Here is a 72,089-nt window from a genome sequence, read left to right as displayed (position 1 = left end):
AGGTCCCGGAAATGCAGCTGGTCTTCGATTCCTAAATTTGCAACCCGAACCAGCTCATTAGACCTTCCGGCCTTCTTACGTGAAACGACGACGGATAAAGCTCGTTCGGGGTGGGAGCTGTCGGTTGGGCTGGTTTCGGAGGTTAGTTGAGATTGTTCGGGTACGGGTACGATGGCCCGGGAATCCGGGTCAAGTACTGCGACGTCACCGTATTTTCGTATCCTTTCGGCGAAATCAGAGCGGAAGAGCTCGGAGATACGGAAGTATTCGGAGTAAAGGGCGTTTTGGTCATCGGTGGAAGGGGAGACGTTGGATTGAGGGATAGTTTCGGGGATAGGAATGAAATCAGGGGTAGAATTTGAAACGGAAAAGAGGAAGTTTTCTTGTTGGTGAATAGTCTGTGTAGGTATTAGCTCGTCGAAAGGTTCTTGTTTAGGTTCAAGCTTGGGAGTTAAGAAATTGAAGGTGGTTGTGCCGCTGATGTTGTTGGTGCTGGTGGTGAAGGTGGAGGTGTTCACGGCGGAGGAGGTGGCGATCAGCTGTGGTTCTGGGCAGAGATTGAGGTGTTGAAAAGGGACAAGAGAACCCATTTGGCAGTTAAGTTTTTTTTTACAAAAAAAAAAAAAAAAAAAGAACGCTAGAGTGGATTTAGTTAGGGTTTCTCAAGGTGATTCCATGGCGGAATATTGCAGGATGAGAGAGCCAAATAAGACATGAAAAGAAAAGAAAAAAGCGTTTGACAAACAATAATAAAGAATATATTTTATATTTTAAATTAATAATTAATAATTAATAACTATTCGGTTAACAAATGAAAAGGAAATTAATTGTTTTAAATATTTTTCCAATAATAACTTTTATATGAGTATTGTAAATAATAAATACAAAAACCACAATTAGCTTTAAATACATTCATTTTATAATATATAAATCAAATAAATATATGTTTTTTATAAATATAAATAATATCTACAAGCATATCATAATTATTGCTCAATATTAAGATGTTTAAAATTTTGTATTTTTAAATAAATTAACAAAATATAAAAGAAATTCAAACGTACACAAATTATAGATCATAAAATTATAATTTAAAATATAATATTTAAACTAAATTATTATTTAAGAAAATTAGAAAATTAAGATGTAAAAACTTTATAATATATAAAGGATAAAAGACATTCTAAAAAAACTAAAATATTTTTGCCATCTCTTCCTTCTCATTGCTTCTCAAATTATTCATTTTTAAAAGATATAATATTATTTTAACAAAAAAAATTTGAAATGTTTAACGTTCAAATTTATATTGTCAAAAATAGTTGTTATAGATTTATATTATTAATAAAAAAATTGATTATTAGTCAACTAACGATTTTTTATCCAAATAATAGTTATTTTTATTAAAATAAAGCGTTAATGGTTAAAATATTTATAAAAAAAAGAGAATAATCAAAAATGATGATTCAATCAAACATTAAAAACGGATTTTAACATCATATATTTCTAAAAATAAGATAAAACACGAAAAATAAAAGGATTTTCAAATCTCTTAATTTCAAAATTACTATTTGTTAGAAAAAATCGTGTTAATCTGAGAATGATATGGATAATATCAAATATAAATATATTATTTATGAAAAATAAAAAGATTGAATTCATAAATAATATATTTGTATTTAATCGAATATAGATATATAAATAATATATCCATGTTTTCAATCGAATATAAATCCTTAAATAATAAAATATTATCCTAATAATATTCGAATTCTAAAGAATTCACTCAATATCTTTTTAATTTGAAATATTCAAATAAATATGTTATATTTAAGGAAAATTCAATTATCAAATTCTTCAATGAATTCAACACATTTTTCCAACAATCTCCCACATGAATGAAATTGAAGATTTGATAAACAAAAATCTTTTGACTCGATGTGGTGATAGACTCTACGATTGATAGTTGCATAAGATAAGTAGGTATCCTCTTTAGAACCTCTCCTTGTAATAGTATATTTACTTTACTGCCCAAACAGTAGACGTTATGCCCTTGAATTGTTCTGTCGTTTGTGAAAACAATGATATACTTCATACAACTATCTATCTAACAAGAATTTTAGTTCTTATGGGTATGTCCTTAAAGTCAACATCGTCTAGTTCTACAAGAATTTGAAACAATTATGTTTAATGATTTTCTTGAAGCAACCCCAATTTACTCTCACATAGGTGACTTATATTGTTTGGCTCACCAAAGCACACAATGATCATTAAAAGCTTTGTTTAATTATACCACTTCAATCACTATTTACATCATAGGAATATACTTGGGAGGAGAGTAGGGTTGTAAATGAGACGAGACAGATCGCGAGCTACTCGAGATCGACTGGATCAAGGCTCGATAAATACTCGGATCGAATGGACTCGACTCGAGCTCTTAACGAGCCGAAACGAGCTACTTGATATTCGACTCGAAAAGCTCGTTAGTAGCTCGAAAAAATGTTATATTATAATTTTAGATTTTTTAAAATTACATTATAAAAATTTATTAAAAATATATTATTGATAATTATAAAATTTTAAAAATATATTAAAAATTCTATAATACAACTACCCTCATTTTTTTATTTTTTTAATTAAGCAACCCAAGTCCAATTGTTACATTGTATATTACTAAAAGAAAAATAAAAGTCCATTTAATTAAGCACATGTTAGATTACACCTTAAACCCTAAACTCTAAACTATAAACTATAAACCTTAAACTATAAATCCTAAACCCTAAGCCCTAAATCTAAGCCCTAAACCCTAAACCCTTAATCTAATTATGTGATAGGGTACTAAAAGAAAAATAAAAGCCCATTTAATTAAGCACATATTAGAGTATACCATAAACCCTAAACCCTAACCTATAAACCATAAACCTTAAACTCGATTATGTGATAGGAGTTAAGTTATGTACATGAAGGTAACATACAAATTATGCAAAATGAAATTAACAAGGGTTTATATGTAAATAAACTAATAAATCACATTTGGTCAAATCAATCAATAGGTCTATTATCAAAACAAACGGTGATCAAAACATAAAATAAAAATAAATTAACAACCCAAATAATAAAAACGTAAACATTGATTAATGACGAAATCAGAAGATTACAAATATAACAGGTCCTAAAATGCTAATACTCCATTTCTAAAACACGGGCTTGAATACCTGTCCACTATCCACGTTTCTTTGGTTTTCTTTTTCTCTCTTCAACTCTCTGTTTTTTGTATCCTCAAGCTTTATGCAACAAACATGAGGGCTCTCGATTATATTTCAAACTTTTGCATTGTCTCCGAAAGGAGGAGTAAATGCAAGCCAATACAGGTACATTTCTTATTCTTTGAATCAACAATTCAAAAAATCACCTGCAAAACTCCACTTTTCTACTAATTATGTCAAAATTTCTCACACAGTTGAAGTCAAGGTTAAAATGGACTGCGATGGCTATGAAAGAAGAGTCAAAATGTTGTCACCAACATGAAAGGTCCAATTAATCCAACCCCCACTGTTTCATAACATCATTTACATCTCCATACTTATTTCCCATTATTTTTATGTTGTTAACAGGCGTAAAAACTATCGAAATAATCAGGAAACAAAACTGCGTGACGATGACCAGGAACGTGGATCCGAACAGGGTGTTAGGCAAACTCTATTCTGTTTTGTCTACACTTTGGAACTGTATCAAATAAAGGAAACAGAACCTCCTGAGGGCTGAGCCTGAGCTCAAATTCTATAGCTAAATTGCTAAAAAGCTACAAGCTAGATAGGGTAAAAAAACTCTTTACTCAACCCCAAAAAATTGATTTCCCATGAGACTCTGGCAAAAATTTCCCTGTATAGTAAAGCTTTTTTTTTGGTACTCTTAATTTACGGTTAACTAAGCTTGATTTTCCAAGGACTTGGCGTCTATAAACGTGACATGAAACCCGTATGGAACCCTGGATGATAATTTAATTGAAGCTTTGAGCTGTAAATTCATGGCATTCACGATTTAGAGCTCTTATTTCCAGATGAGACTTGTTGTGCTTTCAACTTTTGCAATGAGGGTAAAGAGCACGGGTAAGAGGGCGGAGTTCTTGTCGTATATCTCACTCACAACATGTGGCCTTATATCCCACATCTTTAAGATATAATCAAGTGCTCCACAAGCGATCCTATAAATTAAAGCCCAAACTCAATGGTTTAATTTACGTAGCCGTGCGGTGAGCACTTGAGCTTGAATCTAACTTGATTCGAGCTTGAATCTTGAGCTTTTTTGATTCGAGATTGTACATAATTGATGCAATTATATTGTCCCTTCAAACTTAGATCTTGGGATCTCCTGTCAACTAGGTAGGTTTTTCTTCACATAAAACCTTTAAATTTCATAGGCTTTAGTTTCATTCCTTTATATATTTTCTTAACTTGATCTCGATTTAACCCTTTGGTCAGTGACAACTCATAACTTCATAGTGTTGCGTTCATTATTTCTTTTAGAGTTCGATTTTCTTTTTGGCTACTCCATCTGATCGAGAAGAGTATGATTGTGTAACACCCCAACCCTTATCCGACCCGAATACGAGTTCGAGGTGTCACATTGACTTTTCAAAATTTTACTTGTATAAAATAAGGAGTAATTTAAAACTTTTATAACATATAAATGACTAACTTACATCAAATACATTTACATTATTGTAAAAACCGATCAGAACATGCATAATTCACTTATTCATCTACATATAACTTATTCAAAATGTTTACAAAACTAATCAGAGCTTATACAATATATTCTTTTGAATACATGCCAACTAGAACTTTTTATACAAAAAGACATATTATTCACCTCTTTTCTGATCTGACATTCGGTAAGAAAAACTGACATGTCTTGTTTCACATTTCTCTTCACTCCTCTTGAAACCTACGTGTAAATCACTTACACGCTAAGTCTATGACTTAGTGAGGCAATAAATATATAATGTAAACTATAACTTGTAATCATGCATGAACAATTACTGCTATCACATCATACCCAAACATATATCCATTCATATATCAAATCCACACATACACATAATTATCTTCTTTCCTATCATTATCATATTATTACCATTTATATTTCTATTCTCTTGTTTATATGATATATTATGTTCATATCATATATCTTATAACATATACAATAATCATTAACCCACACATATATCATATCATATAATTCATATCACAAAACATATATATATCACATACATTGTATTCAATGTTATCTCTTATTAGCCCATGTACACATGTGAGAACTGTAGATATGTGAGTCTATTGAGGTTGTGCACTATGCTATCACCACAACTCGTATAATTCCCACTAGGGGCGCGTAGAATTTGTCCCGAAGGACCACGTAGATGTCCCAAAGGACTACATATAACACATATGTCCCGAAGGACCACTATGTCTCGAAGGACCGCGTAGACCCTCAACTCTTGGCATGTCAACTATACCTCTAGCTCTCAATACACATAACATGGGCATTTTCACTTATCTCATTTCACTATACATTTTTCATATCACATGTTCATATAAGCTCATAGCTTCTTTCACATATATATGTAGACATATGGCTTCTTTTCATGTAATTCATATCACTTTTCATGTAATTCACATGTTCACATATCTCTTTTCATATTCTCATAGGATCGCATAGATCATATATACATCACATAGCAAAAACTTCTCATAAACATATAAAAACATAGATCCTCATCACATTACTTATATTACATGTTCATTTAATCATATATATCTATACCACATAGCTTATATCACTTTCTCTTGTCATTACATAATTCATTATTATTTACATAGTTTATGATCATATAACTTATATCATAGAGGCACACCATCACATAAATCATATCACATAGAAAAGAACATAACAATACATATTCACATACTTACGGCTACCAACTATACTTAGTTTCATGCGTTCATAAATTCAGAACATGAAAATATACTTATCGTAAATCTAATTTCCATATAATCATATACTATAATCTTATGCACTCACCTGGTCTCACTAGTCAATACCGTTTTTATGATTTCCTTTCTTTCGATTGAATCTTGACTTGATAATCACTCCGGAACTTGTTCGTGCTCGATATCTATATAATCATACATTGATACATATCAGTGTCCAATTGATATATTCTAATCTATCATTTCTTAGACCACAAAAAATGTCTATTTCAATTTCCTCTTGAAGTGCATCGGTACATTCTAAAGTGCATCGATGCATTCTTTAACATGTGCATCGATGCACTAACCATGCATCGATACACCAATCACCTTCGATGTTTTCATTTTAAGGAGGTGCATCGATGTACTCCTTATGCATCGATGCACTAACTGCATTCAATGTTTCCATTTTTAATGGGTGCATCGATGCATTTCCTGTGCATCGATACACACTAGCAATTTCTGGAAATACCCTTGATGCATCGGTACACATTAAATGTGCATCGATGCACATAGCCCATAATTCATTTTTATGCCCGAAAATCCACTCTTTTTAATTTAATACTTCTATTTTAATCCCTTATCATGTCATTAAACTCAATTACCATTACTTAAACCAACTTATATCATATAAACCATCTTTATCTTTCATATCTCATCATGATTCTTAAAATTTTAAGAATCTTGCTAAACTTTCAACTTTGTTATTAATCCTTTTTAACTTCATATATCTTTTATTCTTAGTGATGACAAGTCAAATTCCTTCTCAAATTTCACTTATTAACTCCTTTCCAGAAATTCATCTAAAAACACATTTTCTTTAATCTCTTCTATATCTTTCATATTGTTGTTTTAGAACAAATTAAGCTTTCCTTAAGCTTAATTATCATCTAATGATCATAACCCAACCTTAAAATCAATAATTAATCAACAAACAAAGAAACTCACCTTTGAGTCAAGCCTTCACGCATGAAGAAGGAAGAAGAGAAGAGAAGAGAACTCTGGAACCTTTCTATCTTCCCACGTGGTTTCCTTATCTTATAAGGAAAATAAAAAAAATCTTCCTTGTCAAATAACCCTTTTGCCCTTCAATTCATCTAATAATTACTAACAACTTTTATGATTTATTTCCAAATAAATCATTGAACTAATCCATGGTTATACTCTAGTCACCAAATTATGAAACTTTACAATTTGATCACTAACCCGATATTGAGGATGTTACAAATCTCCCCTCCTTTAAAGAAAATTCGTCCTCGAATTTTCACTGAACATATCAATAAGAAAATATCTTCTAATGTTCTCATGCTACTTTCTTTACCAAGGTTTTCAGAACCGGACCGGTTAGCGAACCGACCATGCTACCGGTTCACTGGTTCAACCAGTCAAACCGGCCCGACCGGTCGGAAGAACCGGACGACATGGTCGGAAGAACCGGACGACATAATAATTATTTAAAAAATTAAATAAAAATAACAAAAATATTTAATAAAAAATAATTTTTTATATCACAAGTCATATTCAAAGCAAGTCGTGACATATATAAGTTAAAAACCATAAAATCAAGTGAAACAAAATGATTCAAATTAACTACAACATAATATTTAAGGTAAAACATATTAAATAATAAATATAATTATATAACTATAATTAAAAAATAAATTTGGGGCTAAAAAAATATAACAAAATGATATTGTTTGGTTTAATTTTTTTTAAAACAATTTCACATGGCTAAGAAACATAGAAGAGCATCCCAAAAGTCTAAAGAGTAAAAATATGAGAACAAAACAATCTCACATGGCTAAGAAACATAGAAGAGCATCGCAACTAACTTCTATAAATAATAGAGGTAATTTGGCATTCAAAATCATGGAGCCTTTTGGTGAGCATTGAGTGAACTATTCTTTCACTTCAATCAAGCTCGAATTTTAGGCTTCAATCGAGCTTCTAAATTTTTTTTGAGTTCAAGCCTTTTTGAGTTCAAGTTTCAATATTATATTTCAAGTTTGAGTTGAACTTGATAATTTTTAACTCATGAGTTTGAGTCGAGTTGAGCTTACTTTTAAAGTTTTCAAGTTCAAGTCGAGCTCAGCAATACTCGAGTCTGACTTGGCTCGTTTAACAAATGACGTCATTTGGTTTAATTTAAAAAAAAACAAAATTTTCGGTTTTTTCCGGTTTTCAGCCGGTCCAGTTCGAACGGTTCATCGGTTCTGGCCGGTTCACTAGTAGCGGTTTAACCGGTGTAGATTGAACCGAACTAGGCAACGATTCCCGGTTGAACCGGCCGGTCCGGTCCGGTTTTCAAAACACTGTTCTTTACTTAATATTTCCTTCTTTTATTCCATTATTCCTTTATTTATTCCTTATACACAAATCATATCTTTCCTTTCATGTTCACATACTCTTGTCTTATCATCTATACTCATCTCTATGTACCAATCTCCATTGCATCCTCATAACTTTGATAACCCATTTCTTATATAGAACTTCATTCTTTATCATTTCTTATACTTGTATTTTACTTCCTTAAGGTTTCATGCAAATACTTATCTCCTTTTTTACATCATAGCTATCTGATCAGAATACACAACTATATTCAGATTCACATCATAATTGATTTACTCCACTTTATATTTTCCTCTAATCTTATAACTCTATCACTTTTACTCTGATATCTAGTCAATAACATCTGTTCAATCTAGGGCACAAGCCCTAGTCAACCAATCATATACATCATTTCCCATCGAAATTATCTCAAAATTCGTTTACTTAACTTGTCAATTTCACCTCTATTCTCATACATCTTGAAATTTCCGTTGTTCAAACTCAACATTATGACTTCCTTTGTCTTACAAACTAATTATCGATATACACATTCTCAAACTATTCTTATCAATCCTCAGCTTTACTCAAATATACAAATGTATCCATATCCATTTTATATTTGGTTATCATATCCTGACAATATCTTACAATCTTATACTTCCAGTACATTCCCATCACATATTCTTGTTAACCAACACTAACTTTTTCCTTCTAAAATGCAATCTCTTATCATATCCACACTTTTGCTTATGTACAACACTATTCTTTGTTTCAACTCATAAACTCTGGCTTTCTATATCTTATACTCTTGTCACTGATGCACTTATTCTCGAGCTCTTCTATAAGTACTCACCACGTCATTTGATCTTTTTAACGGTCTTATGGTAACACTTGTTCACCATATTCTATCTTATCCACATACTAACAAAACTAATACATATCGCTTTTCCGATTCAAAACAATAAAGATCTTTTATCACTATTCTAATATGATTTCAACTTTCTGAAATTAACCTTTAATCTTATAAGACACTTTCTGAGGTTTCCGCTCTTCGTCCTGCCTGGCCAGGCCAGGTGAATTACCATCACCATCAGATTTGTCAGCTATCGATTTACTTTACTTTGACAATTTCTATAATAAATTCCTACTATATCATACAAATCTTATTCTATTAGCAAGACATCATACTCCTTACACTATCAGATCAGAAATTTTCACTTTTAGTTGACATGTACATTTTTAAACCTCATTTGACTTCGATTTAAGCCTAGAATCGGCTAAACCATAGCTCTTATACCATTAAATGTAATACCCCAACCCGTATCCGACCCGAATACGAGTCCGAGGTGTCACATTGACTTTTCAAAACATTTACTTGTATAAAATAAGGAGTAATTTAAAACTTTTATAACATATAAATGACTAACTTACATCAAATACATTTACATTATTGTAAAAACCGATCAGAGCATGCATAATTCACTTATTCATATGCATATAACTTATTCAAAACGTTTACAAAACTATTCAGAGCTTATACAATATATTCTTTTGAATACATGCCAACTAGAACTTTATATACAAAAGACATATTATTCACCTCTTTTCTGATATGACATTCGGTAAGGAAAACTGACCTGTTTTGTTCCACATTGCTCTTCACTCCTCTTGAAACCTACGTGTAAATCACTAACACGCTAAGTCTATGGCTTAGTGAGGCAATAAATGTATAATGTAAACTATAACTTGTAATCATGTAAGAACAATTATTGCTATCACATCATACCCAAACATATATCCATTCATATATAAAATCCACACATGCATATAATTATCTTATTTCTTATCATTATCATATTATTACCATTTATATTTCTATTCTCTTGTTTATATGATCTATTATGTTCATATCATATATCTTATAACATATACAATAATCATTAACCCACACATATATCATATCATATAATTCATATCACAAAACATATATATATCACATACATTGTATTCAATGTTATCTCTTATTAGCCTATGTACACATGTGAGAACTGTAGATATGTGAGTCTATTGAGGTTGTGCACTATGCTATTACCACAACTCATATAATTCCCACTAGGGGAGCATAGAATTTGTCCCGAAGGACCACGTAGATGTCCCAAAGGACTACATATAACACATATGTCCCGAAGGACCACTATGTCCCGAAGGACCGCGTAGACCCTCAACTCTTGGCATGCCAACTATTCCTCTAGTTCTCAATACACATAACATGGGCATTTTCACTTATCTCATTTCACTATACAATTTTCATATCACATGTTCATATAAGCTCATAGCTTCTTTCACATATACATGTAGACATATGGCTTCTTTTCATATAATTTATATCACTTTTCATATAATTCACATGTTCACATATCGCTTTTCATATTCTCATAGGATCACATAGCTCATATATACATCACATAGCACATACTTCTCATAGACATATAAAAACATAGATCCTCATCACATCACTTATATTACATGTTCATATAATCATTTATATCTATACCACATAACTTATATCACTTTATCTTGTCATTACATAATTCATTATTATTTACATAGTTTATGATCATATAACTTATATCACAGAGTCACATCATCACATAAATCATATCACATAGAAAAGAACATAACAATACATATTCACATACTAACGGCTACCAACTATACTTAGTTTCATGCGTTCAAAAATTCAGAACATGAAAATAGACTTATCGCAAGTCTAATTTCCATATAATCATATATTATAATCATATGCACTCACCTGGCCTCACTAGTCAATACCGTTTTTATGATTTCCTTTCTTTTGATTGAACCTTGACTTGATAATCGCTCCGGAACTTGTTCGTGCTCGATATCTATATAATCATACATTGATACATATCAGTATCCAATTGATATATTCTAATCTATCATTTCTTAGACCACAAGAAATGTCTATTTCAATTTCTTCTTGAAGTGCATCGATACATTCTACAGTACATCGATGCATTCTTTAACATGTGCATCGATGCACTACCCATGCATCGATACACCAATCACCTTCGATGTTTTCATTTTAAGGGGGTGCATCGATGCACTAACTGTATTCGATGTTTCCATTTTTAATGGGTGCATCGATGCACTTCCTGTGCATCGATACACACTAACAATTTCTGGAAATACCCTTGATGCATCGGTACACATTGAATTTACATCGATGCACATAGCCCAAAATTCATTTTTATGCCCGAAAATCCACTCTTTTCAGCTTAATACTTCTATTTTAAGCCCCTATCATGTCATTAAACTCAATTACCATTACTTAAACCAACTTATATCCATAAACCATCTTTATCTTCCATATCTCATCATGATTCTTAATTTTTAAGAATCTTGCTAAACTTTCAACTTTGTTATTAGTCATTTCTAACTTCATATATCTCTTATTCTTACTGATGACAAGTCAAATTCCTTCTCAAATTTCACTTATTAACTCCTTTCCAGAAATTCATCTAAAAACTCATTTTCTTTAATCTCTTCTATATATTTCATCTTGTTGTTTTAGAACAAATTAAGCTTTCCTTAAGCTTAATTATCATCTAATGATCATAACCCAACCTTAAAATCAATAATTAATCAACAAACAAATAAACTCACCTTTGAGTAAAGCCTTCACGTATGAAGAAGAGAAGAGAAGAGAACTCTGGAACCTTTCTATCTTCCCACGTGGTTTCCTTATCTTATAAGGAAAATAAAAAAATATTCCTTGTCAAATGACCCTTTTGCCCTTCAATTCATCTAATAATTACTAACAACTTTTATGATTTATTTCCAAATAAATCAATGAACTAATCCATGGTTCTACTCTAGTCACCAAATTCTGAAACTTTACAATTTGATCACTAACCCGGTATTGAGGATGTTACAGATTGTGTTACTCTGTGAATAATACCATGTTGTGAATAATATTCATCAAATGCTTCAATGTATTCACCACCACTATTACTTCTTATCATCTTAATCTTTTTATTAAGTTGGTTTCAACTTCTAATATACATAGGATAAATATCTATATAACTTCGTTTTATACTCTTTTAGCAAATAAACATAACAATACCTTTGCAATAATCAATAGAGGTTAAAATTATACAATTCACTTAATCATTTTTAATTTTTATTAATTTGATCTTTTTGGCATTGGGTAAATAAGATTGGGTATATATTTTTATAGTGCTTCTTAATTATTGAAAATATACATATTATCCATGCACAACACAATCTCTCAAACTTAAAAGAACAACACTCTCTTATTATTAAGGCGAGTCAATGAATTCAATGTCCTCGTGTGGATACATCATGCATATCAGAACATGTGTGAGGCACCATCAAATCTGTGTATCTCTAGTTGAGCATCAACAAAGTTTATCCTGAGTTGAATAACGAAGGAATAACTTGTAGCTTCCGTACCTCGGATTCTTACTGGACTAACTCTTCAAACCTTTCAATTTCTTCAATACATTTATTGATTTCCTTCTCAACAGGATGATACATCGGCAATTGATGAATCCATCCTAAAGGCAACAATGCTGCAATAAACTGTTCAAAATTCCAACAGGCAAGCTTGAATAATCCCCAGATTTTATCCCAAGCAAACCAGCCAATCCAACGCCCCAAAATCCGCTAACTGTGTTGCCAAAAAGGAATTGAAAGACCTTCACAGCCTCGAGGATCTTGAACTGTTCAATAGTTTCAGCTAAACCACAAAAACAGAGTGCAAACACTTCGTTCGGTATTTGAAAAACATGCGCGTTGATCTGTTTTACCAAAATGAGGTCAAGCAAAAGTGAAGTTGCATACACAAATTGTATCCCACCAACAAGTTTTCTCACGGGGATTTGTTTCCAGTAATGGTCATAGATCACGGTCAATGAAAGAAGCATCAACTGGCCGACCACTTTTGACGTTCCGATCACTGAAAGATCGAGGTCCAGACATTGTCTTTTAATATAAACATTAAAATATTTAAAATATTTTTAAATAATTGACAACACACACGCAAATATTCATGCTCTTAATCTCTAAGAGATTATTTGATGAGTTTTAATATTGACAATTAGTTGACATAGTAAGATGATACAATATATCTCTTAAATAAGATTAAAAATTTAAAAATTGACATTATGAATATAATAAATTAGATTAGAAGAGTCGTCATATAATATCATATCTAAATTAATCAGTTGAGAGATTAAAAACTAATAATAAATCTAAGAATGTATATTTAATATTTTCTTGTTAATGTTAATCTCACAAATTTATTTTATGTTTATATTTTCATTTTGAGTTATTGTCTCGTATATCCTCAAATTATTATACTCATTTAAATTAGTCCTAAACTTTTAAATGTTTTTATTTTATTCTAAATTTCTTCAAACTTTTTAATATTCTAATTTTATCACCAAATTATGATCTTCATTCTAAATTGGTCTCTAAACTTTTGAACATTTTAATTTCATCTCAAACTACCATTATATGCTAATCACATTATGTGTTAATACACTTATTAGAACAATCTATATACCATTGAACTTTTAATTTCTCCAATTATAATATTAAATATCGATTGCGAAAACAACATTTTTTATGTGTCTATTGACGTGTTGTTAAAATTTTAATAATCCAAAATCAAAATATAATATTATAATTAAAAAATAATTTTTTATTTAAATAATATAAAACTTTAGTGATATATGATGTAGTTTAGTCTAAATTTTATGTTACAAACATATCATGTAAAGCATTAAAAACATAATGAAACGGCACAGGCTAAAGCATAGAACGATCTTATAAAACCAAACCAAAACCTTCTCCCCGATTTTTGTTTTAAGAACCATTATTTCGGCGGACCAAAACCTTCACAGCCATGGCGGCTCTTTTACCGCCGCAACGACATGAAGAAAAGGAACCCGTTTCACTTCCAGAGAAGAAAAGAAAAAAGAGAAAGAGAACAAAACATGACCCAGAACTTGAAAGACTCGACTCGCTCCCTTGGAACTCTTCCCTTCCCAACGAAGAAGAAGACGACGCCTTCTCTCTCTTCATTGGCTCCGGGGACCTCGATGGAGGTTAGGCCATACTAAAACAGCAAGATTCCATGTCTTTCGTTTTGTTAGAACGTGTTAAACTTTAGAGCTTGGTTATTATTAGTTTGAATTATTTCGTTTGTTTTAATTTTAACAACGAAGTAATTTGGCTTAGTAAATGTTTTTATCTATTTGTTACTTAACATTGGTTTTGGAGCTGAAGGGATGTTTGTGTTTATGGGGTTTTAGGTGCTGGAGCTTATTATGTGTTCAGTTTATCTTTGTTGTTTTTAAGGGATTGGACTTCAAAATTATAAACTAAGTTAATCAAAGTGATTTTTATCATACTGGTGGATATTATGTTTTGACCATGTTGGTGGTTTTTATGTTTTCAATGTGAAGCAATGATGTAATAAGGTTAGTAAAGAGACAATGCTGTAGTTGTCTAGTGTCTTCATAGTATAAAATAGCGGCTGTGGCATCTGTCGGTGTAACGGTTGCGGATGCTACGGACGTTACGTAACATGTTGCGGCTGTCGTGGGCGTGATTTTTGAACGTGTTGCGGTTGTCACGGGCAGTTGCGTTGCCTTAATATTGCGTCGCGGTGACCTTTAAAACCGTTACGATGCGGCCGTTACACTGCGTTGCGGCCGCAATTTAATACCATGAGTGTCTTGCCATTCTGAAAATATGATTGTTACAAGGTTACGGTTGCAGGGTTGGAGCTTGTTCCTAGTTTGTAACTTTTGTTGATTTTGATGAATGCAGGCTTTCTTTCCCTTGAAGAGATTAACGAATCTGAATATGGTTTAGACGGGCCTGGAGTTAAGAAGAAAATATCTAATAAGAAAAAAAAGAAACAAAAACTTGAGGACTTCACTGAGGGTTCTGGTGAAGATGTTGAAGCTGATCCTGCAGAAGGAATGGCAGAGGAGAAGAATGCCAAGGCCAAAAAAAAGAAAAAGAAGAGTAAGAAGAATAAGACAAAGGCTGTTCAACAAGAGGATGAGCCTGCAACTGGTTAGTGCTTCAAGTATTTCGGTTTTAACCCACTTATTAAACTATTAAGTGTGTTTATTTGGTAAAAGTTGTTTAATTAACAGGCATTTTCTACTTCTAAGTCCCTTTTGCTTGTGTGCCAACATTAAGCTTAATTCAACACGTTTACATCCTTTTGTTAGCCTTTTGGGAATTAATTAAGGGTAAGCAAAACTCGACTTGGAAAACTGATTTTTTCGACTCAACTCGAAAAAATTTCAAATTCGAGTCAAGTTATTAAATAGAACTCGATTAACTCGAAATTTTTAGTAATTAGTGATCTGGTTTTCAAGTTTGAGTCAACTCTGTATGATATATGTATATCACATAAAAAATATGAAAAAATATATATGTATATTGCATATGGTTATAGAAAACCGTTTACATTGGAATAAAATAGAACCATAATATTATAAACATTTACAACTAAATTTAAACTAAAACTCGAATAACTCGACTTGACTCGAAAAAATTTCAAATAAAGTTTGAGTTATAAAGTAGGACTCGTCAACTCGAATTTTTTTATTCGACTCGACTCAATCGAGTGCTCACCCCTTGCAGTAATAAGTTACTGGGCTACTGGTGTGCTTTAGAATAGTTTGTTACTTCAAGTTGTTAACATGTCAGTGATGGTTGGGCTCTTGTTGATTTCCGGGTTAATACTCGATGTAATGGAAGATGTTATGAACCCAATATTATAATTGCATTTGCAGTTATTGACAACAAAGACAATGAGGAAGAAGAGATGCCTAATGAGGATGAAACTTACCCTGAATTTTATGAATGGAATGAGTTGAGACTTCACCCTCTGCTTATGAAATCAATATCTCGGATTGGGTTCAAGGAACCTACTCCAATACAGAGAGCTTGTATTCCTGCTGCAGCTCATCAAGGAAAGGTTTGTCTAGATTCTTGTTTGAAACGCTTTATGGTCAACAATGATATCTCTTTCATGGTGATGGTAATTCTTGTATGGGATAGGATGTTATTGGTGCTGCTGAGACGGGATCTGGGAAAACACTAGCCTTTGGCCTGCCCATTTTCCAACGTCTCTTAGAAGAACGGGAAAAAGCTGCAAACATGCTCGAGGAGAAGGGGGAGGAAGCAGCAAAGTATGCTCCAAAAGGTGTTTTGCGAGCTCTTATCATTACTCCTACTAGGGAACTTGCTCTCCAGGTATTAATAATTGTCTTATTGTTGCTTTTGTTAAGTATCTTAGTTTCCCGCACAGAGTGCACCAAGCCTTTTCCACCCCATAGGGCTGTCTCAGTTGCCAGTATGGTTGGATAAGAATAAACAATTTTTTATTTAGTCTATTAAAAGCCGAATGTTAGAGCTTTATAAATTTGGACATGTGGACCGTGGAGGCCTTACCTTATTTTCACAGTCCACTGCTTTTATTATGCAGAAGCCTCAGCCCTTAGGATTCTATTTATAGTGGCTTCAGCAGCTTCATATACTCATTTGCAGCACCTAGCTTGTTAAGTGTTTGCTGCAACTGTAAGCATCAAAATGCAAAACTTAACCATGATTTGATGAAAAATCATTGTGCTTTGAGAATGACTATGATGTTATTCTGTTCCTGTTTTACTCAATCAAGTTGAAGTTTTAAATATTTTTATTTCCTTTCTCCAGGTTACCGATCATCTTAAGGAGTTTGGCAAGGATATCAATGTTAGAGTGGTTCCTATTGTCGGGGGCATGTCCGCAGAGAAGCAAGAACGGCTATTAAAAACAAGGCCTGAGATAATTGTTGGAACTCCAGGGAGATTATGGGAGCTTATCTCAGGGGGAGAAAAACATCTTGTTGAGGTTAGAAGTGAAATGATTTTTGTTCAAAGCAACTGAATTTTGTTTCAAGTGTTTTATTTTGGAATTTGAGTTGGTTAAAGTCGAACACCATTTCACTCTCTTTTTTATTGTGGCAGTTGCATTCATTATCTTTCTTTGTATTGGATGAGGCTGATCGAATGGTTGAAGCGGGACATTTTTGTGAGTTACAGTCAATAATTGAAATGCTCCCTATGACCAAAGGTGCTACGGAAGGACAATCTCAAAACACACAGAATTGTGTTACAGTTTCAAGCTTATCAAGGAAAAAGAGACAAACATTTGTGTTTTCAGCAACTTTATCACTTTCTGCTGATTTTCGTAGGAAGCTAAAGCGTGGTTCATTAAAATCCAAGCAGTCCACAGAGGGGCTGAATTCTATAGAAATTCTATCCGAGCGAGCAGGAATGAAACCCAATGCTGCTATTGTTGATTTGACAAATGCATCAATTTTAGCAAAGAACCTTGAGGAATCTTTTATCGAGTAAGTGCTTTACCTATATTTTGTTATTATTGTTATTATTAATTTTCTCATAGACCTACATTCCATTTGATTTATTGTGACTAAAGATCAAAGATGCTGATTTGAAAATTAGAATAATACATCTGCATTTATGTTATAGAAGTATCTTCTTAAAGTAGCAAAATAATTCGTTTATCATGAATTTCCCAGATGCAGGGAAGAAGATAAAGATGCCTATCTGTATTACATTTTGAGTATTCATGGAGAAAGGAGAACAATTGTTTTTTGTACATCAATTGCAGCTTTGCGTCACATTTCTTCAATATTGCGCATCCTTGGCATCAATGTTTCAACACTTCATGCTCAGATGCAGCAGCGAGCTCGCTTGAAGGTTTCATTTCCATAACTACGTTTACTATTCCCATCGTTTTTGCTTGAAATTACCCCCTAACGTCGGTTCTCTTTTTGATGCAGGCCATTGACCGTTTTCGTGCAAATGAACATGGAATTCTTGTTGCCACTGATGTTGCAGCAAGGGGCCTTGATATTCCTGGTGTTCGAACTGTTGTCCACTATCAACTTCCTCATTCGGCAGAAGTATGTCAAAATTTGATGCCCGTCAGCAAGTTTTAGTTAATATTCTTCTAGTCTTGTGGCCCAATCTTGATTATAATTTTTTTGGATTTAGGTTTATGTCCATAGAAGTGGAAGAACTGCTAGAGCTTCCTCTGATGGGTGCAGCATTGCTCTTATCTCACCAAATGATTCTGCAAAGTTTGCCTCTCTTTGCAAATCATTTTCTAAGGTACTGATTTGGAGAAAAGAGTTCCCGATTCTTCTTTAAATTAAATAGATTCTTAGTGTATTTTTGACTTACATGCTTTATGATCGCATTGTCTTTGATATGCAGGAAAGCATCAAACGATTTCCATTAGAAAGCTCATACATGCCAGAGGTCATGAAACGTTTATCTGTAGCACGCCAAATCGACAAGATCTCACGGAAAGACTCTCAGGTATATAAATTTTAATAATTTAGCTATCTTAAAAGCTACACTACAATGCGGCGTGTGGGTACCCCCCACCCCCCCCCAAAAAAAGTTCTCTTTGAATTTTACATTTAATTTTCGATCTTAATATTAATTTTCTTTTCTTTAGGAAAGGGCAAATAAAAGCTGGTTGGAACGTAGTGCAGAGTCTTTAGAATTAGTAGTTGAAAATTATGACAGCGAGGAGGAAAGAGTGAAGAATTTCAAGCAAAAGAAAGCCTGCTCTGTTCACTTGAAGAAGTTACAACAGGTGTTTCACATGCTATGAATAATCATTGTAATCTATGTAACTCAGACTTGGGTGTATATGTCGAAGACGTTTATTTTTAACTTTTCGAAGTTTTCCCATGTATTTGAAGGGTCATATCCCCAGGCTCATATATGAAAATATGCCAATTATAAGTGTCATCTATGGGTACTTGTGAGAAAAAATTAAGAGCCGGAGAAATATTTTACTGTACTCTGAATTCTGACTTTTCTTTTTTTTTTGTGCAGGAACTTGGTGGATTAATTTCACGACCACTACGTCCGAAAACATTTTCACATCGTTATCCAACTGCAGTAAGTTCTTAACAGTTTCTTTTGCACTGTTATCAGTTTCTTTTGGCATTTTACTCGTTTTTCTGTTCTGTGTTTCCTACACAATTTTGCGAGTAACTTTCTGATCTTACAAGTTTTGCTGTTAAAATGTACACCGTTTAGTTGGTTAACAATAGAAAGTTTTCATAAAAGCTTCATGACAGAATTCGACTTCTCTGTGCATTTTCTCCTGAAATTTTGATTGCATTAGACAACTTATAATTTATGCTGTTCTGTTTATTTTTTTCCAGGCTGGTGTTACACATCTTATACAGCATCAATTTGAAGAATTGGCTAAGCAAAAGGGAGATGATAACTTAGTTCCGGGTGAAAACAAGAGACGGAAGATGGTGGTTATAGGTCAAGATTGTGTCGAACCACTACAGGCACTTCGGAGTGCCGGTCGTGAGGTAGTGAATTTAATGTTTTAGTTTCACTTTTACTTGCCTAGTTTTGTTCTTTTCCCCGAAAACCTTGTTGTTTACGAATTGGATTTATTTCCGTACCAAAATGCGAATCAAGTGCTTGACATGGGAAGTTGAATCATATATAGCACCCGAAATGTCTCTCTAATGTTTGAAACCACGATAGATACCAGATTGAATCCAACTAATTACGATGATAACCGGTAACATAGTAGCATGTCATCGGGTCCAATTTTGCTTCGACTCCTAACAGTGAACTCTCTATTTCTCAGGTGCTCATGGATGGAAAAGACATGTCACAAAAACGAAGAAATGTCGAGAATTTGAGAAGAAAAAGGAAAGAGGAGAAGAAACGTATGTATTCTCTTTCTTGATTTCTGTTTGTGCACTCACTTTCAAGAGAATGTTGTTAACATTTTTGTTATCTGATGTTCCAGGTTTACGCGACCAGCGTAGAAAGCAGAAGAAACAATTTCAAGGAAGACAGTGAGTAGTATCTATCCCGGCTTCTCTTATTTTTCATGTTTCCAAGCTTACGGGATGGATCAAAGTGTCGGATTCGGAGAGTGTTTAACACAGATACTATCAAAATATATATATTATTTGCAGAATCAAGTGTCCGTAGTAGTGTCCAACATCGGTATGGACGAAGAATTTTGATTACTCTGAAAACTCGAGGTGAATTTCGGATTCGAGTATATGTCCGGTGTTATTAAAATCAAATTTTTATATGCTTTTTCAAGTATTTGGAGAGATGAAAATCCATATGCCATTGCATCTTACAAGATGCATCAAACATGGGTCGGTACAGACAGAATCTGAGCTTCACTTCATATTGCTATGTGAAACTGTATACGAACGAACGTTGTAATTTAGTATTTTCAAAGTTGAGAATGTTTCATGAGTTTCGTTCATGCAATCAACTATCAAACTTTATAATTTTCGGTATAATATAATGTTTTATACGATTATAATACTAGAAAATTAATTGAAATATGATATACATATTGTGCACACGAGAAGTACCCCGACTTCTACATGCTATTGGATTGTGGCACAAAACAAACGATCTTTGTAGTAAATAAATTATTGTTATTCTCATGTTCGAGCATCACAAAAGGGATGTGAGCGTTAATCAAATAGTTGAAAGTTACCTTTAAATGAATATTATTTTATACTTAAGGGAAAAATCTTTAATCAAATTAGATCAAAACTTGTCAAAGCCGAGAAAAATTATTATCTATGTAATTTAATAATTTTATATTCATCCTAAATAATTTGTCTTTGTAATTTAGTTAAACATTGTAATGTTTAAATTAGAAGTGAAATTTTCAAAATTTAAATTTTATAAACTAAATTAATTAAATATTCATAATTCAGGGACTAATGAAATAATTTAACCAAGAAAAACAAAGACCAAGTGTTATCTTCAAAGAATAATCGATAAGGAAACCGAAATGAAAAGCGTAGAAAGGGAGTGGAATTTGTGGGGCTACCATGGAAGTGCTAACAAGCTCCTCTGCTAATTCTGCGTATCCTCGTTTCGCTCTATATAACCCCAATAAGCCATCTTCTTTCACATTCAAGTCCATCATCATTTCTCCGGTAAAGTTTTCATCTTCACGACGACTATCCAATTGATGGTTTCTTATGTAGGATTAATGATTGAATGTTTTTATCATAATTTAGAGATTACAGAATGAAAAACGGGGTTCTGATTTGGAAAGATTATGACTTGAACTGTTCGAACCTACGGTGTTCTAGTGGCAACGTTGCTATTGGCAACCGAGCTAAGACTCGGTCTGCAAGTTTTGAATTTGATTCGGTGGCTGTTTTGGTAGTTTGGATTGATTTAAAACTGGTTTTCCCCCTCTTTAATGGGCCTCGATTGCATTTTTTTATTGGCAGTTTATGTTTTCATGAATTGTGTTGCTTGGAAAGATTTCTGATCACATGATCATCAGTGTGAAGTTTCGGCAATGGAGATGCATAAAGTATAAACTATGAACGGCCTTTTATTTTTCATCAAATGTTAGCCTGGAACTTTATTATTCCTCTCAAACTGAATCTTTTGAATGGATGTGTGAATTACTTACAGGTTCATCCAAGGAATTCTTTTCCTGGACGGAACATTGAAGCTCGATTATTGTGTCGGATCTCGTATAAAAGGACTAATCTTGACGAGTCTCGAAGATGCATCAGTTCTGATGCGCATTCTAAACCTGAGTTCTGGTTTTGCACATTAGGTAGACTGAACAAAAGTTTTCCATCTCAGTCTGGTTTCTTTGCATTGAGGCATGGACACCCACTTCAATCCTGGAAGACGGGTAGTCATCAAAAGGTGACGAGCCATTCACAAAAAGTCAGACAACATATCTCTGTTGTTTTTGTTCGCTTAGTCGCTGCTATGTTGCTGGTTACTTCAGCTTCCGTTGCTCTAAGCAGCCCACAGTCGTGTAAGTTCTATTTTATGTAAAATAGTCTAGTGCTACAAGGGTTTCTTTTGTTTAGATTTTTCATACCAATTCGTTTTTATTGTACAGGGGCGCTTTCCGAGGAAAATCTTCTCTTCTTAGAGGCATGGAGAACAATAGACCGTGCATATTGACAAAACTTTCAATGGACAAAGTTGGTTTCGTTACAGAGAAGATGCTCTTCGAAATGAACCAATGAACAATAAAGAAGAGACATGTATGCAGTCATCTTACAGTTTGTAGTTTGCTGCAACTAGATTAGCATGCATACAAAGAAACGGACTGCAAACAGACTAATATGCATCATTTTGTGTGAATTGCCGAGTCCTTTTTATTTTATTAAGTTCATAAATGTTGACCTGATGATTCATTCAATATTATAATTGTTGCATTAAGAGATATTATGTTCATCTTCTTGTTGCGTTTGTAATCATTATCCTCACTTTTAAGTTCTATTTACATATTTTCTTGCAGACACGGCCATAAGGAAGATGCTTGCCACACTGAATGATCCTTTCACTAGGTTTCTAGAGCCGGAGAAGTTCAAGAGTTTGCGGGTATGGGGCTGTTTTTTCTCTCTCTCTCTCTCTCTTATATCTTCACTAATTGTATTCTAGCCTGAATAATTATTCAACATTGAAATATTGTTCTTTTTTCCACCAGAAATATTTGGTTGAAATCAGTTTCTGTAAAATTTCTTATATTTCTCTGAAGGCAGTCTGGAACTCAAGGGTCTCTAACAGGTGTAGGGCTATCAATAGGTTACCCAACTGGATCTGAAGGATCTCGAGCTGGGCTCGTTGTTATTTCAGCTGCTCCTGGGGGACCTGCAAATCAGGCTGGCATTTCATCTGGGGATATTATCTTGCAAATAGATAATACAAGCACGGAAAGCATGGGCATCTATGATGCTGCAGAGAGATTGCAGTAAGCATGTTACACGCTTCGGTTGAAACCTTATCAGCTTTCATCTATATTTTCGTATTGAAGAAATATTTATTCAGCTGTAATAGAGATATTTCCTTCAATTTTCTTTGTATGTATGTGTGTCTTGATTTGTCGGTTGCTTTTCAGTTATTTACTATTGTGCTCTACTTCTTGACTAAACTACAGGGGACCAGAAGGAAGTTCAGTGGAATTAACAATTCAAACTGGGCCTGAAATAAAGCACTTAGCTCTCAAGTAAGTATTTCATTTGAATATCTTATGATTCATTTGAATATCTTATGATGCATATGAACTCGATATATCAATAACTATATCTGAAATTATACTGATGTTAATTGATTCAGCATCCGAACATGTGTATCAGTTTCATTATTATTCTTTCCAAATTGAATGAGCTAGAATATGGGAATATGGATTTTGTCATTTTTATTCTTAGTTATCACCTTGTGCTCCTTGTAATTAAAGAAGGAAAAAATATTTTACATGGTTAATTTTTTGTACCTATTTCTTTAAAGATTTAAGATTGACCCATCGGCGACTACAATTTTCTAGGCGAGCGAAAGTTTCACTGAATCCTGTAAAGTCAAGGCTATGCGAGGTTCCTGGTTCAGAAAAGAGCTACCCCAAAATCGGGTACATTAAGCTAACGTCATTCAACCAAAATGCTTCTGGTAAGTGGAGATATTGACTGCAAATACCCCTTTTTGTCTAGGATTTGGGCTGAAGCCATGGAACTGTATGTGGTATAGTTTTTTATTTCATAAACACGATATACTTCTGAATTCGTCTCTTTGTGCACACAACCTCCTTTCATTTCTTTATATTCTTTGTTTTCTTGTTCACCTTTTTCTGGTTTGGTTGTACCTCTTTTCAGCGTCATTAGCTTCTTTCGGAGGAGTTCTCGGAGATAACCCTCCTTTCCTTTAGTTTATATATAGAATATCATCCTAAAGAGTTTGCATTTCCTGTAGCTGCTGTCAAGGAAGCGATTGATACTTTAAGGAGTAATAGCGTTAATGCCTTTGTATTAGACCTTCGTGATAATAGGTAATTTGCTTTCGACATGATCCGTTTTAAACTTGCTCTTTAGACAGGCTTTCTAAAAGATTAAATTTGCCTCAGCGGTGGGCTTTTCCCAGAAGGCATTGAAACTGCAAAGATTTGGTAAGTTAAACCCTTGAAATGGAACGGTTCTTTTATACATGGCACATGTTATCATCATTAGCTTTTACGGAACAGGTTAGACAAAGGCGTGATTGTGTACATTTGTGATAATCGTGGTGTTCGAGATATATATGATACGGATGGAAGCTCTGCAATAGCAGCTTCTGAACCCCTAGCTGTCCTGGTAAGCTCGGTTTTTCCGTCAAGCTTGATTTAGTTTATGTATGTGTGAACAAGTGAGAGAGGAAGGATCATGATCTCCATCATCTGAATCCCCATTAGGTGAACAAGGGCACCGCGAGTGCGAGTGAAATTTTAGCGGGCGCATTGAAAGATAATAAGCGTGCTGTATTGTTCGGAGAACCGACATATGGGAAAGGGTAATTTACTGTTTTATCTTTTTCAGTGTTTAAACAAGTATACCAATCCTATATTCTTCTAGCTACTAACCAGAGTGATGCATTCTACGACTGCAGTAAGATTCAGTCAGTTTTTCAGCTATCTGATGGCTCCGGATTGGCTGTTACAGTAGCTCGTTACGAGACACCTGCACACAACGACATTGACAAGGTTTATGTCTGATCTCTAGGTCTCTCTTTCCTCTATTCGCATGATCGTCATTTCATCTGTTATTCCATGTAGGTTGGCGTGATCCCGGACCATCCTCTGCCGAACTCATTTCCGAAGGACGATGATGGTTTTTGTGGCTGCCTTCAAGACTCTGCATCTGCTTGCTATGTCAATAATGTTCAGCTATTTTCTAGATGACAATTGTGCTTTCCGGGGAAGATCATTCTTTGTGCAATTTGATTAAACTTTAAAAGAAATATTTATAACAAATCAAATTTAATTAACTAGTTAAAAGATTCATTTATTTTAATCAATTGAATAAAGATAAAAGACATATTTACGTAAAATCACTTTTTTTTTCCGGCTTCAACTTTAAAAAATAGGTCAAATTATTTTATCAGTCCATATACTATGCGATGATTTAATCATTGTACAATGAACACACACTCTACAGACTCGAATTTAATATCTCATAACATTTCCTTTAACTATTGAAACACTTTTCTTAGAATTGCAATTATAAAAATAAGCTCGGGGTAGTAAGGTAATCAGGGTAGGTAGTGTGGGTTTGTTTATAAAAGGGAATGATTTTCTTTCACCCTCCCTTTAGCTGACTTCCCGTTATCCATGGAAGACGAAGATAAAAAAGAAATGCAATTACTCCCCACTTGTCTCGCCACCTCCGATTCTTCATCTGTAAGATATAGGGCCAAAATGAATGATGAATACGGAGAGGCTTCATCACTTGACTTGCAACTATCAATCAGTGAAGGGCGTCCATCCAAATCTAAAGGTGGCGTCCAGTGGTTGAGATGGCAGGCGGCTGAGCAAATCCGATTGGCTGCTATCGAAAAGGCTTATGCGGAGAGACTTAGGGAGCTCACCAAGAGGGAAATGGAGATGGCTCAGTCCGAATTCGCTAGAGCTAACCACCTGTGGCAAACAGAAAAGGAAGATGCTGAGAGAGCCGAGAAATGAAGGAAAGAGCAACCTCTACGTGCATGGAGATTACTTGCCAATCTTGCACCCAAAGGTTCATACCCGAATATATGTTACTCTCCCATATGAGTATATGTTTAATACACGTATATAATATATTCGTAGCCTACTTATTTAGTTCGGTTTCAGTTGAGTATAAGATCCATCATACACCAAACCTAAGAGCAACAAGTTCCCAAAAGAAATTACATCTTTACTTTGAATAGCTTGAATCAATGAGCTTCACTCCATTTTAGCTTCTAGGGATGCAAAATCCTATTGCATACTGTGTTGCGGAAGACAACTATCAGATAGAGCAAAATCGCAACTGATAATTTGAGAAAATAAAAATGAAGATAAAGAAGACACAAAATTTACGTGAAAAACCCCTAAATAATATAGGGTAAAAACCACGGGCAACGGTAGAAGAATTTCACTATGAGAAAATAAAAATGATGATAATTCTCTCTTGATAAAAAGGAGAAAACAACTCTAAAAAAACTCTCTAATATTCTCTCTAGTATTGGAAGAAAGCTAGAATGCTTTGGGATGATCTTGAAGCTAAATGAGCTAGGGTATTTATAGTTGAAACTTAAGGACTAATCTTGTAAATACCCTAAAGTTCAATGGCTAAATTTTGTGATTTTACCACTTCAAAATTCAACATTTTCAAGCTGTCTAACATAATCAATTTAGCAGCCCCATTTGAATTTGTATAGTCGCCCATGATATTTTGACTTTCAACAATCTCCCACTTGAAGATTTGATTGGAACAATCATATCTTCACACTATTCTTTCTACCTTGTACCTTCATGTTGCTTACATCTCTGACAGGCCACAAGAGGATCGACACCAGGTAAATTTATCAGCGTTGATTGCCTTCGTCATGAAATCTGCTATGTTGTCTTTGGTATGAATCTTCTGCATATCTACTGTCCCTTCTTCAACCTTTTCACGAATGAAATGGTACTGAACTCGTATGTGCTTTGTCCTTGAATGAAATGTTGGATTCCTTGCTAGATGCAAGGCGTTTTGACTGTCACAAAACAGAGAGACATACTCTTGATTGTGCCCAAGCTCCTCCAATAGCATCTTCAACCAAATTGCTTCTTTACTGGCTTGTGTAGCTGCTACATATTCTGCCTCTGTTGTGGACGTAGCCACAACTGAATACAATTTTGAAACCCAGCTTACAGCTCCACCAGCAACTTTGAACACATATCCTGTAGTAGATTTGCTTTTATCCAAATCTCCTGCATAGTCAGAATCTACATAACCATTTATTAGTAAGTTTGATCCTCCGTAACATAATGCAACATTTGAGGTTCCTTTGATGTATCTCAGGATCCTCTTTACTGTATTCCAATGCTCTTTGCCTGGATTCACCATGTACCGACTAACCACTCCCACTGCTTGTGCAATGTCTGGTCTTGTGCATATCATAGCGAACATTAAACTTCCCACTGCTGATGCATATGGTACTCGAGACATATCATCCTCTCTTCTTCACTGCTATGACTCATACTGGAGGATAATTTGAAGTTAATAGGAAGAGGGGTAGAAATTGGCTTACAATCTTGCGTGCTAAATCGTGGCAAGATTTTCTTCAAGTAATTCTTTTGTGAAAGCCAAATCTTCCTATTACTTCTATCTCGGTGAATTTGCATCCATAGAATCTTGTTTACTGATCCCAAGTCCTTCATTTCAAATTCCCTAGCCAGTTGTGCCTTCAATTCTTCAATATGATCTTTGTTGGGTCCTGCAACCAACATGTCATCCACATACAACAGTAATATAACAAAATTGTTATCACCAGACCTCTTGAAATAAGCACAAGGGTCTACATTAAGTCTGTTGTATCCAAGGCACATAATGAAGGAATCAAATCTCTTATACCAACACCTCGCGCCTGCTTTAGACCGTACAGAGATTTGTTCAACCTGCAAACCAAGTTCTTCTTTTCTTTTTCTTCAAAACCTTCAGGCTGGAGCATGTAAATCTATTTTTCAAGATTTCCATGAAGAAAAACTGTTTTAACATCTAGCTGCTCTAGATGTAAGTTCAATGTAGCACACATTGCCAAGACTACTCGAACTGTTGTTAGTCAAACCACAGGAGAAAAGATTTCATTAAAATCAATACCTTCTTTTTGAGCATATCCTTTGACCACCAGTCTTGCACGATACCTCTCCACTTGATCGTCACCATTTCGCTTGATTTTGAAGACCCATTTGTTACCAATTGGCTTCCTTCCTTGTGGTAGTGGCACAAGGTCCCATGTATTATTTTTATAAAGGGCTTCAATTTCTTCTTGCATCGCCATCATCAACAGTGAAGCATCTGAGCTGTTTATTGCCTCCTAGTATGTTGATGGCTCACCATCCTCTGTTAAAAGGCAGTATGCAATATTACCTTCTATAACATAATCTGAGTGCCAATTGGGACGTCTTCTCACACGATCTGATTGACGAGTTGTTGGAGATTCAGAACTCTCTGGTTATTGTTCATCATGTGCTGGTTCTGCTTCAGAAGAATCTCCTTCTTCAAACTCTTTTTCTACATGTATCTGAGTAGTCTCTAACTTTTTAGCGCTATCATCATCATCTTTTCTTTGTAGTTTATCTTCTACAAAGATAACATCTCTACTAATGATCACTTTGCGGGCAGTGGGATCCCACAAGCGATACCCATTTACTCCATCAGCATACCCCAAGAATTTGCATTTCCTGGATTTTGGATCCAACTTTGAAATTTCTTGGGAGTTGTACATCACGTACACTATACTTCCAAATATATGAAGGTTTGAATAATCAGCTGGTTTTCCAGTCCACATCTCTATTGGTGTCTTCAACTCTATTGCAGTTGATGGAGCTCGATTCACCAAATAACAGGCGGTATTGACTGCTTCTACCCAGAATGATTTTTCTAGGCCTGCATCCCTCAACATTGCTCTTGTTCTTTTTAACAAGGTTCTGTTCATCCGCTCTGCCACTTTATTTTGTTTAGGAGTGTTCGCCATTGTGAACTGTCTGTTGATGCATTCTTTCCTGCAAAAGTCATCAAATTCTTTGCTTGTGTATTCTCCTCCATTATCTGTTCTAAAACACTTGATCTTATTTCCAGAATCAAGTTCCACCAGCGCTTTGAAGTTTTTGAAAGTTGAAAACACGTTTGACTTCTTCTTAATAGGGTGCACCCAACATCTCCTGGAGTAGTCATCAATAAATGAGACAAAGTATTTTGCTCCACCTAGGGATGTTACTGGTGCTTGCCAGACGTTAGAGTGAACCAATTCTAGAACACTTTTGCCTCTAGAATTTGATGTGTTGAATTTCAACCGGTGTTGCTTACTTGTTATGCAATGCTCACACAAAGTAAGTGATACATTTGTTAAGCCTGGAAGTAGCTTTTGCTCCACAAGGACTTTCATTCCTTGTTCTGACATGTGTCCAAGTTTCTTATGCCATAACATTGCAGAATCTGAACTACATGAGGCAACAGAGGCTTCTGCTTCTAGCAATGTCTCTCCCTTCAGCATATACAAGTTTGCAGCTATCTTTTCACCTTTCAGCACTACAAGCGCTCCACGGAACACCTTCATGATTCCTTTCCGTGTTTCAATCTTGCTAGCATTATTATCCAACAATCCGTAGGATAATAAATTTTTCTTCAGGCCTCTCACGTGCCGCACATCTCGAACAACTTTAATTGTTCCATCATACATCTTTAATTTGATGGTTCCCACACCAACGATCTCTAAGGCATGATCATTGCAACTATACACAGATCTTCCTGAGATAAGTTCATAATGATGAAACCATTCTCTTCTTGAGGTCATGTGATATGTCGATCCCGAATCAATGAGCCATATATCTGCAAATCTTTTTCTGTCTTCCACGGTGGTTGACACTTCACAGCATAGAGCATCTCCATCATCTGAAGTGTTTGCGGTATTGCCTTGTGGATTGGATTTTTTATTTAGACTCCAACAATCCTTCTTCAAGTGACCCTTCTTTCCACAGTTGTAGCACTTTAAATTCTTCTTGCTCCCGACTTTGATCTACCATGTTTGTGACTGCTGCTTTGGCCACGTTCTGTTGATCTCCCTCTCATCGTTGTCAACGCTTCTGCTTGTTGCAGATTTACTTGTCTGTCTTCCTTGTTCTTGCACCGATTTTCTTCTTGTAGAACAGCAGCTGCAACGTCATCGAAGACTAGACTGGTGACATTACTGTTTGTCAAGTTAATGATGAGTTGATCGTACGAATCCGGTAGACTTTGAAGTGAAGTTCAACACGTTCTTGTTCTCTTATTTTACAGCTTAAGGATGTAAGATGAGAAAATAAGGTGTTCAGTGTATTTAAGTGCTCCGTCACTGAAGTAGATTCTGGCATACGGAGAGTGTACAATTTCCTCTTAAGGAAAATTTTATTGTGCAACGATGTGGCCTCGTACAATTTGGTGAGATGATCTCATATCTCCTTAGCTGTCTTCTTCTCCTCGATGCTTGACAATACTTCATCTGCTAATGCTAGATGAAAGTTTGCCATAACATTCCCGTCCATCTCGTTCCATTTGATGTCATCTGTGAAATCCATCGGCCTTTCATTGATAGCCGCTAGACACCCGTCTTTCCTTAGGATGGCCTTCATCTTCAATTTCCACAATGAGAAATTTCTCCCATTGAATTTTTCAATAGTAAATTTCGTTTCCATAGCTTCTTTTATGGATAGCTCCCACTATTTCACTATCGTGAATAGTTCTCTGGAACCTTCAAAGAATGGGTAATAACTTCTTATTTTCTTATGTTGGAGGATCCATCTTTTGGTGGCAACCACAAAGACAATAAGCAGATATTACACACTCTAATCTAGCTCTGATACCAATTGTTACGGAAGACGGCTATCGGATAGAGCAAAATCGCAACTGATAATTTGAGAAAATAAAAATGAAGATAAAGAAGACACAAAATTTACGTGGAAAACCCCTAAATAATATAGGGTAAAAACCACGGGCAACGATAGAAGAATTTCACTATGAGAAAATAGGAATTATAACTTCTCTCAATCAACCAAGGAGAAAACAATGATAATTCTCTCTTGATAAAAAGGAGAAAATAACTCTAAAAAAACTCTCTAATATTCTCTCTAGTATTGGAAGAAAACTAGAATGCTTTGGGATGATCTTGAAGCTAAATGAGCTAGGGTATTTATAGTTGAAACTTAAGGACTAATCTTATAAATACCCTAAAGTCCAATGGTTAAATTTTGTGATTTTACCACTTCAAAATTCAACATTTTCAAGTTGCCTAACATAATCAATTTAGCAGCCCCATTTGAATTTGTATAGCCGCCCATGATATTTCAACTTTCAACATACTGTTGTTTGTGTTCGATACATGAATTTAAGTAAAAGTTAAAGAATATTTACCCTAATGAGTGATAGAGAGTGAAATTGAGAATCTTGATATTGATAGAAAGTCAAATGAATGAAAACAAAAAGGTAAGTAATTTCATGCACAACAAGACAGAAAACCAGTTGGAATCAACTAGTTAGTCAGAAACCAAACCCACCCACTACCCATGTCTGGGATCCAACACTAGGGGTGTTCATTCGGTGGCCGAACCGACCGAACTACCATTTTCGAATTAACCAAATTTTTTTTTCTTTAACCGTTAACCGAACCGAACCGATTTTTTTTTTGAAAATATTAACCGAACCGAATAAATTTCGGTTAATTCGGTTAATTTTCGAATTAACCAAATTTTTTTAGAATTTTAGAATTTAATATTTTTTTAATTGAAAAAAACAATTTACAATTAATTTAAATAGTATCTAATTATAAATAATATCTAATTAATTTGATTCAAACATTTTACATTTAGTTTTGATATTATTTTAATTAATTAATATTGACTTGAGTTTTAAATGGATTTTAAATGGATTGAGTCTCTTAATATAATTATATTTAAAGGTTAATTCGGTTAATTAACCGATTTCGAACCAAATTAACCGTTAACCGAATTTCAAAAAAATCCTTAACCGTTTCCCGACCGAATTAATTCGGTGGCCGACCGAATTAACCAAACTAATTCGATTTGATCGGTTAATTCGGTTAAAATCGAATTTTGAACACCCCTATCCAACACAAAAACAGACATTTTGGGATGGGATTGATGAGCATGCTCTTCCATCTGTCAGAGCTGCGTTAATAGTTAAAAGCTTTCAAGATGCAGATGTTGTGTTCATACAATCACCTTCATTTGTTTACACATCATACTCAATAATTAAAACACTGATTTAACTCTTGCATACTTGTGTCATAGCCCTTGTATTCAACATTTATTTATATTCGATATTCGAAATCAATTATGATAAATATATTTATATTTGTATTTAATTCTTGCATAAAGTTGAGGTCTCGAGTTTGAAAATCAATGCAGAAATATAAATGTTTATTCAACCTGATTTATTATTTTATTATAATCATATTTAGAAGTATATATAATCATTAAATTATAATATTACACTTATATAATAATTTACAATTTACGTTTGCAAATTATAAACACGTGTAACTGGAGTATTTCTACATGTAGGTATAATGTATGTTTGAGTGTCAAAACAGGATCTTTCTGGATGTACAAACTATAAATATATTATGTATTTTCAAAAAAAGAAACTATAAATTAAATTATAAATATTTATAAATATTAAGAATCTCGATAAATCCAAAACAATGCACCATAACACTATGGCATTATTACGTAATTGCACGAGGGCGTTACTCTATATGAGCCATGTGGAAGAGCAAAAGCTTGTGGAATTGGATTCACCGGCGATCCTGAAGTTCCATAACTTCCCCTTAGCAGAAACCATATTCTCTTCACACAGGAATTCCCAAGAAAACCATTTCTCGATCGTCCGGTGAACGTCGTGCACCATGACGTTGGTCGTATTCCCGGCTGCTCTTGCCAACATGCTTGCAGTGTAGATAGTTGACATCCTTCCCTGGGCATCCGGTGTGTCCCCGATAGGCCCGTCCACCACCACGACATCCCATTTAAGCTCATACACTTGTTTTGGTAAATCCGTCAATGCCAGTTTGCAACTTGATTGTTGCAACAGATTTATGCTTGGGTTGCAAGCTGGATTTCCCCTGGCATGTTTGAGTAGCTTGTATGCCTTCTTAGCAGGCACTTGGTACTTCACCTTATAAATCCGAGTCCGGTTAGAATCGGATTTAATTTTGCTTATCCTGTAAAGATCATCCTCGAGAAAAAGAGTGATCCCTCCGGCATTCATCGATGCGAGATCCAGGTACTGCGATTGAAGGCCGAAAACAAGTAGGTTACAAGGTGCTTTACTGGTAATGAGATTCGAAACAAGCATCAACTCCTTCGGGGTGAGAAGGGTCTCATTGGCTGCATTCAACCGGATCTTACTGCATTCGGAAGGCGACGAACACTCCCGTCCAAGCGATGACGACAAAGCAGCGGTTCGAGACCAAGTATCGGAATAAGTAATTGCAAGTTTGAGAAGTCTAAGGACGGAAAAGCATGAGAGGATGAAAATAAGCGCAGGCAGTAGTTTTCTTGCGGGGAATTTCATTGCTCAGACCTGAAATCTAAAATAGACATTTACCCTTTTTTCTTGCACCTTGCAGGCACAGTAATCACATCTCCATTATCATATTTGATTGGGGAACAAGAAATGGACGATTGCTTTGGTTTCAAGTGTTGAGCTTTTCCTTTATGATCACCTAACTGCTTCGTGGCACATTGCAGTTAGGTTTGGTGTTCAATCATTATTGTTATAAGATTTAATTCATATTCGAATGATAGCATACATATTTTTATTAAACATTTGCTTATTTTCTCAGTAATCGAATTTGATCTCGGATCTAATTTTTTTATTAATTATCTAATTTCACATCTCATGTAATTTTTAATATAACTTCTTAAGTTCACATCCCATAAATTCTTGCGTCCGTCGCTCCTTAGAATGGAATAGAATGGGTGGTTGATACCGGTTTCTAAACTTTCAATAATCACACTTGAATTGTTACTTCTTTCAAGCGATTCCCTCTACAATCTTCTTAATATATCATCACTTTCTGGTTCAATAATTTATCTTAATCAAGCATAAAGTTAATTGTTTCACGGTGGGATACCGAAATAAAAATAAGATGCAACGTTAAATATAACTGTAAAAAAGTAATAATTAAGTAACCAAAACAGAAATATAATATATGAGGTACCAAATAAATAATTTATCCTAATCAACAATACCATAAAAAGGAGTGAAACAAAATGGTCGAAGTAGGTATTCGATGTTTGTTAGAAACTTAGAAACTCCGAATACTTAGATTTTGAAAAAAATATAATATTTAGCCATCAGATATCAAAATGATAATAAAATATAGGTAAAAAGACATAAGAGGTCCTTGTACTTTTGAAAAAAATGTAATGTGGTCATCGTATTATTTTTCTCTCAATGTAACCCTTCAAATTAGAAAACCAACCCAATGTGACCCTTTAAATAATATTTTTCATCGTTGACCATTACAATATTAGCCTGCCGATTTACGGTGTTGACGTGGCGATCCAGGTTACTGAAATGACAGTCCATCTGCCATGTTTGAGTTACCAATTTAGTTAGTCTGTCATGTCATCCACCATATTAATTTGTTATCTTGGACTGCATGTCACCATCGTGAACTGCTACATTAGCACCGTAATGATCAATGACGAAAAAACGTTGATCAAAAGGTCACATTAAGGTTATTTTATGAGTTGGAGGACCACGTTGATCAAAATGCCATATTATACTTATTTTATGAGTTTGAGGATCACGTTGATTAGAGGGACCTTTGTTTGCCTAAAATATATAACTTTAGGACTAGAATACTATTTAACCGAAAACAATAGTAAACCAAATTCGAGGCATTTAACTTGATAACTTGTTATTGGCCAAACCTTGACTCAATTATTCCAAAACGTTATTAATGTTTTAACGAACAAACCTAGTCTAACATCTACTCCTTCACAATACGTACACTACAATTATTTTGTAATAAAATACTTAACTTACAATTACATCCGTACAGATATTATTAATTTAATTCACACAGTACATACAAGTATGACCAATATATTTAATTATTATTTAACTTAAATTAAAAATTATCAAAGAAGAATAGAGAGAAAGGAAGGTTGTAGAAAATAGAAAGATATAAAATTCATAAGCAATTTCATGAAAAACACAATATGTAACCTCTTAGACCCGACCTATGCGTTACGATCAGGTCTAGCGGATTACGATAAAATTTTTCTAAACATTTTTAATGATTTAAATTCATATTACGAATAAACACCTTTTAAAAATATAGTTATTAATAATAAGTTATGATTCGAGTAATATATAAAACTATAAATGTCTGAGTAAAATAAAATCTTTCACAAATTAGAATCGATGTAATTCTAACATCATTCGTAAAAGTAATATACGTCGCAAGACAATTATTTCAAAATAAATAGGCACATGTCACCTAATATAATGACAAATCGGAAGATAAAAACATTATAACAAAATAATATTGTACGAATGTCCTTCAAGTATCAGGTTTAGGTCACCTATCAAAATGTATCTGAAAGAGAAAAGTTTGGGAGAGTGAGTTAGGGAGCTCACTGTATTCCAATAGTGCATAAATAAAACATATAGAATAGGTATCAAGAATTTTATCTTCTTGTAGTCGAGCAAAAGAGAGAACTTCATGCATTGATGTGGGCAAACGAAGTAATTAATGTCAGATCGAAGCCCATATATAAAGAAATGCTTCAAAAACATTTCAGAAAGGTTATTTGTTCTCAACGCCATCTCCTCAAACTTGGTTTGATAATCCTCCATAGTAGTTAATTGTACCAATTTAGTCAATTGTCCTTCCGGTGATTCAATTTCCGTCACTGCAAATCTTTTCTTTATGGCTTCATCGAGATGGTCCCATCCGGCTAGCTGACATCGTCGTTGCATCCACTAAAACCATTTTTTTGCCATACCATCCATTCGAAAAGATGCCATAGTTACCGGATGATGATCATCAGTGCCGTAGAAATCAAAGAAATCTTGAGCAGAAGCAACCTATTCCTCAAGATCCTTACCAGTAAACAAAGGAAGCTTCACATAAACTGGTCTAGGCGGAAAAGGAAAAACGCCATCTACTTCCTCCTTAACCTTAACCTTACCATTATTCAACAATATCTCACCCATTCCATCTGCCTCGTGCGATTTAAACGACTGTCCAATTAGCGAGGTCAACACAGCCATCTGTCTCACTAAATCCTGAAGAGTCCGCTTCTTGATTGCTTTCCATAATTTGTTTTTGTTCCTCGGCACTAAACTGGAGTGAGGTCAAGAGTTTTTCATGGAGAGAAGTGGTATCTTGCAGTGTCTTAATAGCATCAGCGTTGTTCACCATGACTCTCAACGAAAGCACAAAATGTTATGAACCAAAGAAGAATAGAGAGAAAGGAAGGTTGAAGAAAATAGAAAGAGAGAAAAATTTTATGCAATTTCATGAAAAACGCAGTACATTTTAGAAACGCATAAAATCCTTCTCTCCCTTGAGCTCCTACGATTCCCTTGGATTTCTGTTGGTTGGCAGCTTTCTGTTGCTCATTCATTCCCTTGGATTGTCCATTTGTAGCTCCTCCTTTTCTCTCCCTCGCATAGCAGAACTCTTCACTTCAACCTTTGTCCACAATGTTTGTTTTCAATATAATATCAATTTTAACAAATACACATTATCAACATATTAAATGATATAGTTTTATTACAAATATTTCCCTTTATTTGTGGTGACTAATATAATGATCTGGTAAACTGCATGGATGCCACGTAATGAAAAAAATAGCCCAATCGAACGGCTATTGTGAGAGAACAATATTCAAAGTTAGAAAATCCTAATTAAAACTTAGGATTGGCTTGTATTTATGGAAAGAGTTTATATAATCTACGTAATTAAATACTTCAATTTTATAAATATTTATTATTATTATTTCAAACGTTAAAATTTATTATTATATTATATTATATTAAAAAATTCAAGTGATAATATATGCTCTAAAGACTCTTACCTATTTAACAACAAACATTAAAATATCTTACAATTGCTGGTGCTCAAACATAAAACACTTATTGAAACATTTAATAAAACTTAAATGTCTGTAATATTAATTTAAGGGTTAATTATTGTGTTTTGTACAATTTTTTTTATTGATTTTTAAAAATATAATATACAATCATTTTCATTTTTATTTAGTTAAAATGTAGTTACCACGAGTTAATTACCATTAAATATTTTAGTATAATCACACATTTGGTCTATGTTTTTATATATTTTTTCAATTTAATCATACTTTTAATAAATTAAAATAAATTTAATTCTCCAATCGAATGATATCACATGTTACTAGTACCACATGTCACAATTCGATTGGAGGACTAACTTTATTTTAATTTAATATATTTATTTTCCACCAACCGAATAAATAAAAATAAACATGTCAAATTAAAATAAATTTAGTCCTCCAATCGAATAATGACACATGGTACCGATGACACATGACATCATTCTATTGGAAGATTCAATTTATTTTAATTTATTAGAAGTAGAACTAAATTGAGAGAATATGAAATAATAAGTACCAAATATGTATACCATAATACCACGCTACCTAGTTAACAATAATTAACCCGTAATAACTATGTCTTAATCAAATAAAAACAAAAAAATTTATATCTTAATTAAATAAAAATAAATATAATCATATATAATATTTTAAAATCAGTTAATAAAAATATATAAAACGGAAACACAAACTATCGTAAAAAATCTTTAATTTAATACCTCTCGAAAATAGTAAAAATGATTCTCCCAAAGTATACCATTATAGCAGTAGCCAGTAAGATGTGTATAAAGGCAGTCAACCAGCGAGCCTCATCCTTCATCCAATGCACGTGCCCCCTTACAAAATGCCACGTCATGTCATCATGAGCCATGAATGAAACAGATGAGTATGAGATAAATAAAACCCCCCTCCTCTTCTCCACTACCATCAGATCTTAGATGCTCTCTTCTGAACTAAACTCCCATACTTGAAAAAACAAACCCAGTTTCACCAATCCAATGGGAGAGGTTATCTTCAACACTTGAAGCTCGTATTCTTTTTCTTCTGGTTTTCTATGCAGTTTGCTTGATTCCGGCCTTCTTTTTTATTTACAGGAAGAGAAACAGAAAGCAGTGGAGGGGAAGGAAGTGGAAGAGAAACAGGTTGAAGAAGGAAAGAAAGTGGAGGAGGAAAAGAAAGGCAAAGAACCCAACTGTTCCTCAAGAGATTATCCTGAAAGTTTACATGCATTGTGAAGGCTGTGCTCGTAAAGTTCGTCGATGTCTCAACGGATTTCCAGGTAAATACCAGCTTTGGTTTCGTTGATCAGATGAAAGGAAATGATTAATGGGATTTTGTAGGGGTTGAAGATGTAATGACGGATTGCAAGACCAATAAAGTGGTGGTGAAAGGAGAGAAAGCGGATCCTTTCAAAGTTCTCGACAGACTTCAAAGGAAGAGCCACCGGAGGAGACTAAAACAGAGGATAAAGAAAACTCCAAGCCTGAAGACAAGAAGGAAGAGGTTTTGTTTTTTCAGCCTCTTCAAACACTTGAAGGTTTCATTTTTTTCAACATTTCTTAGTCTGATAAAGTTTTGGTTTTTGCAGCCTCCGGCGGTGGTCACGGTGGTGATGAAAGTTTACATGCATTGTGAAGCTTGTGCATTGGGAATCAAGAAACGTATTCAGAGAATGAAAGGTTCTTTTGTTTTCTTTATTGTTTTATAATTCACTAAGATTCCGTTGAAATGCAGTCAAAGTTTACTGCTTTTGAATCAAATCTCACTAACCCCACGCCAAAACTCAATAAAAAAGCCATGTTGTTGTAGGGGTGGAATCAGCTGAACCGGATCTAAAGAGTTCAGAAGTGACGGTGAAGGGAGTGTTTGAGCCGCCAAAACTGGTGGAGTACGTCTACAGGAGAACCGGGAAGAAGGCGGTGATAGTGAAACAAGAGGCGGAAGCGCCTAAGACGGAAGGAGAAGAAAAGGCCAAAGATGACAGCAAAGACGAGAAGAAATGTGAAGAAAGTGGTGCCGATAAAGACAAGAAGGAAGGCGGTGGTGGAGAAGAAGAAGACAACAATAACAAAGACAAGAAACAAGAAGGTGGTGGTGACAGCAAAGAAGCCGACGTCGCCACTTCCACCGAGGCAGCAGCGGCGGCGGAAGAGAGCGAAGTGGCGGTGGAAGTGAAGAAGAATGAATTTTGTTATTACCCGCCGAGGTATGCTACTGAGTCCTACGCATACCCTCCGCAAATTTTCAGTGATGAGAACCCTAATGCTTGTTCCGTGATGTAAAAAACTCTATGGTTTAGGGGCATTGTTGGAATTACCTGTATTGGATCCTGCTCTCTTCATGTGCACCCCGGTAGAATTTCGGATCTACAGACAAAAACTGTAGAATTTTTTATTATTTTTTTTATATTTTAGAGTATTTATAAATATATATAAATAATAAGGTGTCAATTTCAAAATATTTCTACAATTTTTCCTTTAATTATCTTGCATGTAGTTGCAATGTTCTTTCTTTTCTACGTTACATGACAAACTACGTTCTTCTTACGCGTGACAAGACGATGTTATTTTCGGATAGGGTACGAAAGCAATTAATAAATACATAATAAATGCGAAAAATACGTAATAGATTATATTTTCTCAATCGTATACGTATTTTTCAAGGTAAATATTTAAAAAAAAATTGGTATCTTATTTACTTTTATATTTATATTTTAATATATTATTTTTTTCTTCAAAATAGTATATAATGTTACGTGTTTTTGTATATTTTGGCATCATAATAAACAATTTACATGTTTTTAATTTTATTCATATGATACCTAAATTTGTCGATTATTATATTAATATAGACACCCATTTTTATATGGGTCTATAAAAATATTATATTATATTATTATTATACTATTTTTATTTTTATTATTATTGTTATTATTTTATATATTATAATTATTTTTTTACAGGCCCCATTTCCAATATAAAAAGCCACCACATATATTTCCTTCTTTTTCTCTCAAAAAGGAAAGTGGGAACCTAGAGGCAGGGCTATTTATTTCAACTTTAGATTGACATTCAAAGGGGGAACACACCATTAATAGAAGCTACCACATTTTCAACAAGAGGGGCTCCTTTCCCAGCGAAAGCTTAGTCACCTTCACCACGCAGCAAGTCCCACTACCCAAGAAGAGCATAGCAGAGGAACAAGCCTTCTAAATCTGGTCCTTCCAGTTTTTGTGCTTAAGATACACGGGCACTGGGATCTTCTTCTTCTTGAAAAATTGTTTCCCCAGTAACGGAGACAGAAGGGAACGATCCTCTTGTCAACGAAGAACAGGTCGTATGAATCGAAGAGCTTTCTTCGGCCTCGAAGGGCTGAAAATCAGTCTTGAGCTTTGACAGCTTGATCACCTTGGTGATGGTTATGTTTTCGGACTTGATTTTATTGGACGCGTCGTCTTTGGTGATGCTTGACTTGGGGCGGTCGTCGATGAACACGCAAAACACGGCTGGATATGTGGAGGTATCGATGAGGAGGTGCGACAGAGGCACCTTCATTGGATTAATGAGGGACCACCAGCAACACGAGTTTCGGTTTCCAGTCTCTGAATCAAATCATACACTGAAGAAAAAACTTAAATAAAAAGGAGATGGCACAGATCTTGCTGCTTGCATGGCAGTATTTTATAAAGAGCAAGGAATGCCGAAGGCCTTTGATTTCAAAATCTCTAAATCTATGAATCCATAAAGCATTCAACTGTAAGTGTTCATTTTCAGATTCAATTTTTAAAGCATTTTTAGTCTATTATTGTATTTTATTTACATTTATTTATAATATACCTTTAGACATCTTTGTTATTGAATTTATTATTGAATTTAGAGAAAAAAGATTAATTATGAAGTCTAGCATTTGTATTGGAATGTCCAGCGTGAAACGTTGTTGTAGGTTCGTAATAAGTTGCAAAAGTTCTTCAATTTTCGGCTTTTCTTCCGCGAAAATGAACGGTGTACTAGGGCGGATGTAAATGGCTCTTTATAATCTATTACACGGCCATTATTTTGATAAAATATTAAATTTAGTTTAATTTATTAATAGGAATAGAAAAAAATAAGAAAATTTGCATACCTAATTTTTTTTCGAATAGGGTATTAAAATTTTGGACTCCCATTTTTTAATTTCTAGATCCATCACTGGTGTAGATATCCGTAATTTATCGAAATCATTTTATGGAGTTCTTTAACTAAGGTATTCTTTTATACTACCTGTGCGATAATAGTAAGTTGGCGTGGGGACAATGGAACCGAACTGTTAAAAGTCTTCGTATTTATTTATTTATTTTTATTCTTATAATCTAACATTCTTTTTGATTTTTTTAAAAGAATTTCAACCAATCAAAGGTAAGTAATTTAAATCGGGTTTTTAAATTTCAATTTAAATTTTTAATTTTCTCAATTAAAGACAACCAACAAATTAATTGGTACCGAAAGGGCGGTTCAAGGGAGCTAATCCTTCATTGACTGTAATCGACTTCCGAACTTGACACATTTATGGTAAAACACATATCAGGTAAGATGATGTCCGATCCACATAAATTTCGTTTTAAAATGATCGGTGACGACTCCAAATCATTTCATACAAGTCGAAGCCTAATTCCAAGCCCAACCGAAAGACGACCACGACATCTTGATGACTCCGTTGGGGACAGGTAAGTGAGTCAGGCCGAAATTAATTTTCGGTTGTCTTTTTATTCGAAAATGGTAAATTTTAATTTATTTATTCGATTCCAATTATTTTTCCTTGATTATTTTTCAAATAAATAGTTATACTGATGTTTTCTTTCAATGATTTCAGATTTGAAAAACTTTCATCTTTGGCTCTATACCCGAGCTCCAAACCCTTTTAAGTGGGGGTGAAAGCGATGCCTTTGTGGGAATTTATTCTCCGTATGGGCCTAGCAAGTAACCTTCGGGATTCATATACCTTATGTCTTCGTGTGAATTTTTTCTCCGTATAGGCATAAGGGAATGTATCATCTCGAGTTTAACTTAGTCCACACAAGCTTGTAATGGGCTTAAGACTAAGGGTCTAGCAAGCCCAATGGGGCATCGGCAAGGAGAACTCGAGTACCTTTTTTAGAACCTAAATCGGGAGACTACAGGGAATTAGAGCCCACCCCAAAATCTCATTGTAAACCCTAGGCTGCTTTGTTTCATGCTTTATTTTCTGTTCAAAGCATTTGAACTAGAAATGTATGCGGTTAGGACTAGTTCAAAATTAACATGCGAGATAGAGATAATGTCCAGGTAGGAATATTAAGCATGTTGGGTAGATATCATGTGGGGTAAGACTTTTCATTTTCATCATTTGTTTTTATTTTATTATCCTTGTCTCACTAACTTTTTCCCTTCATTTTTGTTCTTTTTTCATATTTCATCATTTACATCATTCAAAAAAGTGTTGATCCACAAAAAACGTGTTTGTTAAACATGAATAATCTGCATTAATGGACAAAGGGGTTGTAATACAAGAGATGAAAATGCAGAGGACAGTCTACAAGACGACTATGTGTCACATTCAATCCAGAAGATATGGTACCCACAATTGAAGAGTTTATCACTATGCTGCATTATAAAGGACTCAGAATGAACCGGGTCTACATCAAACACAATGAAAGTCTATATTTGAAGAACTGACTGGCAGAGGTTGTAGGGGTAAGATGAAGGTTACTGATCTTGGGAGTGCCTTCAAAGACAACAATGGAAAAACGATAGCTGAAATTGGAGACCATTGCTGACTAATTCAAGAAACAGACGAATGAACTTCACATATTTACTATCAATTGAGGGCTCCAATGACATATTCGTTGGGAAAAGGTTCAACAGAAGATAAATGCCAAAGATGCAGTCATTCGACACTTCTTGGGCCAGTACAAAAAAGCAACTCAACATTTGCACGGTTCATCCAGAGAAGCTGGAGCGGTTCGACAGGTTATTCAACCGGTGACAGACGAAGGCAGAAGACTAGTCAACATATCAGAAGGTGTCAGGATATTTTTTCTCTTAAAAGATAAAACACTTTTGTCCCCAATAAGGATTATTTCTAATAACAGACACATTTTTTAGGATCAATGCCTCGAACATTGCATGCATCATGCATTTCTGTATATTTCGCATTACTTTTCTTACATTCATATGTCTAATAAAAAATGAGAACATTTCGATCCTATGACATATAAGGAGCTTTACCAACAGTTGTTTGACGCACATATGGTGTCACCATATCCAGAGAAATCCATGAAACCCCTGTACCCCAGGTAGTATGATGAGAGCGCTCATTGCGAATATCATAGCGGTGTCCCAGGGCGCACTATCAAGAACTACTCCATATTCAAGAGAATCGTACAGAAAATACATAACAAGAATTGGATCGACTTCAACAACTCCGGGGCATCCAAGTAAGGCAGATCACTTCATCATTTGAGGCATCTTGTTTGAATTTGTTTTTTGAACTTTCTCATATTTGGAACTTGTTTTTGAACTTTCTTTGGATATTTCAATGAATTTATGTTGAGTATTGAATCAAATTTACAACTTGAAATTCTTTGAATCTTAGTTGGATTAAAGATATTTGATAAATTAACATGAATTCAAAAGTGGTAAAATAAGAACTTTGACCTTACCCAAAAGATACGCTCAAACACGTACCTTTCTCTCGCAAATAACCAGTATAGCCTTCTCCTCTCATAAGGGAAAGAAAAAGAGGCTTGACATTTAGGTGTGCATAGGTGCGGGCAACATGGGGCATCTTTTGCATATGACATTACTATACTTTTTGTTTAAGACGTTCAATGATCTTTACAGATGGAATAGTCGAGTAAGTGAATCTAGTTTAGGTCAGTTGCTTGAAAATTGAACTCTAAAGATGAATTTTTTGACTTTCAACAAACACCTAGACTATAACAGATTCTTCTTGACAATCTTAAGAAATTAAATCCGTAAAGCTGAGCTATTCCACTAAGGCAATTGGTTATAGAGGAAACTTGAAAGCCCTGGCCTTATGAATAGATTACATTCAAACCATGACATTGCTTAAACACTTGGCAATTCGGTGTTTGCTCCACTGCTATTTTCCGGTCAAAGACTTTGTGATGAGATGAACCCTTCAGTTAACTTGATAAAAGTGATTATAATGTTAAGTTGTCCCTCTAAAGCAATTGGTTAAACACCCCGACTTTATGGATTCAACTATCCAGATAACGACAAATTAAATCAAAATTTTCTAAGCAAGAAGTTTCGGTAAAATGAACTAAGGGAGTTAAGAAACACCTGTTATAGTCAATTTCACACGAGCACTCAAGACTTTCATTTTTAGACGATATTTCTGCACTACCTTTGTTAGAGGTGCTTACAAAACTTGAACAAATGGAAGATTTTAGAGGACCGAAATAAAAGGTCTAGTAATTGATCATGCTAGTTGCGCCATTTTGTCCGCACCCAATTAAAATGCCAAACCAAAAAACCATGTTGTGATATTTAAAAAAAATGACATTTTGGGTTATCAAAACCTTAGAAAGGAGGCCAACCTAAAGCCAACTCATCCATTTGAACATTTGTCAAAGAGCTGTAACTCCGAAAGCATTAAAAGAACTATTGATTCTTTTGATATTCTTTGAACTCATGTTTACGATTTGATTCGATTGCAAGCCTAGATTAAGGGGCAACATTTTACAAAATTCTTACATTTTTTTCTTTCCTCCTAAAATAAGAGAAAGGAAAAAAACATTTTCAAACAAGATAGTCTCAAATTTGAAAAGTCTTGGAAGCTGTGAGGCTCATTTTGCCTCTATTGAATAAATAATGAACAATGTCAAATTTAGAGCATTACACAAGACAATCAGTTCGAGAGAACATATAGGACTTGTAACATTACCAATAACTTGAGAAGAAAATGGGGTATGATCAATTCCAAGGACAAGACCAGCAGTAAAAAATGAGGCTCCATCCAAGAGATAAAACAAAATTAATTCATGCTGCATGCATCTTAGACATACTTAAGAGCATCACATTTATCATTTTTAGCATACTTAATTTTTTTGCAGCTTTTTGAGTCAAGTTTCAACTTCAAGATGAAAGATACTCAATTCAAAAGCACATTCAAAAGTTGATGCTGGTTGCTCGACTTCACAGCGAAGGGGTGACTTTCTGACGACAAAACAACTTTCCGAGTCTCGTTCAAAGTCAATTTCAACTTCACAGCGAAGGATATTGAACTCAAGTGACACAATTTGTTTGAAACAGGATTTCAACTCCACTCAAAACAACTTTCTCGAGATTGGATTTCAACTTCACAACGAAGGATATCCAACTCAAAGCAACATACAATACTTGGATTTCAACTTCACGACGAAGGATATTCAAGTTAAGGCTCAACTTCACGACGAAGGGGTCATCCACGATTTTAACTCCACGACAGGGGATATCATACCCACACATCCACGATTTCAACTCCACGATGGAGGATATCGTGCTATTTGAGGCTCAACTTCACAACGAAGGGGCTTCCCAGTTTCAGAACCAATTTCAACTTCACGGTGGAGGATATTGGACTCGAAACAATACAACTTACTTGGATTTCAACTTCACGACGAAGGATATCCAATTCCATGCTCAACTTCATGACGAATGTGCCACCCGCGGTTTCAACTTCACGAAGAAGGGAATCGTGCACACAAGCAACATCCATCTCTAGATTGGATTTCAACTTCACGACGAAGGATATCTAACTCAAAGAAAGAGTGCATGTCAATAAACTTTCCAGTTTTAGAGTCAATTTCAACTTCACAGCGAAGGATATTGGCCTCGGAACAATGCAGCTTACATTGGATTTCAACTTCACGACGAAGGATATCCAATTCAAGGCTCAACTTCATGACGAAGGGGCCATCCACGGTTTCAACTTCAAGACGAAGGGAATCATGCTCACCAGCAACAATACAAGCTTGGATTTCAACTCCACGACGGAGGATATCGTGCCACAAATCCACGATTTCAACTTTACGACGAAGGATATCGTGACCATCTACACAAGATTGGATTTCAACTTCACGACGAAGGATATCCAATTCAAAGCTCAACTTCACGACGAATGGGCTTCCAGTTTCATTCAGAGCCAATTTCAACTTCACGGCGAAGGATATTGGAATCGAAACAATACAAGCTTGGATTTCAACTTCACGACGAAGGATATTCAAGTCAAGCCTCAACATCACAAAGAAGGGGCCATCCACGAGTTCAACTTCACGACGAAGGATATTCAAGTCAAGCCTCAACATCACAAAGAAGGGGCCATCCACGAGTTCAACTTCATGACGAAGGATATCGTGTTAACTCTAAATTGGATTTCAACTTCACGACGAAGGATATCCAATTCAAAGTTCAACTTCACGGTGAAGGGACTTCCCAGTTTCATTCAAAGCCAATTTCAACTTCACGGCGAAGGATATTGGACTCGAAGCAACATTCATCTTTAGATTGGATTTCAACTTCATGACGAAGGATATCCAATTCAAGACTCAACTTCACAGCGAATGTGCCATCCACGGTTTCAACTTCACGACGAAGGGAATCGTGCCCACCAGCAACATACATCTTCAGATTGGATTTCAACTTCACGACGAAGGATATCCAATTCAAGACTCAACTTCACAACGAAGGGGCCATCCACGGTTTCAACTTCATGATGAAGGGAATCGTGCCCACCAACAACATTTATCTTCAGATTGAATTTCAACTTTACGAAGAAGGATATCATGCCCAATGGATCAACTTAGTGTCACAACAAACACTTAAAGTCTCAAATCAAAGAGAACCGGACAAAAACTTGTTTTTTTATCTTTGCCCCCGTTTTTGTCCGGATCTACAAAAATATTATATTATTATTATATTATTATTATTTTTATTTTTATTGTTATTATTTTATTAATTTATATATTATAATTAATTTTTTGCATGCCCCATTTCCAATAAAAAAAAGCCACTACACCACTAACCAAATAGTTACCAACCCCACCTCACACGACTCAACTAAACCCACATATATTTCCTTATTTTTCTCTCAAAAAGGGAAGTGGGAAGCTGGAGGCAGGACTATTTATTTCAACTTTAGATTGACATTCAAAGGGGGAACACACCATTAATAGAAGCTACCACGTTTTCAACAAGAGGGGCTTCTTTCCCAGCGAAAGCTTAGTCACCTTCATCACGCAGCAAGTCCCACTACCCAAGAAGAGCATAGCAGAGGAACAAGCCTTCTCAATCTGGTCCTTCCAGTTTTTGTGCTTAAGATCCACGGGCACTGGGATCTTCTTTGGTGATGCTTGACTTGGTTGATCACCTCGGTGATGGTTATGTTTTCGGACTTGATTTTATTGGACGCGTCGTCTTTGGTGATGCTTGACTTGGGGCGGTCGTCGATGAACACGCAAAACTCGGCTGGATACGTGGAGGTATCGATGAGGAGGTGCGACAGAGGCACCTTCATTGGATTAATGAGGGACCACCAGCAACATGAGTTCCGGTTTCCAGTCTCTGAATCAAATCATACACTGAAGAAAAAGCTAAAAAAATGGAGGCAATAACAAAGAAAAAAGGAGATGGCACGGATCTTGCTGCTTGCATGGCAGTATTTTATAAAGAGCAAGGAATGCCGAAGGCCTTTGATTTCAAAATCTCCAAATCTATGAATCCATAAAGCATTCAACTGTAAGTGTTCATTTTCAGATTCAAATTTTAAAGCATTTTTAGTCTATTATTGTATTTTATTTACATTTATTTATAATACACCTTTAGGCATCTTTGTATTTCTGTTTAATTTTTAAGATTAACAGAGTTGTGTGTATATATAGAAATTTATTATTGAATTTAGAGAAAAAAAGATTAATTATAAAGTCTAGGACTTGTATTGGAATGTCCAGCGTGAAACCTTGTTGTAGGTTCTTAATAATTTGCAAAAGTTCTTCAAATTTTGGCTTTTCTTCCGTGAAAACGAACGGTGTAGGTATCCGTAATTTGTCGAAATCATTTTATGGAGTTCTTTAACTAAGGTATTCTTTTATACTATCTGTGCTATAAGAATAGGTTGGTGTGGGGACAATGGAACCGAACTGTTAATAGTATTCGTATTTATTTATTTGTTTATTTTTATTCTTATAATTTGTCAAAGGTAAGTAATTTAAATCGAGTTTTTAATTTTCTATTTAAATTTTTAATTTTCGTAATTAAAAACAATCGATAAATTAATTGGTACCGAAAGGGCGATTCAAGGGTGCTAATCCTTCCTTGACCGTAATCGATTCCCGAACCCGACACATTTATGGTAAAACACATATCAGGTAAGATGATGTCCGATCCACCTAAATTTCATTTTAAAATGATCGGTGGCGACTCCAAATCATTTCATTCAAGTCGAAGTCTAATTTTGGGCCCAACCGAAAGACGGCTGCGAAAATATTATTGTTTATTTTTAAAACATAAAATTTTAAAATATAAGACAAAATATAATTTTAAAAAATATTTTTAATTAGATTCAAAATTGATCAAAGGCCGTTTAAAAAATTATTGATCAAAGGAGTATTGAAGTAGGGTTGTTATTGTATATAAAAGGACAGAAGGTATTCATTGTCCATTTTTTTAGTTTAGTGTCTTATGTTTGTTTTGTTTCATGTTTTATTTTGTTACTCAAAATAAGTTAAGTCGTGATAGATCGTTAAGTTTGACTCGTTAACATATTTTGAATTGAAAAATTAAACTTAACTTTTTACCCGTTATACCTAAATCAGTTTCACTCTCCTCCCCTTCACAGTAGGGTGCTGATGGTGGAAGAAATGAAGATTGCTTTGCCGATGGAGGAGTTGGAAACTGGGTTGGTGTGTTCAACTGAGGTGGAGAAATGAGTCAAGGAATTGATGGAGTCGAAAGAAGGTGACTCGGTCAGGGAGCAGATTATAGCTATGAAAAATGCAGCCAGGGTGAGGGTGGCGGTGAGCGAGGGAGGTTCCTCTCGGGTTGCGGTGGCCAAGCTTTTCAAGTCATGGAAGCATAATGAAGGCATGAAAAATACAGTACATGGATGAATGATCACATTACAAATTAACTGTAACGGTTCAGTTCATTTATGCAGATCGCTTCGGCTGCTCACATTTCTCCGTTACGACTTAACCAGACACCAAACTAAACACTAGACATTAAATTAAAACAAAGAGCATAAGACACCCTTTATATACTTAATCCTATATAAAAATTGAAAAGTACGACGAGTTCATTAATATATTCAAAGTGAACCCGCTGTGTGTTTCTTGTTTCTGCTTGTTGAAAGATACTGCACACAGCTTTGCATATGTGTGTATCAGTCCCATGCGAGATTGCTTGTGTACTCATGCTTGGTTCAGCTAAGGTGGTTCTAGAAACAATAAGAGTCTAGAAGCTAGTTAGTTATCATAACAGATTGCTGTTATGAAATTCTGTTAAGCAGTTTTTTAAGCTTAGTAAAGCTGTATATAAGGTGTAGTGAATGAAAGGCTTGTAATCATCTTCTCATGATTGAATAAAAGTGTGTTAACCAATTCTTGAAACTTGTTTGAGTTCACAACATGGTATCATTCGCCTCTGATTCTGGAGCATTTTGTTAAGCTACGATGGTATTCATTGCTGAGTCGTCCTCTCCGCAAGCTCGATCGTTCACCAACAAACGAGTGAATGTGGTACTTGACGAGACGAACTTCCTTTTATAGAAGCAACAGATTCTGCTTACTGTTCGCAGTCACCGTATTGAACGGTTACTGAATGACACCTTCCCGATTCCTTCAGAGACGATTGTCAATGAGCTTGGTGAGCCAATGGTGAATGAAGCTTATGAAGAGTTTATAGCGCAAGATAACGCGCTTGCATCCTGGCTTCTTTCCACGATCAGCACTTCGTTGCTCCCGCAGTTTATTGGTGCTGAATCCGCTGCCGCCGTGTGGAATACGGTTCTGCAATTCTTTGCAAATCGATCCACAACTACAGTCATGAATCTGCATTACAAACTCCAGTCTATGAAGAAAGGAGATGATTCGGTCTGGGTTTATCTCACACGAGTTAAAGAGATTTGTGATGCTCTTGCTTCTTGTGGGAGCCCTGTGTCTCTAGTTGAACACATTGTCAGCATCCTTAAAGGCCTGCCACGAGAGTATCAACCGTTCATGGCGGTCATTACCACCACTCGTGAATCACTATCGTTAGATCAAGTGTATTCTATGCTAGTCGATGCCGAGACACAAATAGTTGGGTTCGATTCTCAACCCGAGAGCTTTCCAATGAGTGCTCATGTGGTTCAAGGGAAAGCTATGGCTGGTTCGACTGAGTCAGCTCGAGGGGGTCGATCTGGTGGACGTGGTCGAGGCCGTGCTCGTCTTCAATGCCAGCTTTATGGCAAGAATGGGCACTCTGTGGATCGATGCTGGTACAGATTTGATCGAGACTTTCCTGGTGTCAATGCGTCTACTGGTTCATCGCGATCCAAGGATGAGTCTGGTGCTAATTGTGTATTTCTTGATTCGTCGGGCTATGCTCGCTGTAATATCCAGATTGCCTCCAGTCAGCCTCAAGCACACATGGATTCAGGTGAACAGTGGGTGGTTGATTCAGGAGCAACCCACCATGTAACCCCAGATGCTTCCAAGCTGATGAACTCTTCTGAGTTTACTGGACCAGGTAATCTTTTAGTGGGAAATGGTGTATCTCTAAAGGTAAACTCAGTTGGAACGTCTGTTTTACATGCACCTTCTAAGGCATTAATTTTGAGTGATCTTTTGCATGTACCAAGAATAACAAAGCACTTGGTTTCGGTGTCCAAGCTTGCTAGGGATAACAAGGTCTTCTTAGAGTTTCATGCTGATGAATGCCTTGTTAGAGATGAGCTGACTGGTGCAGTGGTGCTTCGAGGGCAGCAGCGTGAAGGACTCTATACGTTCTCTTTAGAACCTACGTTTACTTCGTGTAATAAGGCTGAAGTGAATAATGTTGTTGCCTCTAGTATATTTGAACTTTGGCATAGGAGGTTAGGGCATCCTGCCTTCCATACGCTGAAAAACGTCTGTAACTCGATCAATGTTAGTATTTCAAACATCTTAATATGACTTGTGTTGCTTGTTGTATGGGAAAGAGTCACAAGATGTCGTTTGGTTCCTCTACCTCAGTTTATAATGTTCATTTTCAGTTAGTTTTCACTGACCTCTGGGGTGCAGCACATGTTCCTTCCTACGGATATCGATTTACGTGTCCTTTGTGGATGCTTGCACACGTCATACCTGGGTTTATATGCTGAAGACTAAGTCTCAAGCTCTTGATGCGTTTCAGTTATTTCAAGCCATGGTCTCTACTCAATTTTCTTCATCCATTAAGTCAGTTCAAAGCGACTGGGTGGTGAGTACAGACAATTGTCCCGTGAGCTAATTCGTACAGGCATTGCTCATCGAATTACATGTCCTCACACCTCTGAACAGAACGACGTCGTAGAACGAAAGCATCGCCATTTAATCGAGCTAGCCCTCGTGTTGCTTGCTCAGGCAGCCCTTCCCTTTAGTTTTTGGTCCTATACTGTGGCTACTGCTGCACACTTGATAAATCGACTACCTACGAGAGTACTAGGTAACATCTCTCCATTCGAGAAATTATTTGGGTCAAAACCAGATTATCAGTCACTGCGTGTGTTTGGATGTCGCTGTTTTCCTCACTTAAGGCCCTTCCAACCGCATAAATTAATGTTTCGTTCTGCACCCTGTGTATTCCTCGGATATAGCTCACAACATAAGGGGTTCCAATGCCTTGCTCAGGATGGTCGAGTGTATATTTCAAGGCATGTAAAATTTGATGAAGATGTTTTTCCTTTTGCAGAAAAACAACAAGCTGCAGGTGTGTCTAGCATTCATGCATGGCGATCAGCACCCTTACAGGTTGTGTCCAACTGTGTGGACACAAGGGCTGTGACTGATACTTCAATGCATTATCACGCGACTTCACAAGCGCATGTTGACTCTGTTGGTCATAACAATGCGGGTTCCAATACTCAAGGTGGTCCAGGTCCTAGCGTTCAAGATGGTGCAAATTTCAGTGTTCAAGACGATACTGATGACCCAAATGTACAAGGCACCACTGCTGAATCCAGTACTACTGAACCTGCACTATCTGAAGCTGTGCCTAGTGAGCATGTGCAACCTACCTCTGAGAATAATACGTTTGTTGCAAATCAACATCCTATGCTGACAAGAAGCAAATGCGGGGTCTTTAAGCCCAATGTATTTTCCAGCACCTTGCATGATTCTCCCCCTACGTCGATTGATAAAGCTATGAGGTCAAAAGAGTGGAGCGCAGCTGTTAATGCTGAACTCACTGCATTGTAAAATAATGGCACGTGGTCACTTGTACAGTTACCTGAGGGTCGAACCACGGTTGGTTGTAAGTGGTTATTTAAAATAAAGCACAATTCAGATGGTTCAGTGCAGAGGTACAAGGCACGTCTTGTTGCTAAAGGATACTCTCAAGTACCAGGGAAGGATTTCAAGGAAACCTTCAGTCCTGTTGTGCGTTTTTCCACATTGAATGTGATACTTTCACTTGCTGTGTCTGGAGGGTGGTCGTTGAGGCAGGTGGATGTCAACAATGCGTTCCTCCATGGTGACTTGAATGAAGATGTATACATGCAACAACCACCTGGTTTTGAGCAGTACACTCCTAAGGGTAGAAGACTCGTTTGTAAGCTACAATAATCCTTATACGGCCTGCTCCATGCACCACGAAACTGGCATGCCAAGTTGAAAGGAAGTTTGCTTCGACTGGGTTTCAAAGAATCTAGAGCTGATACTTCGTTGTTTGTTCTAACAAACGATGATGGCATATCGACCTATGTTTTGGTCTACGTTGATGACATAATAGTCACAGGACAATCATCGGTAGAAATTGAGAATGTGGTTATGATGCTGAAGAATCAGTTCTCCTTGAAAGATCTAGGGGAGTTACACTATTTTCTATGAATCGAAGTAAAACGCTGTGAACAATTGTTGGTACTTAGTCAAAAGCAGTACGTTTTGGAACTGCTCGAGAAGGCTCGAATAGCTAAGGCTTCGTTCACTGCCACACCGATGGTTGCTTCCTTCAAAATGAATAATGATGAAGGGCAGCTGCTTACTGATGCTCGTGAATTTCGTAGCTTAGTGGGAGGGCTGCTCTATGTGTGTCACACGAGGCCTGATATAGCCCTTAGTGTGAACAAGGTCGCCCAGTACATGCATGCCCCCAGAGAGCAACATTTGCTAGCTACCAAACGCATTCTGCGCTATCTGGTGGGAACACTAAACTTTGGGCTTTGTTTTGCACCAGGACATGTACAAGTGTCAGCCTTCTCTGATGCTGACTGGGGAGGTTGTACTGATGATAGGCGTTCGATGTCAGGACACTGTGTGTTTATTGGTAACAGTCTTGTGTCATGGAGTGCAAAGAAGCAAAAGGTAGTATCACGATCAACTATGGAGGCCGAGTACAGGAGCCTTGCCGATACAGCAGCAGAGGTAGCATGGATTACTGCATTACTTGCTGACTTGAAGGTATCACAAGATAAACAACCAACTATATGGTGTGACAACACAAGTGCGATTTCCTTAAGTGCGAATCCAGTATATCATTCGCAGTCGAAGCATGTGGACTTAGATGTACATTTTGTACGAGAAAAAGTTGCTGCAAATCAGCTCTGTGTGAGCTATGTTCCAGCAGCCCATCAAGCTGCAGATGGTTTGACTAAGCCACTTTCAAAAACACCTTCATAAATTTTCGTGATAGACTAAACGTATGTTTGTTTGATGAAGACAAGAAGAAGAAGCAGGGGGAATGTTGAAAGATACTGCACACAGCTTTGCATATATGTGTATCAGTCCCATGCGAGATTGCTTGTGTACTCATGCTTGGTTCAGCTAAGGTGGTTCTAGAAACAATAAGAGTCTAGAAGCTAGTTAGTTATCATAACTGATTGCTGTTATGAAATTTTGTTAAGTAGTTTTTTAAGCTTAGTAAAGCTGTATATAAGGTGTAGTGAATGAAAGGCTTGTAATCATCTTCTCATGATTGAATAAAAGTGTGTTAACCAATTCTTGAAACTTGTTTGAGTTCACAACACTGCTTGAGCAGTTATGAAGCTATGGTGTCGACACAGACCCCAATGGGTATCCTATTTCAGTTGGTAATGATTATTTTATTTATAAAAAAACATTTTTTTTCTAAATAAAGGGAAAGGCTGATTGATTGATATCAATGAAGGAGCAGTTCTTCTTAACAGACAAACTTAATGGAATAACATGCCATTCAATTGCACAATTCTGCATGAGATTCCAACCCCACAGGCCCCTTTATATCTTTCAGTAAACTATTTAACATTTCTTTAATTTATCGATATAAGCATAACCTAATACTTTATTATTAGGATGAACAAATTAGTACAAAATTGGATCAATAAATTATAAAGTTTTATAACGTAGAATACGATCATCGATAAAAAATATTTGATTTACAGAAAAATTTAAAGGTACTGTCACCCTAATACTATCTCCATCTATTTTTGTAAACAAATAAAATATATAAATCTATTTCATTATTAATTTTTGAAAAACTATATTACATATAATATTATTAAAAGTAAATAAAATCAATTCAGAGGAACATAAGCTTTACGAGGTGTACTTATGACTTATTTGGACTCGCATGTGAATTGTGAAGTACTTAAAAAAGTAATGAGAAAAGTAATCGTTTTTTTATTTGCTTTTCTTGAAGCACAAAGCTAACTTCTCTTTTTGGCATTTCTTGAGATTCAACAATTCAATATATAAATGATTAATTTTATTTGTAATGAAAAATGATGTTTTTAATCTTAATTTGATTATATGTTTAGCTAGAATAAGTTAATATTTTGTATGTCGGGATGATTTATTATATATAATTAATTGTAAAATGAGACATAGATGATTTTAATTTTGGAATGATTTTGAATTTTGTATTATCATAAGACCAAAAAAGAAATCTTACATCCTCCCCGCCCTACTAATGTCCCTGTATACACATAAAATAAATGACGATTATATTATCTGATCAGGTGGTCCATTTGGACAAATTCCTTCTTTAATTCTTGTTTCAATCGAGGTAAGTGTTTCTTACAAGATGACTCCTTAACATGATGCAGCTATAATTGCCATGTAATGTTGTTCCGAAGTCATTAATCTATTGGAATAAAAAATAATTAATTAAGTTGAAGATTAGAAAATGAAATTGTAATTAAAAACCAATGGTGATGGGATTCCACATTGTTTAATTCCTCTGAAGCAGTAAAATCTCAGTTCCCAAAGCCCAAATTATTCCCTGTAATGCACTTCTTAAAATAATTACCACAAACAACCAGTTAAGTTGATTAAGATCTTATTGCTTAAAAACTGTGACAATTTTATATGTCTGTGTTTATATGATTATCTAATTTATTACAATACTAACCTCTCACCTAATCTTCTTCTACGTGTAATCGCCATTTTCATCTATTATTTTTATTATTAAATACTATAAAACCATCAACAGCCAGTTGGTCTAGTGAGATGAGGTACTAGATTATTTATGCAATGTCATAGGTTCGAATCCTGACGATTGTGAATGGAACAAACTGTGTTGAAAGGATCACATTTACCTCTGCAGTACGTGATTCAGATTAGTCGTACTATAAAACCCAAATACATATCCATATAAAAACATAAATAAAATCCTAATGAGTAAACGTCCTAAAGGTTCATTTACATACCTAAAATAAATTCGTATCCACTTACAAAATAAACCTACAACACCAAACCCAAACTAAAAGATCAGCAGAGGTCCACATGCACAAAACCCATCAGATTAGGGTTATATGTTGACCTTAGACCAAAACATGCAGCCGTTGGATCTAACCTTTCGATCCAACGGCTCAGGTTAAAACAAATAATATTTTGGGAGTTCTCTTAAAACCTTAATAGAGATGCTTCAGCCGCGCTACCATCCGTGAATTTTCGTGTCCCACGTCCAAGTGGTCCTAAACCATTGCTTCACCAAATACTTGACAAACGTCAATAATATCAAATAAAATAATTTATATTTTTCAATAAATAGATAAAATTATAATATAAAAAAATAAGATCGATCCTATGAGACAAAAATGTTTCCGGTGCTTATTTGTTCCGATCTTGATTTAACAAAAAAAATAAAAAAAGGTTTAAAATAAAAGAGAAAAAACTAAAATAAATGGTAAACTAAAATAAATGGTAAACTAAAATAAAAGTAAATTTAGAAGAAAAAATATGATGGGATGAAAATAGCTTCAAACTTCGCTTAATCTCAATTGATCATCAGAACAAATTTTACTTCCGGATACACGTCGGTTATAACCTACAAGGTTCAACCCTTTCGATTAACTTTTTCTCCTTGGTAAACCGATATTCCCAATTCTATCTTTGGAATTCAGTCATTGTTGGACTAACCACGACTATTGCCTTTAGCACCAATACAACTTTAAGCGGTAGAAAAGCCCGACTCAGATTATGTGTTGAGTTAATCGATTGACGGATTTGGCCAAGAGGGGGGTGAATTGGCAATTAAAAATTTGGTGGAAGCTTTTGCAGAAAATTGAAAGTAATTGCACATCGATTTAGAGTGGTTCGACTTTCTCAATCAAAGTCTACGTCCACTACCTTAGCTATCCACACTAAGGATTTTCCAACAAATTCACTAATTTGTTCTTTCTTTTGAGGCCAAAGAGATAACCTTACAACACCCTCAAGAATATACCCCAATTCTTGAGAACACTCTTTCCCAAAGAGAAGATTACAAATTTGCAAACTCACAAGGTAAGATGTTTGCACAATTCTAGAACAAGAAAAGAACACTCAAAGATAATTACAAATGAGCACAAATGGTGTTCTTGAAAGCAAAATGAATATTGAAAGGAAAATTGGCTTGATTTGCACAAACTTGGTGTTTGATGCTTTCTCTCTTGTTTCTCTATAATTTCTTGTTGTTCAAGGGCTTCAGAACTTGTTTAAATACACCTTGAATCACTTATGAACGTTGGGGATGATTAGTAAAGATCATATAACCGTTTTAGTGTGAAAACAATTAATAAAACAGGTTGGAGCGTGGGGGGAATCGGTTCCCCCTCATAGGGAATCGGTTCCCTAAGTGTAAAATTCAAATATTTCGACCGTTGAACAGGGGGGAATCGGTACCCCCTATGGAGGAATCGGTTCCCTCGAGCATTCTGGAAATCTCGGAGCCAAACCATTCAGGGGGGAATCGGTACCCCCTTGGTGGGGAATCAGTTCCCTCTGAGCAATCTGGAATTTTTGGCTTTGAAATGGTTCGAAATACTTTGAAAGATTATTTTGAAATTGTTTTAAGATTAAAACTTAATTTTACACTTAAGTAAGGATTAAAAATGATTTTTGAAATATTTGGAGTAATGTTTTGATATTCGAATAATTTTATCGAATATACTTAGAAAATCATTTTGGAAAATCTTAAAATTCATTTAACTTAATTTGTTATATCGAAATATCAAAATGTTTTCAACAATCTCCCCCTTTTTGATATAACAAAACATTTTAGTAATTTTAAGATTTTGAAATCAAGTTTTGAAATTACTCCCCCTTACTTTAACACTTCTCCCATTTATCATTTTAAAACATACTTAAAACACTTAAAACACACACTTCTCCCCTTTTTTGTTAAATCAAAAAGATTCAAAGAAATGTGAAAATCATTTAGCCAATTGATTAGGTATATGTATGCATAAGCTGCTAAGATCACAATCAAGAGAAACGTTAGCCATTAGTTCCATAATCAATATTCATAAACAATGTGATATGGCAAAATTGGTCATATTGCTAATAATGATGTAAATGATGCAATAATGAATAAATCACACAAAACATATAAGTTCATACCATCCATAAATCCAAACAAATTCACAATCAATCAATTCACAAATTCAAACATTCCAAAATATTCAAAATGTTAAAACAATAAGTTTGGAGTTCAAAGTAAAACATTTAATCACATATCCGGATCAGGAGGAGGAAAACGAGCTCGCATAGCGAACCATTTTCGTTAGTGAGGTCATTAATACGTGCGTTGGTTGCTTCATTATTTGCACGCATTTCCCGAAGAATTTCTAATTGTTGAGCTCCTATTGTGGATAAATGAGACTCTATAGAATTAAAGCGCGAATCCATGGTCGCATATCGGAAATCAAATGTCTCCATAAGGGATTGAAAATATGGAGGCATTTGAGTCGATTGTTGTGCGTGCTCCTCGGGTTACTCAGGCTCATCTTCGGCTTCATCGATATCCCTCATTAATTGTTCAAACTCTAGATCTTCGTCAGCTTCGAGTGGAGCTTGTGAAGAACTAGCTCCCGGAGTAGTTGCAGAAGATCGAACCCATTCACCGGTTTCTTTATTTTTGACCCATCCCGCTCTTGTTAAAGAAAGAAGATTGATTTGTTTCTTAAGTGGAAAGGAGGCATCTAGACCAACTCGAAGCTCGACTTTAGAAAAGAGATTACTAAGGATACAACCGTAAACTAGTGAAGAACAAAGTTTCTTATTTGGCACTAAGTTAACGGTTTCAACAATCTCAGCAAAGATAATCTCGGAAAGGTTTATTTTTATATTGTGTTCAAAACAATGCAACCACCAAAGATCTAAAGCTCTGAGAGTAGAATAACGACCCCCGGATGGTCGAAACCACCAAGTGATCATGAGATGAAGAAAACGCTCATGAAGATCTAGAACACTTGCACTATCATTTCGTTTATATCGTGAGCCTAAAACTTGTTTTTCATTTGATAAACCTTCATTATCCAAGCCTAAGGCATTGGCTATGTAAGCCGGATCAAGATGGAAATATTGACCTAGGAGGTAGGAACGTACTCCTATGGTTTTGGTTTTGTCACGATTTTTGATACAAACGGCATTACAATAGAAGATACAAACAAGTTGATGATAGACAACGGGTTCAAGTTCGAAAAGTTTATCAAATTTCCATTCGCACAAGATAGGCATATATTTAAAGTTAATAGCAACCATAGCTTGAAGAGATGTGATACGTTCTTCCCTAATCTTATACGAGTTAAAATATTGGTAAAATCAATAACGATAATCTTTAGGACCCGGTTGATTGAAACAAGAATTTTGGATAGTCAAGTTAGGATCAAGATTTGGAATATGATTTTGAGGAATAGGAGGAGGATTTGGAGGTGGATTTGGTTGATGACTAGAACGACTAGATGAAGACCTAGCACGTTTAGGATTAGACATGGTGAAGAAAATCGGAATAGATTGGATAACCTGCAATTTTTAAAACAAATGTATGCAATTCAATTAATCCCAAAACTCAATTGAGTCCTCAATATTTCAAAGTTCTCTAAATCAATCCTAATGGGCAAAGTTTTTGAAAAACTTTTGAAAAATATGGTTTTGAGAAACAATATATGTATAGTTTTCATAACAACAACATAATTTAATCAAAACACAATAATTTGAAAAACAACAAATTTTTTTTTAATTTTGAAAATTTAAAATTTTTGGAAAATTCTTGTGTTTTTGATGAAATTAGTTGTAACATCTAGTTTCTAATAACTAAACAATCAATGCCCGATCACTATTTCAACCTAGAACTAATTAAAACTAATCCTATGTTCAAAATCAATGAAATAGAGAGTTTAGAAAATTTACCTTGAAAGATGAAGATTGAGGGGATTTAGATGTTGTTTGCATGATTTTAATGATGATTGCAAGTTTAGGAGATGATATTTGAAGTGAATTCTGATTAAAATCAATGATTTGAGGCAATAATGGAGATTTGAGTGTTTGAGGGTGAGAAACGGCTTGAAGATAGAAGAAGGGTTTTGGGAATTTTGGGGTGTTCTGCCCGATTTTAACAGAACCCCAGGGGGTATCGATTCCCCTGTGGGGGGAATCGGTTCCACTTCAAAGGGGGAATCGGTTCCCTCATGGGGGGATCGATTCCCTCTGCACCAAAATGCTAAAATCCGATTTTTAAGCACACAAAATGCTAAATTAATCTTCTCTAGTGGTATAGGCAACTCATATATTGAAAAATAATTATGTTCAAACAATTAAATTAATCTTTAATCGATATTTGAACATAAAATTAATTTTTCATCAAGAATCATAAACTCCCCCTAACTAATAGCAATGAATGCAATCAAAAATTACTTTTATGAGCATTTTTCAGTATTTATTGAAAGTTCTGAATTATTTTAAACACTAAGTGAAGATAGGTCAGTTAAACCTAATTCTCTCCTAAGTGTCCAAAACCTTTCCTTATCTAAGGGTTTTGTAAAAATATCCGCTAATTGATGCAAAGTATCAACAAATTCTAGAACTACATCTTCCTTAGTGACATGGTCTCTAATGAAGTGATGTCTAATTTCAATGTGTTTAGTTCTAGAGTGTTGTATGGGATTTTTAGTGAGACAAATAGCACTAGTATTGTCACACTTGATAGGAATAGTACCTACTTCAATTCCATAATCAAAAAGTTTTTGTTTCATCCATAAAACTTGTGCACAACAACTACCGGCTGAAATATATTCTGCTTCAGTGGTAGATAATGCAACACAATTTTGTTTCTTTGAAAACCAAGAAATCAGCATATTTCCAAGGAATTGGCAAGTACCGGAGGTGTTTTTCCTATCTAATTTACATCCTCCATAATCCGCATCAGAAAAAGCATGCAAGCTAAAGCTAGAGTCTCTAGGATACCAAAGTCCTAAACTAGGAGTGTCCTTAAGGTATCTAAAGATTCTCTTAACATCTAGTAAATGTGATTCCTTAGGGCATGATTGAAATCTAGCACATAAGCAAACACTAAACATAATGTCTGGTCTACTTGCAGTTAGATAAAGTAGAGATCCAATCATTGACCTATATAATTTAACATCTACACATTTACCTCCTTCATCTAAGTCAAGATTTGTTGAAGAGTTCATTGGAGTGTCATGAGGTTTCCCATTTTCCAGTCCAAACTTCTTGAGCATATCTTTGACGTACTTAGCTTGATTAATGAAGATGCCATCTTTTCTTTGCTTGATTTGGAGTCCCAAGAAAAATGAGAGCTCCCCCATCATGCTCATCTCAAACTCACTTTGCATTAGCTTAGAAAATTCTTGGCAAAGAACATCATTAGTAGAACCAAATATTATATCATCAATATAAATTTGAACTACTAATAAATCTTTACCTTTATGCTTTAAAAATAATGTAGTGTCAACCTTTCCTTTTGAAAAACCTTTTTCAATTAAAAAATTTGACAATCTTTCATACCAAGCTCTAGGAGCTTGTTTTAAACCATAAAGAGCCTTTGTCAATTTAAGAACATGATCTGGAAATTTTGAATCTTCAAAACCTGGAGGTTGTTCCACATACACTTCTTATTTTATAAAACCATTTAAAAATGCACTTTTAACATCCATTTGATATAATTTAAATTCATGAAAACATGCAAATGCTAATAACATTCTAATTGCTTCCATCCTAGCTACGGGAGCGTATGTTTCATCATAGTCTATGCCCTCTTCTTGAGTATACCCTTGAGCAACAAGTCTAGCCTTGTTTCTAACTATATTACCACTCTCATCAAGCTTATTCCTAAATACCCATCTAGTACCTACAGTAGATTTATTACTAGGCCTTTCAACTAATGTCCATACTTTACTTCTCTCAAATTGATTTAACTCTTCTTGCATAGCCATAATCCAATGTTCATCATTTAATGCTTCTTTAATATTCTTAGGCTCTATGCATGAGATAAATGCAACATAATTACAAATGTTTCTAAGAGAAGATCGAGTTGTTACCCCTTTTGATGGATCACCTATAATTTCACCATCCTTGACATAGTTGTACTCTCTTGGATAAGATACTTCCCTTTCTTCAATGGTTGGATTCTCAAGAGGATCATGAGTTTCCTCATTTTTTGTTTCTTCCTTTGATGATGGTTCTCCAACTTCATGTCTAACATCATTTGTATTTGTAACACCTACATCATCATTCACACAAGAATCCTTCCTTGGAAGGGGATTATCATCGAAAACAACATGTATAGACTCTTCTACAACTAAAGTTCTTTTATTAAATACTCGATAAGCTTTAGAATTTAAGGAGTAACCCAGAAAAATTCCTTCATCACTTTTAGCATCAAATTTGCCAAGGTTTTCTTTACCATTGTTTAAAACAAAACATTTACATCCAAAAGGATGAAAATAGCTAATGTTAGGCTTTTTTATTTTTGAAAATTCCATATGGAGTTTTCTTTAAAATTGGCCTAATCATTACTCGATTAACAACATAACAAGCAGTATTTGTGGCTTCCGCCCAAAAATATTTTGGCAAATTATTTTCACAAAGCATGGTTCTAGCCATTTCTTCTAAAGTTTGATTTTTCCTCTCAACAACTCCATTTTGTTGAGGGGTTCTAGGTGCTGAAAAATTATAACTAATACCATTAGAATTACAAAATTCAATAAATCCAAGATTTTCAAATTCAGTTTCCATGATCACTCCTAACACTAGTTATAGAGTAACCCTTTTCATTTTGGATTATTTTTGAAAATGTGATGAACTGTTCTAATGCTTCATCTTTAGTACTTAAAAATAGAACCCAAGTATATCTAGAATAGTCATCTACCAAGACAAATGCATATTGTTTTCCACCCAAGCTAGTAGTCCTAGTTGGCCCAAAAAGATCTACATGGATCAATTGTAATACTCTACTAGTTGATACGTCATTAATGGATTTAAAAGAAACACGCTTTTGTTTTTCCTTTAGCACAAGCATCACAGATTTTATCATTATCAAATTTAAGCTTAGGCAACCCTCGAACTAAATCACCTTGAATTAGCCGTTGCAAAACACTCATACTAGTATGTCCTAGTCTCCTATTCCATAACCAACTATCATGTTCATCTTTAGCAACTAGGCATAAATTAGTCATATCAAAAGAATCTAAATGCACCATGTAAATGTTCCCTATTCTATGACCAATAAGCATAATCCGATTAGATGCAATGTCAATGACTTTACAACCATTAATTTCAAATAAGACATTGAATCCTTTATCGCATAATTGACTAATACTCAATAGATTATGCTTTAATCCATTCACATATAAAACATTCTTAATTTGTATGGAAGAGGTATTACCTATTGTACCAATACCTTCAATGTGACCTTTTGAATTGTCTCCAAAAGTCACTTCTCCTCCATTTTTGGCGTTAAGCTCAATGAACCGGCTTTTGTCTCCGGACATGTGTCTTGAGCATCCACTATCAAGGTACCATGAATTTGAATTTGTTTCCCGTGCCTTGTAGCAATGCTCATTTCCCTACAAACATAGATTAATTTTTGATTTTTGGTACCCAAATTCGTTTGGGTCCATATTCATTAGTTTCCAAAATCCTAGTCCCCTTAGGTATCCATTTGTATAGGATATTTTTATCTTTAGTAGTAATGAGTTCTTTAGGAACCCACATACTTCTAACGATTTTTCCATTAGACACTACAACAAAATTGTTATACAGTGGCATTTTAGCGGCGTTTTAGGAGTAAACGCCACTAATTTTAAACATATAGCGGTGTTTACATAGCAAACGCCATAAAATGCTAACTTTAGCAGCGTTTTTATAAAAACGCCGCAATAGGTTCATCGATAGTGGCGTTTTTTCAACAAACGCCGCAAAAGAGTAGTACTTTAGTGGCGTTTTTATACAAACGCCGCTAAAGACTCGTAATTTAGTGGCATTTTTATACAAACGCCGCTATAGAATTGTAATTTAGTGGCGTTTTTATACAAATGTTGTTATACACATGTACTATAGTGGCGTTTTTATATAAACGTTATACACATGTACTATAGTGGCGTTGCCAATTCTCCTTTGAAAACCCTAACCTCCCTTCTCGCTTCACTTAGATGGACCATCTCCTCCTCTCTTTCCTCTCTCTCGCCGATTCCTCCCCTCCTGTTTCCCTCGACCTTTCCTTCGACCGCCTCTTCGATTCCACTCCTTCCGACGCTGATCAGGCTCTTCTCATCGATCGCGCTCACAGTATTGGTTCCCTCCTCCTCCGTGCCGCTAATCGCTCCGCTCGTAAACGTGCTTCTCTTCATAACTCCATCGCCTGGGCCCTCCCTCCTGATCTGACCATCAAGGTAAATACCTCCATTCTTCCACATTTTCATCAAGGCCTTTGATTTTGTTTTTAAATCTTGTTTTGATGATAACGTGTTTTTTTAAATTTTATTGCAGGTGTTTTCTATGTTAGATTCGCAGAGTCTTTGCTACGCCGCGACAACGTGTTGTATGTTTAACAAGTGTATTATGGATCCATTGTGCTACGAGAATATTGACCTTACCACTGTCGTTCCCAAGGTTAATAATGCCGTTGTCTCCACCATGATCCAACGAGCTGGGAAATCGTTCCGGTAAGATTTCCTTTCATTTTTCGCTATTACAATTTGCCTTTCTTTTTAACTAATAAATACATTATCTTAAGCCGATACTTAAGTTTCCTTTTGCATTTTAAAAGTCTTATTACCGCTTATCGATCTCTTATGTCTTGGAAAACTTCATTAATTAGCAACTCAGAAGGTGTTTTTGCCGTTTCCTTTATGTTTTATCTATTAGAGAAAAGGATTAGTATGGGTTAGTATCAGCTAGTTCATTTATTTGCATGTGGTTGTTTATGTTGTTATGTTTTCTTGTTAATTACGATGTTTTGAATGGTTGTTTAGATCGCTTAAGCTTGAAATAGTACCAGGCCCAACTTCCTCTCCGGGTTCCTGTCAACCATTGGTTTATACCATCCAGAATTCTGTAGATGTATCTAGCTTTTCATGGAATGAAAAAAAGACCAGGCAAGGGAAGGAATCATCTATTCTTACAAGGACCTGCTTATACCCATTAAGTGGGGACAATGGCACCGCTGGGTATGGTTGAATACATTGACTCCTTGTTTAGAATGTGGTTTATGTGATAAGTTATTCTTTTTGTTCTTATCATTTGCTATTTTCATATTGTAAAGGCTCTTTTGTGGAGGTTGCATCTTTACAATATTGAAAGAATGGACAATACATCACTTTGTGTGGCATTAGCTGCCTGCCCTTCTTTACTTGATTTGGAAATTGTCGGCCTGTAAGTTTCGCTATCTAAGTTGGTTTTTACATTTATTGACCCCACCAATTTGCCCTTTCCTTTATTTTCTGTTGGTTTGAGCATGCGTTAAGCTGTTGCAGTTGGATGATATAACAAGCGGTAGAAGCTTATAACTTAAAAGTTGTTTCTAAATATGAAAAAATTTGGAATGATTGATCAAAGAACAACGCTCACAAAAGATCCATTTTCTACGTGCACTAACGTAAATTAGCATACTAATATTAATAAATATCCGAATGAATGAATACTGAATAAAACATTCTATATTAATTAAAAAAGCAATTATTGTCTGATCATCGAGTTTTGTTAGTTTTAACACAATTTGGTTTGCAGTTGTTTGTGGTACTCAGACAATGTGGTTTTAGCAGAGTAGCTAATTCTATTTTTTGTTTAACCTTAAAATTGTTCAATCAACCTTCGATTGATGCAGTCATGTCGAGTTGAGGCAAACTTTGATGTCAGTGAGCTCCAATTGTCACTTGATAGAGCGTTTATTCTTTGAGTCTTCCAAAACAGGTACATATTCTCTTCTTGAGTGTCTCTTTTAACTGCTCTTTACATATCTGCTCATATGATAATGCAGGGAGGGATGATAGCTTGAAGTCGCAAACTTGTGTGGATGTCGTGAACAATTGTCCTAATCTTTCTTCTTTATCGCTGAGAGGTTTTAAACTGCATGATTATAAAGTCTGTATTCTTGTTAAGGTATGCACTTGTTTGGTGTTAAGTTCTGGTTGACATATAATCTCAATGGTCTGAAAGTATTAGGAAGGATGGGGTTGCATAAATATCTTAAGTTCTGTTTTAGGCGGTGTTGTATGCCTGGAAGAGTTGAGATACTATTAGATTATGTTGCAATGAGCAGCTGTCTTAAATATTTGTTATAAATTTGATCTGAATGAAAATTGAGAAGTTTAGTCCTTCATTTTACTTGCAATTAGCAGTGGTCTATAAATATCTGTTATCAATTTGACCTGAATGTAAATTGAGAAGTTTAGTCCTTCATATTACTTGCAAGGATTCCGTAAACTTAAATATGCCAATTTTTCGACATCTTACTCGATCACTGGAATATTTTTGAGGTATGTGCTGCTCTTTTCAACCATAACTAGGAGAATCCCTTTAAATGTTTTTTTTCAACTTATATTTCGTGCAGAATGAGATTTTTCCCTGCTTGTAACCAGGAATTTGGGAAGTGGAAGTGGTGGGAATCTACTAGAGGTTTTAATTTTAAGGGACTGCATGCATCTCAAAGAGGTGAGGTCTGAATCCAACCCCCAATCTATTCCCCTCTAGCAAAACTTCCCCTCTGTATCTGTCTCTCTTTCTCCAGTCTGACTTCTGGTGCAGGTGAAAGTTTCTAGGTTCTTGACCGCAATTATTGCAGGAGATTTTAAATTCCTTCAATATCTTGTGAGTGAAATTGACAAGTGATTATCATTTTCATAATCCATGTGCATGCTAAATCTGCTTTTGACCCCGATTACTTCCATCACCTAGGACATTTCTAATAGGGAAGGTTTAGCTTCAGAAGGTGATTGGTATCAGAGATCTTACAATCCAAGATCGAAGGCGATATAAGAGGGTAAGCTAATCACGATGCTTTGAATCACGATATATTACCCTAGGATTTCTTTGAATCACGATGCTGTCATTCTCGTAGAATTATTGAATAGTTTGATTTGGGGTTAGTCACCTTTGTGCGATGTTCCGTTTAAATTTAGATATGCAGGAGAAAACAACACAACATATTTTCTAGGTGAAATAATAGCACTTTGCTTCTGAATTATTGTTTGAGCTCTGGTTTATCTTTTATGTAAACAATGGAATAGTAGCATACTTTTGTTGTTAAATTGTCGCTGATCGTCAACTTTATTATACTAATAAGAGATGATGTAGATTCTTATTGGAAACCCTAGGAATAATCTTTTTAAATTCATGTTTGCTAAAGAAATTCTGACATCTGCATTGGGGTAAACCAACCATGTTAATGAAGCCTATGTATTAACATCCTCGTCAAAATTGTCTTAGTCTACCATATATTCATCTTCATTACATTCATTTGAGATATTCAAATTCAATCTAGATTTTTTTCACTTATTGGCTGTTTGATTGGTTAATCTGCATACATTTTATTAAAATTGATTTGATATGTATCACTGCTCACCATTGCATACAATGAAAATCGTAGTGCTGATGCATGTGTTCCTGTTTTTCGTCTTATCATTGTGATGTAGTTTCTTCTGTGATGATAAGAATGTGATTATTTGGACTGCAGGTCATGTGCCGCCAAAATTCATGCTTGCATTTGTCTGCAGAGGAAACAAATACAGTTGTAGATAATCTATTAATATATTTGTCTAAAACCCATCTTCTTCACTTTTTGAGTTCTTTTTATCGTCTAAAATTCTTATAGTACAAAGTTATAACTGAAATATATGTTCCTTGATTCATTTGTTTATTTTACTGATCATGAATAGGATCAAAATGCACATGAAGCAATCTTGAAATGATTGAACCTACTAGGGTTTTCCCTATGAACTTTGAGGGACTTAGACATGCATGCTTTCTTGATCCAAAATTATAAGATTTCATTGCTTATCCCTCTTTTGTATTTCCTTAACTTTTCTAAGAATACAAACTTGCTCAGATTCTTGGGGTGAGAATTCTAACTTCTAAAAGTAAGATGGCAACCAATACATTATTAAATTTTTTCTTTATGATGACATTTTTTACATTCTTATGTAGAATATATTTTAGTTTTCATGGTTCCTGACTTCCTATTTTTGTTGTTTGTTGCAACATCTTTTTTCAGTTCTCAATCACTCACATGTATGTTATGAATGCAAGTTCTGCTGGTTGTTTCCTTCTCTTCTTAGTCTCATCTAAATTATTGTAATTGCAGTAATCTTGAAGAACAAACTTCAACAAAAAACGGCTTCTTCAATAGACTGGCACAGCGTTTCCCATTTGTTTTTAATCTATTGAGGAGAGATCATTCACTGTCAAATGATACTTTCAAATAAGATGTCAAGACGATGAATATGACAAATTCCAATGAAGTGTGAAACAAAGTAGCTTTAGAAGGCATATCTGGAGGTTATGATGATGATACTAGTGAAATTGAGGATGTATTGAACAACAAATCCATGTATATCTACACTTTGAGGTTCAGTTATAACTCATTTGTACTTTAATATCTTTTAAGGTTCTCTCTCCATAAAAAACTTTAATTTATTTTGTTGTTAAATATTTTTCTTTATGTTTTTTGTCTTAATTAAAATGTATGGTTGTTGTTAATTAGATAAAGCTAGATATAAATTTAGGTGATGTATAGTATAAATGAAATATGCAAAATCAATTAATATTAGCTAAAGAAAGATAATTAGCGGCGTTTGTATCCAAAAAAGCCGCTATAGGTCTGACTTTTTGCGGCGTTTGTGTTCAAAAACGCCATTATAGGTCTAACCTTTTGCGGCGTTTGTATCCAAAAACGCCGCTATAGATCTGACTTTTTGCGGCATTTTTTTCTAGAAACGCCGCTATATATCATAACTTTTTGCGGCGTTTATTCCAAAAACGCCGCTATAGATATCGACCTTTTGCGGCGTTTGTTCAAAAAATGCCGTAATAGATATTGACCTATTGCGGCGTTTTTTGTTCTCAAACGCCGCTAACTTTAGCGGCGCTGGTATTGCCGGCGCTTCTTGCGGTGTTTTTCCTATCGCCGTAAATACTTTTAGCGGCGCTTAAAAATGCCGCTATAAGACTAAAAAAACGCTGCTAAAACTATGTTTTGCTGTAGTGAGAGGTTCTTTGGGGACCTCTATGATTGTAGTTTCTAAAACTTTTTCTAACAAAGTTGGATTTTGAATTTCCACCTTTTTCAAAATGATTTGTTCCAACTTTATCAAAAGAAGTTTTAAGATCATCAATTTTCTTTTGATGATCATCATTGATCTTTGAAAGTAAATTTTGCAAATCTAAATTTTTCTTTTCAAACTCTTCTAGTTTGATTTGCAAATCTTTGATTTTACTTTCAAGATCGTTGTTGGTTTTGGATATGAGTTTGTTTTCATTTTTCAATTTTGAAACATCGTTTTTATATTTTAAAAATAATTTCTCATAATCCGAAGCCAACCCATTATATTCCTCTAATAACTCATCATAGGATAAATCATCAAAATCGGATAAGTTAGAGGTTACCTTAGAATCTTCCCCAAATGCCATCAAGCACAAGTTAGCTACTTCTTGTTCCTCTTCATCGAAACTTTCTCATTGCTCCATGTAGCCACATGAGCCTTGTGCTTATTCTTTGATTGACCCTTTTTCTTCAATTGTGGGCAATCATATTTAACATGCCCTGGCTTTTTGCATTTGTAGCAAATGATTGGGTCATTCTCTTTCGGTTCATTTTTGAGGCCTTCATTTCGTTTGAATTTTATTCCTCGATAAGGTCTCATCATTTTTCTGAACCGTTTGGCAAACAATGCCATTTCCTCGTCATCGTCATCGTTATTCGAATCACTCTCATCTTTTGTGGATTTGAGAGCAACTCTAATGTTTTTCTTCTTCTCCTTCTCCTTTGGCGTCTCGTCAATTTTATCGAGGTCCACCTCATCTTCGAGCATCATTTCATGAGTGAGGAGTGACCCAATTAGCTCTTCAAGAGTTAAGGACGTTAAGTCCTTAGACTCGATGATTGCCGTCTTCTTTGATTGCCACGATTTTGGGAGGGAGTAGACTAACTTCCTCACAAGCTTTTCATTTGAAATGATCTCTCCATATGATTTGAGACCATTGACAATCGTTGAAAATCTATTCGTCATAGCTTTGATATCTTCATTTGGTTTCATCTTGAAATTTTCATAGCTATGCATTAGAATACTAATTTTAGATTTCTTTACCTCATCGGTACCTTCATGAGTGACTTGAAATTTGTCCCATATTTCTTTGGCGGTTGTACACGATGAAACTCTTCCGTATTCATCTAGTCCAAGAGCATAAAAAATGATATGGATGGCTTTGGAGTTGAGCTGGAACATTCTTGTCTCTCCTTCACTCCACAACCTTGGATGAGTGAGAGGTTTGATGTATCATTCTTCTACAACATTCCATGCTCCCATGTCACTTGCTTGAATGAAGTACATCATTCTATTCTTCCAATAGGCATAGTTAGCTCCATTGAAGAAAGGAGGCTTGTTGACGGGCATCGAGTCGAGACCGGAGTCGAATTTTGAAGCGGAGGCCATTGATGACTTTGATTATCGATATAACTCTTCTCGAATCAACTCAAGAGGCGATTAAACCTTCAAATGAGTTAGGCTCTGATACCAATTGTTGATTTAATCGATTGACGGATTTGGCCAAGAGTGGGGTGAATTGGCAATTAAAAATTTGGTGGAATCTTTTGCAGAAAATTGAAAGTAATTGCACAGCGATTTAGAGTGGTTCGACTTTCTCAATCAAAGTCTACGTCCACTACCTTAGCTATCCACACTAAGGATTTTCCAACAAATTCACTAATTTGTTCTTTCTTTTGAGGCCAAAGAGATAACCTTACAACACCCTCAAGAATATACCCCAATTCTTGAGAACACTCTTTCCCAAAGAGAAGATTACAAATTTGCAAACTCACAAGGTAAGATGTTTGCACAATTCTAGAACAAGAAAAGAACACTCAAAGATAATTACAAATGAGCACAAATGGTGTTCTTGAAAGCAAAATGAATATTGAAAGGAAAATTGGCTTGATTTGCACAAACTTGGTGTTTGATGCTTTCTCTCTTGTTTCTCTATAATTTCTTGTTGATCAAGGGCTTCAGAACTTGTTTAAATACACCTTGAATCACTTATAAACGTTGGGGATGATTAGTAAAGATCATATAGCCTTTTTAGTGTGAAAACAATTAATAAAACAGCTTGGAGCGTGGGGGGAATCGGTTCCCCCTCATAGGGAATCGGTTCCCTAAGTGTAAAATTCAAATATTTCGACCGTCTTTGAAAGATTATTTTGAAATTGTTTTAAGATTAAAACTTAATTTTATACTTAAGTAAGGATTAAAAATGATTTTTGAAATATTTGGAGTAATGTTTTGATATTCGAATAATTTTATCGAATATACTTAGAAAATCATTTTGGAAAATCTTAAAATTCATTTAACTTAATTTGTTATATCGAAATATCAAAATGTTTTCAACATTATGGTATCTCACTGAGAATCGAACCAGATATCAATTCACCTTAATAGACCATCGCTAAATTTGTTCACAGGAAGTCAAATTACGATAAACCGATTTGATTCTCAAACTGTAAATCAAAACTCTTCAAATTAACGTCAACTTTTTAAAGTAAAAGCGTTGAGATTATTAAAGGAATGACAAATTGTTAATCCATGTTTTTAGAAAATCAAGATTATTATCGGAAGATATTAAGTATTTTTCAATTCTCACAATAAAAACTGAGTAACTGCAAAAGCTCTTGACTAAACTAAAGTTTAGCCAAGCGTGGTTGACATCGTACTTGTCATTTTGAAAAATAAAATAAAAATTAAAGCAAAAACAAAAGATAGAAGAAAGAAAAGAAC

General features: G+C 35.0%; 7 protein-coding genes across 8 annotated transcripts in view; 5 read left to right on the top strand and 2 right to left on the bottom strand.

Annotated features, from left to right (window-relative positions):
• The window catches only part of LOC120207713 (histone-lysine N-methyltransferase family member SUVH9-like), a gene marked incomplete at its 3' end in the record, with an annotated part of 1,082 nt that extends 377 nt beyond the window's left edge, over positions 1-705 (bottom strand). Inside the window, exon 1 of the mRNA XM_039207135.1 lies at positions 1-705. This exon is cut by the window's left edge and continues 377 nt beyond it. Coding sequence (XP_039063066.1) covers positions 1-590 — 590 coding nt within the window.
• A 13,572-nt stretch (positions 706-14,277) lies between these two features.
• On the top strand, positions 14,278-20,607 carry LOC120207722 (DEAD-box ATP-dependent RNA helicase 13-like). The gene is made up of 15 exons (XM_039207146.1): positions 14,278-14,512; positions 15,240-15,491; positions 16,223-16,407; positions 16,491-16,685; positions 17,145-17,321; positions 17,438-17,823; positions 18,013-18,193; positions 18,277-18,399; positions 18,491-18,607; positions 18,713-18,817; positions 18,960-19,100; positions 19,346-19,411; positions 19,681-19,839; positions 20,127-20,208; positions 20,292-20,607. The coding sequence occupies exons 1-15, from the start codon at positions 14,311-14,313 to the stop codon at positions 20,342-20,344; spliced, it is 2,424 nt and encodes an 807-aa protein (XP_039063077.1). The 5' UTR covers positions 14,278-14,310; the 3' UTR covers positions 20,345-20,607.
• Positions 20,608-21,281: 674 nt separating this feature from the next.
• Positions 21,282-25,237, top strand: LOC120207721 (carboxyl-terminal-processing peptidase 2, chloroplastic-like). Its single transcript, XM_039207144.1, is given in 14 exon segments — positions 21,282-21,459; positions 21,953-22,310; positions 22,398-22,458; positions 22,460-22,545; positions 22,803-22,885; positions 23,047-23,255; positions 23,442-23,510; positions 23,829-23,947; positions 24,248-24,323; positions 24,399-24,440; positions 24,516-24,624; positions 24,723-24,820; positions 24,917-25,010; positions 25,083-25,237. Coding segments are annotated over 14 exon segments (1,638 nt in total). The 5' UTR covers positions 21,282-21,351; the 3' UTR covers positions 25,209-25,237.
• A 400-nt stretch (positions 25,238-25,637) lies between these two features.
• LOC120207712 lies at positions 25,638-25,988 on the top strand. The gene has a single exon (XM_039207133.1). It carries the CDS (start codon positions 25,638-25,640, stop codon positions 25,986-25,988), a length of 351 nt encoding a protein of 116 aa, XP_039063064.1.
• A 6,763-nt stretch (positions 25,989-32,751) lies between these two features.
• LOC120207719 (probable methyltransferase At1g27930) lies at positions 32,752-33,640 on the bottom strand. Its single transcript, XM_039207142.1, has one exon. The coding sequence runs from the start codon at positions 33,598-33,600 to the stop codon at positions 32,779-32,781; it is 822 nt and encodes a 273-aa protein (XP_039063073.1). The 5' UTR covers positions 33,601-33,640; the 3' UTR covers positions 32,752-32,778.
• Positions 33,641-38,136: 4,496 nt separating this feature from the next.
• Positions 38,137-39,491, top strand: LOC120207720 (heavy metal-associated isoprenylated plant protein 7-like). Its single transcript, XM_039207143.1, has 5 exons — positions 38,137-38,185; positions 38,273-38,313; positions 38,346-38,457; positions 38,519-38,857; positions 38,988-39,491. The coding sequence occupies exons 3-5, from the start codon at positions 38,403-38,405 to the stop codon at positions 39,458-39,460; spliced, it is 867 nt and encodes a 288-aa protein (XP_039063074.1). The 5' UTR covers positions 38,137-38,185; positions 38,273-38,313; positions 38,346-38,402; the 3' UTR covers positions 39,461-39,491.
• A 24,721-nt stretch (positions 39,492-64,212) lies between these two features.
• LOC120207717 (F-box protein SKIP17-like) lies at positions 64,213-66,309 on the top strand. Of its 2 annotated transcripts, none has more exons than XM_039207140.1 (6): positions 64,213-64,499; positions 64,597-64,772; positions 65,082-65,276; positions 65,371-65,481; positions 65,930-66,018; positions 66,086-66,309. In XM_039207140.1, the coding sequence occupies exons 1-6, from the start codon at positions 64,260-64,262 to the stop codon at positions 66,238-66,240; spliced, it is 966 nt and encodes a 321-aa protein (XP_039063071.1). In that variant the 5' UTR covers positions 64,213-64,259; the 3' UTR covers positions 66,241-66,309. The 2 variants fall into 2 exon arrangements, with proteins under 2 accessions (XP_039063071.1, XP_039063072.1); XM_039207141.1 differs by having other exon boundaries at positions 65,933-66,018; positions 66,086-66,306.
• Positions 66,310-72,089: the final 5,780 nt, after the last annotated feature.

The sequence above is a fragment of the Hibiscus syriacus genome, unplaced genomic scaffold (genome assembly GCF_006381635.1).
Source record: "Hibiscus syriacus cultivar Baekdansim isolate YM2019G1 unplaced genomic scaffold, ASM638163v2 tig00015152_pilon, whole genome shotgun sequence".
Taxonomy (NCBI): Eukaryota; Viridiplantae; Streptophyta; class Magnoliopsida; order Malvales; family Malvaceae; genus Hibiscus; species Hibiscus syriacus.
Note: the sequence above shows the minus strand (reverse complement) of the source record. Positions and strands in the feature narration are given on the sequence as shown.

What these genes read in the sequence shown, in the direction of transcription:
- LOC120207722 (XM_039207146.1), top strand. Translation starts at nt 14,311, where the DNA reads ATGGCGGCTCTTTTACCGCCGCAACGACATGAAGAAAAGGAACCCGTT. An exon ending in AGCAGCGAGCTCGCTTGAAG is followed by an intron (nt 18,194 to 18,276) that starts GTTTCATTTCCA and finishes TTTTTGATGCAG; the next exon opens with GCCATTGACCGTTTTCGTGC. An exon ending in TTCGGAGTGCCGGTCGTGAG is followed by an intron (nt 19,840 to 20,126) that starts GTAGTGAATTTA and finishes TCTATTTCTCAG; the next exon opens with GTGCTCATGGATGGAAAAGA.
- LOC120207712 (XM_039207133.1), top strand. Translation starts at nt 25,638, where the DNA reads ATGGAAGACGAAGATAAAAAAGAAATGCAATTACTCCCCACTTGTCTC.
- LOC120207719 (XM_039207142.1), bottom strand. Translation starts at nt 33,600, where the DNA reads ATGAAATTCCCCGCAAGAAAACTACTGCCTGCGCTTATTTTCATCCTC.
- LOC120207720 (XM_039207143.1), top strand. Translation starts at nt 38,403, where the DNA reads ATGCATTGTGAAGGCTGTGCTCGTAAAGTTCGTCGATGTCTCAACGGA. An exon ending in ATGTCTCAACGGATTTCCAG is followed by an intron (nt 38,458 to 38,518) that starts GTAAATACCAGC and finishes GGGATTTTGTAG; the next exon opens with GGGTTGAAGATGTAATGACG. An exon ending in ACGTATTCAGAGAATGAAAG is followed by an intron (nt 38,858 to 38,987) that starts GTTCTTTTGTTT and finishes ATGTTGTTGTAG; the next exon opens with GGGTGGAATCAGCTGAACCG.
- LOC120207717 (XM_039207140.1), top strand. Translation starts at nt 64,260, where the DNA reads ATGGACCATCTCCTCCTCTCTTTCCTCTCTCTCGCCGATTCCTCCCCT. An exon ending in GATTTGGAAATTGTCGGCCT is followed by an intron (nt 65,482 to 65,929) that starts GTAAGTTTCGCT and finishes CTTCGATTGATG; the next exon opens with CAGTCATGTCGAGTTGAGGC. An exon ending in CTTTGAGTCTTCCAAAACAG is followed by an intron (nt 66,019 to 66,085) that starts GTACATATTCTC and finishes ATGATAATGCAG; the next exon opens with GGAGGGATGATAGCTTGAAG.